This window comes from Elephas maximus, chromosome 8 (genome assembly GCF_024166365.1).
Source record: "Elephas maximus indicus isolate mEleMax1 chromosome 8, mEleMax1 primary haplotype, whole genome shotgun sequence".
NCBI lineage: Eukaryota > Metazoa > Chordata > Mammalia > Proboscidea > Elephantidae > Elephas > Elephas maximus.
The window spans coordinates 105,640,510-105,712,349 of record NC_064826.1 but is presented as its reverse complement, the minus strand read 5'-3'; the positions used below and the strand labels follow the sequence as shown (position 1 = coordinate 105,712,349).

The window sequence follows — 71,840 nt, the reverse complement described above, 5'->3', positions numbered from 1 at the left end:
TAAATAAACCTGTCTTGGAAGAAATACAGCCAGAGTGTTCCTTGGAAGCAAGGATGGCGAGACTTTGTCTCACGTACTTCGGACATGTTATTGAGGGGGACCAGTCCACGGAGAAGGACATCATGCTTGTTAAGGTAGACCGTCAACAAAAAAGAGGAAGATCCTTAACGAGACAGATTGACACAGTGGCTGTAACAGTGGGCTTAAACAGCAATGATTGTGAGGATGGCTCCAGACCAGGCAATGTTTCATTCTGTTGTACATATGATCGCTATGAGATGGAACCAACTCGACGGCACCTAACAACAACAACATAGATCATTTGGAAGTACTTTTATGTTAAGTAAAAATGACTGCTGGTTATTTGGTTATGTAAAATGACTGTTAGTTATTTGATTAAGTGGAAATGTCCATTGGTTAATGAATTGAATTCAAAAGACAAAAATGATTTTGTGTGGAAATTGTTGACATAAAGAAGGGAAATTATAATAATAAGCTGTTGTTGTTGTTGCTGTGTGCCTTTGAGTCAATTCTGACTCATAGAAACCCTATAAGACAGAGTAGAACTGCCCCACAGAGTTTCCGAGGCTGTAGTCTCTACGGAAACAGGCTGCCACATCTTTCTCCTGCAGAGCGACTGGTGGGTTTAAGTCGTCAACGCTTGCGCTTTAACCACCGCACCACCAGGGCTATGTGTATATATATACATAGAGAGAGAGAGAGATTTTATATCTATTTATATATTGACATTTAGAGAGAGAAAGAGAAGTATTTTATGTCTCTATGCTGAGAGAGAGACAGAGGGAGAAGTAATAGTGGTTATTTCTTAGGTGGGATTGTTAACTCTGAAGGGCATAAAGAAAACTTCTGGGGTGCTGGAAATGTTCTATTAGACTTCAACAACAACAACAAATAAAATAAAATAAAATACTAAAGAAAAAAAGGAAAAGCCACATCTGGATCAGAAGTGGATACACAGACACCTGCCCCCTGGCAGAGGGACTGCCAGGAATCATCCAGAGATTCTGACTTTTGAGACTAAAGCTGTGAATGGGGCATCATTCTTGGGAGGAGACGATTGTATTTTGTATGCAAGTAAGACTTCGAGCCAAATATTTAGTGCCGAGAAAAGTGATCTGTGATACTTACGGTGGCTGCAGACAGATATTCTGGCTTCCTCTCTCTTACCAAACCTATAACTGTACTTTTCTGTCCACTGGAAGTTAGCTTTGGCCATGATATTTTCTTTAGCTACTGAAATGTGAGCAGAAGTGTGGTGTGCCCCTTTGAAAGCCAGTATGGGTTCTACCACATTCTCTTTTCCCTCTGCCACCATGACTGGCAATGTGCCAGATAGTGACTGCTCCTTCAGCCTGGGGCCACCGTGAGAATAACGGTGACACAATGGAACTTCTCTCCACCTCCTATTGTCCTGAGACGGACAAGCACTGTGAGATAAGATGAGAAACAGACTTGTTTTGATTTAAGCCACTGAGATTTCAGCGTTGTTTTAACGTAGGCACGCCCTAGTCTACCATGACAGATACAATTTTTAAGCGGAAAAGGCAAGGTGCAATATGGTGGATCACTTTTATATGGCCTTTCTAGTCATAGTCTTGTGACTCCCGCCAAATGACTGGGTGGGTCTGTGCAAATAAGATGTTTGTGGCCCACCAAGGGAATTGGACAGCTTACTAATAATGCAAATGAGGTTCATGGCAGCCTTGTGCAGGTGGGACCATGCAAATAAGAGGTGTGGAACCCTAACAAGGGGATTGGTTAGTTTTGCCATCCATTAAGCTTAAAAGACAGCCAATCTCAGAGAGAAGGGGGGACCTCACTACCACCAAAAAAGAAGAGCCAGGAGTGGAGTGTATTCTTTGGACTCAGGGTCCCTGCACTGAGAACCCCCGAAACCCAGGAGACAGAGATCTGTGTGTTACTGGTATTAGCTGGAGACAGCATGAGACAGCAAGAAGTGGTAGCAGAGAAATGGCACCAGCAGAACCAGAAAACTGGCATGAGACAATGCAGTGGGCTTCCCAGTCCACCGAGCAAGGCAGCTAGTGTGGGTGTGCTGACCCACGGAGCAAGAGAGCTGAACAGCTTTGGCAGGAGGCTTGCTGGTGGAGTGGGATGTTTCCAGCCACTTGGTGGAGCTAGGCTCACTGATCTATGGATCGAGAGACAGCTGAGTACGTTCAGGTGGAGGCTTACTGTTGGCATGGGGTACCTCCAGGCACTTGATAGTGGAGCTAAAGAACTTTGTAACACCTGCCCAAGCAGGGCAGAGCTGAGAGGCCAAGGGCCAGAGAGAGGCCTGCCTGTGAGCATGGCTGAGAAGAAGCTGTCCTGATTAAAGAACTGTATCCTGATTCATTCCTGACCTTGAGTTGTAACCTGTTACTTCCCCAATAAATCCCATAATTGTGAATATTGTCTTCAAGTTCTGTGTGACCGTTGCAACAAATTACCGAACTCAGCAGAGAAGTAGAGAGTGCTGTGGGAGGGGTGGCTGGTGTCAGAATTGGCAAAAGATTAGAGGGTGGAGTTATGTTTGACCTCCACTTCATAGGAAACAGCCATAGGTTGATGACCTTGATTCTTCCCTCTTGTGATGTTAGACAAAGAGGTCAGATAACGATGCTTTCTTTTATGAAATAAGGGGGACGGATATGAATAGATGTATGTATGTTCTCATGTTTTCAAAAACAAATAGGGAAAGAATAAAGTGAAAACCAATTTTTAAAAGATTATCAGTAATAAAAGGGAGGGAACACAGTGAAGAGGACACGACACAAGCCAGACTCCTCTTACTATGCTTTAGTATAGACTTCTCACTTTTCAATCATGGAATTATTTTCCATGATTAAAAAAAAAAGTAAGTGAAGAGAGGGATCATTATGCTGATGGAAGTGTTCAGCATCTTGACTGTGATGGTGGGTACCCGTCAACCTACACATGTGATGAAATTGTTTAGAACTGAGTACACACACACACATACACACAAACAAATAAGTACAAGTCAAACTGGGGAAGCCTGAATAAGATTGGTAGATTGTATCAATGTCATTATCCTGGTTGTGATATTATACCATAGTTTTACAAAATGTTACCATTGGGGAAAATTGGGTACATTGTATGCAGTATATCTTTGTATTGTTTCTTACAGCTGCATGGGAATCCATGATTATTTCAGTAAAATTTTCAGTTAAATATAAAAGTAAATCTAAAAGATAAAAAGCATTTCTCTATGTATTAAAAACAAATTGAAACAAATGATCCAATTGTATTTCAAGTTAATGACATAATCATGTGAAGAACAGAGTTATTTGAAATAACTTTAGAATGTGGTATTTTGATTGAATGTCCTTAGTGAAATATAAGGACAAATGAAGATATCTTAATATATTATACATAATATATACATAATTTATATATTTATATATAATAAATATAAGAACTAGAAAAAATCTTAAACTTCCTTCAGTAATCTTATTACCAGTAATGATGGTGGTATTATTTTAAAATCAATTTTTCTGAATTGTACAATAAAGCAAATAAGAAATTATATTAATATTAGGACCAATAATTCAGCATAAAACAACAAAGTTACAAATACAGAATCAAAGAAGTTAAACAAAAATCCTGTCACATTGGATTTCAAATGGAATATAACAATATGAATGCATGATAATTTTCTTTTTGAAAAATACATGTTTCTTAGTTTTGTCCACTGAGAAGGTCTGTAGACAATGATATTCCAGGAACAATGAGCACCCCAAGCAAACAGACTAGGATCTCTAATTATCGTTCACTACTGTGGTAGATAATTCTCTTTGTATTCACATACTTGAGTGTTCCCTTCTCACCCTGAGTCTAGATTTGGACATGTGACTTGCTTTTACCAATTGGACATTAGCAAATGTGATATATGTAGAGGCTTGAAAGTACTTGCTCACTGTGGTTTATTCTCTTGCTGCTCTTGGAACTCTGCGACCACCACCATGTGAAGAAGTCCAGGCTAACTGACTGGATAATGACAGAAGCATGGCCTATTTTCCCCAGTTAACAGAATGTCAAAGTCCAGCCGTGTAAGCAGGATTTGTGGGGCCCATTACAAAATGAAAATGTATGTCCCTTTGTTCAAAAGGCTTGAAGAATTTCCACAGCAGAGCATTAAACCAAGTATGGCACCTTCCCAAGTACAGGGCCCTGGGCATACATAGGCTGCAGACTTGGCCCTGAATGTCAACAGGACCATCCTAGATCATCCAGCTACCTGCTGATTTTCACAAATGTATGAAAAACAGTTGAGGTTCCCCAGACTTAAAGAGCCATCCAGCCAACCAACAGAATCATGAACAAAAATTGTGTTTTTTTTTAAGCCACTAAGTTTTAGGGTGGCTTGCTGCACAGCAGAAGTTAACTGACATAAGCAGAATCAGGGCTCATTGGAAGATGGATCAGGAAATATTCAAGGTAAGACTGCTATACCATTTGTGCCAGAAAGCAGGGAAACTATCCAAGACTACTGAACTAATGTCTAAAGAACACAAGAAAAAACTGTAAATTAATACTGAAATCTAGGCAATGATATCTGTGATGAAATATTTAGTGAGAAGAGTCCCGATATCTGCAAATTACTTAGAAATTCATCTGAAAAATAATATGGATTAATGGATAGATATAAGGATGGATAGATGGATACAAATGGCAAAGCAAATATAGTAAAATGTTAATGGTAGAACCTAGATGATAGGTATACAAATGTTCATAGTAAAATTCCATAAACTTATCTGTATGCTTAAAAATTCTCATAATAAAATAATGAGAAAAAAGCAAGACTTCGACTGGTTCTAAATGGTTCAGTCATGGCTTACGTAAACAAGGCATGGCTTTGAACCAGTTTGAAGTGGTTCAGTCATAACCTACTGAAAAAAGGGCAATGTTCTTATGCATTCCACAGCAAAGAAAAATCTCTTATGCCTTGGTTTTGACCCTCATAGGAAGCAGGCAGTGGGTGGTGTCCTGCTCAAAGATGGCAGCTGACCACCACTTTGAATGTGTGTCGCTCTCCACAGTCCTGCCAATAATCCAATCTCCCTCATCAGGCAACTTTCAGGAGCCTGATACAGAAGATAGGATTATTGGCAGGGCTGTGGAGAGCAACACACATTCAAAACTGCCTGGTTGGCCCCCATCTTTGAGTGGGGCACCGCTGCCTGTTTCCTACTCATGTCAAAAGCCAACAGGTAAGAGATTTGGTTGTTATGCAGCACTTACGCTGCCTTTGTTTCCATTGGCCATGACTGAAAAACTTGAACCCGTTCAAACCCCTGCCTTGTTTCTGTTGGCAGTGACTGAACCATTTAAAACTGGGTGGCACAGTGGCTAAGCTTTTGGCTGTTAACCAAAAGGTTCGCAGTTCAAATCCACCAGCTGATCCTTGGAAGTATATGGGGCAGTTCTCCTCTATCACATAGGGTTGCTATGAGTTGGAATCGACTTGACAACAATAGGTTTAGAGGCCTTGGAAAAAAGGACACAGGAGTCAAAAATTTATTGAAACACGTTAATTATATAAAACTATGTATTCATAACAATGCTCTAAAAGTTATTTACAACTGATCATCATTAATGGTAATTAGGGCACCAATATGATATTCTGATAATTCACCAATAAAGGCAGGGAATTCCATATCTATCCTGCCTTTCCTACATGATTACATATATATATATATATATATATATATATATATAAAACAACTAATGAAAATGAATGGAATGATAGAATTTGAAAAATATCATTTTGCAAGTCCTAATGAAATAATTGATAAAGGCAAAGATCATCAATAGATAAAACCCTTAGATGAAACGTTGATGGGGAACTTGACAATGGAAGGATCAGAGTGTTATCCCCTGCATCCTGAACTAGCATCATTATGAGTGGATCAACTACGTTATGTGCTTCCTGATGTGATGTATTAGGAAAAGCACAGAACCACCTATGTAGTAATTGTGGCAAATACAATTGAACCTGTATCTAATCAATACTTACAGATAACTTTCAGTTTACATGGAGGAAAATAGAGTAATAAGCTAAATAACACCATAAGGAAGTAAACAAAAAAAAAAATTGAAAATGAGGAGCATTCTACAGAGCAATGGATCCAGTTTCTTCAACAAACCAATGGCATGAGAAATACAGGGGTGGGCAAAGGCACTCTAGATTAAAAGATCCAACAATTAAATGTAGCGTGTGGTTTATTTGCTTCATGAGTCAAGCAAACCAACTGTAAAAAGATAATTTTAATACAATCAGAGCACTTTTCACTTGGTTTGAGTATTTGAGGATAGCAAGGAAGTATATATTTTGTTAGGTGTTATCTTAGACTGGGTTCTTTAGATAAGCAAAACAAGTGAAGCGTGTGTATATATATAAATATATACACAAATATATATAGAGAGAGAGATTTATATCAAGGAAATGGCTCACATGGTTGTAGAAGTTGGAAAGTCCTAAGTCCATGGGACAGGCTGGAGACTTCTCCTGACTCATGTAGATACAAGGGCTAATGAACCCAAGATCAGCAGGTAAGATGGCAGGCCTTTGGGTCACAGGCAGTGGAGGCAGACAGATCCCAGGATTGGTAGGTAAGCTGCTAGCTCAAGTCCCCAAAACTGGAGGTCAGATGCAGCGCAGCTAGCAAAGCCCACAAGCCTTGCCAGAAAGGCCACATATATTGGTTGCAAGCCACACCCCCAAGGAAATTCCCTTTCAACTGATTGGCTGTTCATAGCTGATCTCATCATGGAAGTGATTACATAATATCAGATCTCATTATGGAGGTGATTACATCATTACAGAGCTGCCAAACTACATCATAACTACCAAACCACTGAGAATCATGGCCCAGTCAAGTTGACACACAACCTTAACCATCACAGGTATGATGATAGTATTGTGGTTCTGAAGACAAGTAACTATATTTTTAGGAATAAAAAGATAAAATGTCTGGGATTTACTTTGAAATACTTTGGGAAAAAAAGAAAGATGCAGTGAGTGTAGCAAAATCTTGATAATTGTAGATATATAATAGTATGAGGGGGTTATATACTCTTTTACCATTATGTGCTGTACCGTGGTGGCTTGCATGTTGCTGTGATGCTGGAAGATACGTCACTAGTATTTCAAATACCAGCAGGGTCATCCATGATGGATAGGCTTCAGCACAGCTTCCAGACTAAGACAGACAAGAAGGCAAGGAGGGAGAAAAAAAGAGAGAGAAGGAGAGAAAGACAGAGAACACTGGAGTACTTAGGCCTCACATAGGCAAACAACATATAAAAGAAGAGATATCTCTTGGAAGCTATCCCAAAAGAAACAGGGCTTCTTCCCAGAGGTGCTCAGGGTCCCTTTCCTTGCATCTCATTGAATTACAAGCAGACTCTGTAACCAGGTAAGTGCCATGATCCGATAGGTTCAGTCCTGACCATCCCTGAGCCAATTGCTGTGTTAAGGATGAGGGGGCAGTCTTAGATTGCTTACACCACTCAGAGCCCAGCCCTGGTGTCAATGCCCTGAACGGAACAGCTGCTTCATAATGGGTGTCTGGGTGCAATGCGTGTTCCAGAGGGTGTTAGGAAGGATGTTAACTAGGGCTGGTCTGGGACAGTTCCTGTTTATGCCTGTTGTGCTGTTATAATTATTAATATAACCTCTGTCATAGTAGTGTTAGGAGAAAATCCCAGTATCTACTCTTTGTATAACTGGTACTGTAATCATTGGCAAGAAGAATTATTACTTCCAGAAGTTTCAGTGAAAATGTGTCATTATCTAAATTTTCAGTAAATATTGGCATTTACATTGTTAAAAGAATTGGCTGGGATTATGATCCAGTTAAATAGTTCTAGACCCATCTCTAACATTCACTAGTTTTGTGATCTTGAGCAAGTTTAGGGTGACATTTCCTGAGTTCCAAAATGAAACCACTGGACTAGATCATTTCCTTTCAGTCTCTAACAACCTGGCCTCCTATAAATATCCATCTGCATCTGGGAGACTGGCCAACACTTTGGTAATGTGCTTTAAGATTCGCATTATCTCACTCTGAGGGGGCAGTGAGGCCTGGAAGAAAGAGCCCAGCTGGGTTGAGGTACCACTTCCCCTGCAGGATCTCTAGGTTGTGGGAGTTTTTTTAACCTCTCCATGTCTCATCTTTCCCATTTATAAATCCAGAGGCTGTCTATCATAATGTTAAAGCACCTAGGATGTAGGATTTGGAAATAGTCAAGGCTCAAACCTCAATTCTGTTGCTGGTTTGACATCGGGCAAAGCTTTGTCTACACCTATTATCTGTCTCAGGGTTGCCTATTTTCTTTTGTGAGGCTCTATTCCACCAGGCAACAGATACAACTGCCAGTTCAGGATTAACCTCAGCCCTCAACACACACAAACATACACACACAATACTGCCTTTCCTAGGGACGCCTTTACTTTCTTTTTTCTTTAACTAATGGAGGGCTTATGACAAGTGAGAGTAGATGGGGTGGGCATCCTGTGGGAAGCCACCATTCTGTCTGGCTCCTGGTTTTCTATCCATGCAAACCACTAAGTCATACTTGATTGCTGTCTGCATGGCCTCATCAGGACCTATGGGTTTTCACCTCCCAAATGGAGTCCCTCAGTGATGCAAACAGTTAACATGCTCAACTATTAACTGAAAGGTTGGAAGTTCAAGTCCACCAAGAAGCACATTAGAAGAAAGGTCTCGTGATCCACATCTGAATAATCAGCCATTGAAAACCCCTTGGAGTGCAGTTCTATTCTGACACACATGGGGTCAAAATTCTATCCTTCTGGGGAGAAAATAAAGATCTAAATCATGAAAAAATGATGGGGGAAGGCATACATTTAATTAGTAGCTAAGATTCCCTGTCCAAGAAGTAGATAAAATTCCCTGGGCCAGAGGAGGGGAGAGAGAGTTTGTTGGAAGTCATGAGTTGCCATTGAGTCAATTCTTACTCAACGGCAACTAATTGGTTTGGTGATTCTGCAACATGTCTTATCTGCCTAGAAACACCAAGAAGTCACTTCTTTCCTAAGTTTTTCTGCTTTCCTGGAGCTCCACCCAAAAAGCATGGCCTCAGTCCACCCCTCCGGTGGGAGAGCTTTGACTGGTCACTGGGCGAGGGAGGGGGGACAGTGCACAGGAGACTTTCTCAGACTCTTACACTTGTTACGAAACCAAACCTATTGCCATGGAGTCGGTTCTGACTCACACAGCAACCCCTACAGGGTTGTATGCATTTATTGATATAAACTGACCTCTGAGCACTGCTTTCACTGTGTCCCAAAGGTTCTTATAGGTTGTTTTCATTTTCATTGGATTCTATGAATTTCTTTATTCCATCCTTAATGTCTTCTATAATCCAGTCTTTTTCGAGCAGGGTATTGTTCAGTTTCCAAGTATTTGATTTCTTTTCCCTGCTTTTTCTGTTATTGATTTCTACTTTTATGGCCTTACGGTCAGAGAAGATGCTTTGTAATATTTCGATGTTCTGGATTCTGCAAAGGCTTGCTTTTATGACCTAATATATGGTCTATTCTAGAGAATGTTCCACATGCACTGGAAAAGAAAGTGTATTTGCAGCTGTTGGGCGGAGTGTTCTGGATATGTCTATGAGGTCAAGTTGGTTGATTGTGGCATTTAGATCTTCCGTGTCTTTCCTGGGATATCCTGGTGGCGTGGTGGTTAAGTACTACAGCTGCTACCCAAGAGGTCGGGAGTTTGAATCCACCAGGCGCTTCTTGGAAACTCTATGGGGCAGTTCTACTCTGTCCCATAGGGTTGCTATGAGTCGGAATTGACTCGACGGCAGTGGGTGGGGGTGGGGTGTCTTTATTGAGCTTCTTATTGGATGGCCTGTCCTTCACCAAAAGTGGTGTACTGAAGTCTCCTACTATAATTGTGGAGCTGTCTATCTCACTTATCAGTGCTGTTAGAATTTGTTTTATGTATCTTGCAGCCCTATCATCGGGTGTATAAATATTTAATACGGTTATATGCTCCTGGTACATTGTCCCTTTAATCGTTATATAGTGTCCTTCCCTATTCTTTGTGGTGAATTTAACTTTAAAGTCTGTTTTGTCAGAAATTAATGTTGCCTCTCCTGCTCTTTTTTGATTGTTGTTTGCTTGATATATTTTTTTCCATCCTTTGAGTTTTAGTTTGTTTGTGTCTCTAAGTCTAAGGTGTGTCTCTTGTACTCAGCATATAGTTGGATCATGTTTTTTTAATCCATTCTGCAACTCTCTGTCTCTTTATTGGTGCATTTAGTCCATTTACATTCAGCGTAATTATGGATAGGTATGAGTTTAGTGCTGTCTTTTTGGTGCCTTTTTTGTGTGTGTTGTTGACAGTTTCATTTTTCCACTTACTTTTTTGTGTTGAGAAGTTTTTCTTCATAAATTGTGTTCCTCTTTTTCATTGTGGTTGGGTTTGTTTTTGCTGAGTCTTTATGTTTATCTTGGTTTTTATTTTGAAGTGTGGGATTGTTAGTCTTCATGGTTGTCTTAATATTTACTCCAATTTTTCTAAGTATAAACTTAACTTGTATCTCCCTATATTGCCTTGATTTCCTCTCCATATGGAAGATCCTTGCCTACTTTATTTAGTCCCTCTTTATTGATTATTGTCATCTTTTACATAATGACATCACTGATTCCCTGCTTTGAACATTTTTTTTTTTAATCTTAATTCTATTTTTGTGATTTCCCTGTCTGAGTTGATATCTGGATGCTCTGTTCTACGTTCTAGTGTTGTGTTGATATCTGATATTATTGATTTTCTAACCAGAGAATTCTCTTTAGTGTTTCTTGTAGTTTTGGTTTGGTTTTTGCAAATTCCCTAAGCTTGTGTTTATCTGTAAATGACTTAATTTTGCCTTCATATTTGAGAGACAGTTTTGCTGGATATAGGATTCTTGGCTGGCAATTTTTCTCCTTCAATGCTCTCTATATGTCATCCCATTGCCTTCTTGCCTGCATGATTTCTGCTGAGTAGTCTGAACTTACTCTTATTGATTCTCCTTTATAGGTGACTTTTCCCTTATCCCTGGCTGCTCTTAAAATTTTCTCTTTATCTTTGGATTTGGCAAGTTTGATGACAATATGTCTTAGTGACTTTCTTTTGGGATCTACCTTATAGGGGGTTCAATGAGCACCTTGGATGGATATCCTTTCATCTTTCATGATGTCAGGGAAGTTTTCTGCCAGCAAATCTTCGACAATTTTCCCTGTATTTTCTATTACGACTCCCTGTTCTGGTATTCCAGTCACTCGAAAGTTATTCTTCTTGATAAAGTCCCACAAGATTCTTAGGCTTTCTTCATTTTTTCAATTCTTTTATCTGATTTTTCTTCAAATATATTGGTGCCAAGTGACTTATCCTCCATCTCCCCAATTCTGCATTCCACTTTCTCAAATCTGCTCCTCTGACTTCCTATCAAGTTGTCTAATTCTGTAATTTTATTGTTAATCTTTCGAATTTCTGAATGCTGTCTCTCTATGGATTCTTGCAGCTTATTAAATTTTTCATTACGTTCTTGAATTATCTTTTTAATTTCTTCAACTGCTTTATTTGTGTGTTCCTTGGCATTTTCTGTATATTACCTGACCTCTTTCCTAATGTTGTTTCTGATGTTGTTCCTGATGTCCTGAAGCATTCCGTCTTTTTTATTCTGCCCCTGGAAATTCCAAGAATACATCTCCATCCACAAGAGTCCTTGATTCTCTGTTTTGGGAGTTTGTTGAAGCAATCATGGTCTGTTTCTTTATGTGATTTGATATCGACTGCTGTCTCTGAGCCATCTATAAGTTATTGTAATAATTTATTTTATGTTTGCTCACTGTGTACTATCTTTTTTCCATTGTTTTGTTTCAACATACCCAAATAGGCTACTAGAGTGTGCTAACTGGATTATTGGAGCCTTTGAAGAACTAATGTCCTGTTACCAGATGGTTAGAGCTGTTACCAGGTATATGAGCCTATAAGTCCGTTCACTAATCTTGTATAGACTCAGCTCAGGTGTCCTGATAGCCAGTTACCTAGTGTGTGGTGTAGGCTCTCACCTGCTATCTCAGAGGAGTGGTGGTGATGGTTGTATGCACTGGTTTCTGGTAGCCGCAGGGGGTTACAGTCTGAGGATGACAGGGTGCTGACAGCCTTCCCCCAGTGTGAGTGAGGAAGGAATGTCTCTGTTCTCCAGAGCACTCTGGTGGGAAGGCTCTATAGCTGTACTTTAGGCATCCAATGCTTACAGCTGTAAAGACTGGTAGGCACCACTATCGTCAGACCCCTTTCGTGGGCAGCTAGGTGGCATGGATGGAGCCTCAGTCCTCAGGTCCTTGCTGTGGGTAAGTAAGGGCTCTGTTTAATAGGCAGAGTGCTATCAGACCTCCAAAACCCACCTTTCTGCCACACAGCTGAAACAATTACAGTCAGACCTCCAACAGATTTGCCCTTGCATTATAATAACCACCTGGTTCCATGTAGAGGTGAAAGCCAAAGTCTGTGGATCGCTTATGCCTGGATTGGAGCTGCTTCTGCTCTGAGTTCCAGTTTAGGGGAGTTGGGAAAGTATTTTTTCCCCATTTGTTAATTTGATCCTTCTCCCAGGCCTAGAGAGTGCAGCACGTTCTACCTCAATTCAATTGCTAAAGAAGCTGGCTGGGGTAGGGGGGAAGGGATCAGATAGATAGGAGAGAGTACTTTCAGAGGAAGGAGCTATAAAATCCACGTGGTAAGTTAGACAAAATCACTTATCTTGTGTCAAGAACACTCTTTCATCTCAGATTCCAGAGGCCTGTGTATCCTGTGTGCCCTGGCAGGGTTCCCGCTGAGATTGCACCAGGGGGTTAGGGCTGCATCCCACATTTGGCTTTAGCTGAAGCAGCTTTGTCCTAAACCCCATAGCCAGACCCACGGCCGTCACACCAGGGGGTTGGGGTGCCGGCATTTTGTTTGCCTTTTTTCACTGAAGCAGCCACTTCCTAAACGCTGCAGCCAGCCCTGCTGTAGGCACACCACAGGGTCAGAGGTGTGCACCTTTGCTTGCCTTCTTTTGCTGAATCTACTGTGTATCAGGAAACTACCATCAGCCCTGCCACATTCGGGCTGCAGAATGGTGCCAGAATCGACATGACAGCAACAGGTTATTATAATACAGGAGACTTTCTTTTTTTTTTTTTTGTTTACATTATTTTATTGTGAGGAAAATTAACCATACAGGAAAGAAGAGAGGATAGTATAATGAGCTGGTTTACCTACATTTAACTGCAGTATTGTAATATAAAATTATGTTGCTGTTAGGTGCCATCAAGTCAGTTCCGACTCACAGTGATCCTACATACAACAGAACAAAACACTGCTCCATCCTGTGCTATCCTCCCAATTGTTGCTATGTTTGAGCCCATTGTTGCAGCCACTGTGTCAATCCATCTTGTCGAGGGTCTTCCTCTTTCTTGCTGACCCTCTACTTTACCAAGCATGATGTCCCTCTCCAGGGACTCCTGATAACCTGTCCAAAGTATGTGAGACTAAGTCTGATCATCCTCGCTTCTAAGGAGCATTCTGCCTGTGCTTCTTTCAAGACAGATTTGTTTGTTCTTCTGGTAGTCCATGGTATATTCAATATCCTTTGCCAACACAATAATTCAAAAATTATAGACATCATGATATTTTACCAAGTAGATCAGTATGCAACTCTAAAGAAGGGGGAGGCATTTTCTTATGTAAGACCATTTTCTTACATGACCATAATACTATTATCATACACCAAAATTAACAATCTTTGACTAACATCTAATCCAACCCATATTTAAATTTCTCTACTCTTCCTCAAAATATACCCTTTCCCTGTGTGATGTAAACAGTTAAAGCACTTGGCTGCTAACCAAAAAGTTGGCAGTTTGAGTCCATCCAGAGGTACCTCCAAAGAAAGGCATTGGATTTACTTCTGAAAATCAGCCATTGAAAACTTTATGGAGCACAGTTCTACTCTGACACACACAGGATCACCATGAGTCAGAATCAACTCAATGGCAACTGGTTTATCCTCAGCTTGTTTGAACTGGAATACAAACAAGAGTTACATATTGCAAGGTTGTCTTTTTTTTTGCCTTAGGTGAAAGCTTACAGGGTGCATTAGTTTCTCATTAAAACATCAACACACAAATTGTTTTGACATTGGTTGCCAACCCTGCAATATGTCAACACTTTCCACTTCTCCACCCTGGGTTCCCTGTTTCCATTCATCCAGTTTTCCTGTCCCTTCCTGCCTTCTCATCTTTGCTTTTGGAATAGTGTGACCATTTAGTCTTGTATACATGACTGAACTACAAAGGACGTTCCTCATGTGTGTTATTGTTTGCTCTATAGACCTGTCTAATGTTCGGCTAAAGGGTAAACCTCAGGAGTGACTTCAGTACTGACTTAAAAGGGTCTCTGGGGACCATACTCTCGGGGTTTCTACAGTCTCTGTCAGACCAGTAAGTCTGGTCTTTTTTGTGAATTTGAATTTTGTTCTACGTTTTTTTCCTATCCTGTCTGGGATCCTCTATTGTGATCCCCGTCAGAGAAACATGTGGTGGTAGCCAGGTACCATCTAGCTGTTCTGGGCTCAGTCTGTCAGAGGCTTCAATGTAATGTCTCTTAAGTTTCTTTCAATAGAAAATTCCCATCCTCTCCTTTATTTTCCATGATTTATTGAAGGAACCAGGTTATTTAATTAATTAATACCTTATTTTCTCTGTGTCATTATACTAACATGATATACGGTTAGGATCATTTGTTTCTATTTTCCATTTCTAGGTATTGCTTTTTTATAAATTTAATTTTTGAACCTGTAAAACATTTACATGGCTTCAAATTAAAAAGTGCAAGGTATATTAGGAATACGTTTTTTGTTTTTCTTTTTTCATAAATTTTAATTATTTTGTTGTTGTTGAGAATATACACAGCAAAACATACACCAATTCGACAGTTTCTATGTGTACAATTTAGTGACATTGATTGCATTCTCAGATTGTGCAGCCATTTTCAGTCTCATTTTTTGAGTTGTTCCTTGCTCATTAACATAAGCTCACTGCCCCCTAAGGTTCCTATCTAATCTTTCTAGTTGCTGTTGTCAGTTTGATCCCATATAGATAGCCCTTGAAAAAGCATAATGCTCAAGGGAGGCCTTTTGTTTTTTTACATTTTGCTGTTTTTAATGAGAGCATTGGGCCTCATCCACTCTCACTGGATTAAAGATCTCTCTCTCTCATCTCTCTCCATCTCTACTGTATCATTGCATCAACCAAACCAAAAAGAAAAAAACCTACTGCCATCGAATCCAACTCATAGCGACACACAGGACAGGGTAGAACTGCCCCATAGGGTTTCCAAGAAGCAGCTGGTGGATTTGAACTGCCATCTTTTGGTTAGCATCTGAGCTCTTAACCCCTGCACCACCAGGGCTTTGTTGCATCAACAGTCCCCTCTTTTACTGGCTACCTTCATCAGCATAAGTACATGCTGATCTCTCAACTAATCACAAACACATGCCCTTCAATCCCCTATCCTCCTCTAGTGTCATTTCTCTACTCCCCTGCAGAGGAGAATCTTTAGAAAGAACTCTCTAGGAACACTGCTATCACCTTCTCAACAAATATCCACTCTTCAGCCTCCTCCAATCTGGCTTTTGCCTCCAACACTCAAATGAGATCACTTTTGTCGTGTCACAAATGAATTCTATTCTACTGCCCAATTATTGGGCACTTTTCTGTTCTCATCTTATTTCACTTCCTGCAGCATCTGACAGAATTGACAATTCCCTTTCCTTGCAACCCTCTCCTCTCCTGGTATCTGTGGTGCTGTGTTACAATCTCCTGACTTCCTCCTCAACAGCCTCAGTTCTGGGTTTCTGAGTCCTTGCCCTGGATAATCTCATTCATTTTCATGGCTTTAAATATACTCCATCTGCTGACTACTTCCAAATTCAAATATTCACTTATCCATTAGCCTCCTTGCCATCTCAGCTTGTGTGTCCAATAATTATTTCAAATATAACTTGTCAAAAATGGGTATTTTCGCTCTTATTAACATTGTGCTGGAGGTCCTAGCCACAGCAATTAGGCTAGACAACATTATCTTATACACAGAAAACCCTAAAGAATCCTCAAGAAAACTACTGAAACTAATAGAAGAGTTCAGCAGAATATCAGGTTACAAGATAAACATACAAAAATTAGTTGGATTCTTCTACACCAACAAAAAGAACATCAAAGAGGAAATCACCAAATTAATACCATTCACACTAGCCCCCAAGAAGATAAAATACTTAGGAATAAATCTTACCAAAGACATAAACCCCCACGTGTCTGTCAGTTTGTCGTACTATGGGGGCTTGTGTGTTGCTATGGTGCTGGAAGCTATGCCACTGGTATTCAGATACCAGCAGGGTCACCCATGGAGGACAGATTTCAGCTGAGCTTCCAGACTAAGACAGACTAGGAAGAAGGACTCTGCAGTCTACTTCTGAAAAGCATTAGCCAGTGAAAACCTTATGAATAGCTGCGGAACATTGTCTGATATAGTGCTGGAAGATGAGCCCCCTAGGTCGGAAGGCACTCAAAAGATGACTGGGGAAGAGCTGCCTCCTCAAAGTAGAGTCAACCTTAATGACGTGGATGGAGTAAAGCTTTGGGGACCTTCATTTGCTGATGCGGCACGACTCTAAATGAGAAGAAACAGCTGCAAACATCCATTAATAATTGGAACCTGGAATGTACGAAGTATGAATCTAGGAAAATTGGAAATCATCAAAAATGAAATGGAATGCATAAACATCGATATCCTAGGCATTAGTGAGCTGAAATGGACTGGTATTTGCCATTTTGGGACAATCATATAGCCTACTATGCTGGGAATGACAACTCAAAGAGGAATGCTATTGCATTCATCGTCAAAAGGAACATTTCAAGATCTATCCTGAAGTACAACGCTGTCAGTGACAGGATAATATCCATACGCCTGCAAGGAAGGCCAGTTAATACGACTATTATTCAAATTTACACACCAACAACCAGGGCCAAAGATGAAGACATAGAAGATTTTTATCAGCTACTGCAGTCTGAAATTGATCAAACATGCAATCAAGATGCATTGATAATTACTGGCGATTGGAATGTGAAAGTTGGAAACAAAGAAGAAGGATCAGTAGTTGGAAAATATGGCCTTGGTGATAGAAACAATGCCGGAGATTGAATGATAGAATTTTGCAAGACCAACGACCTCTTCATTGCAAATACCTTTTCACCAACATAAATGGTGACTATACACATGGACCTCACCAGACGGAACACACAGAAATCAAATTGACTACATCTGTGGAAAGAGACGATGGAAAAGCTCAATATCATCAATCAGAACAAGGCCAGGGACCAACTGTGGAACAGCCCATCAATTACTCATATGCAAGTTCAAGCTGAAACTGAAGAAAATCAGAGCAAGTCCACGAGAGCCAAAATATGACCTTGAGTATATCCCACCTGAATTTAGAGACCATCTCAAGAATAGATTTGATGCATTGAACACTAGTGACCGAAGACCAGATGAGTTGTGGAATGACATCAAGGACATCATCCATGAAGAAAGCAAGAGGTCCCTGAAAAGGCAGGAAAGAAAGAAAAGACCAAGGTGGATGTCAGAGGAGACTCTGAAACTTGCTCTTGAGTGTCGAGCAGCTAAAGCAAGAGGAAGAATTGATGAAGTAAAAGAACTGAACAGAAGATTTCAAAGGGCCTCTCGAGAAGACAAAATAAAATATCATAACGACATGTGCAAAGAGCTGGAGATGGAAAACCAAAAGGGAAGAACACGCTCAGCGTTTCTCAAGCTGAAAGAACTAAAGAAAAAATTCAAGCCTCGAGTTGCAATAGTGAAGGATTCCATGGGGAAAAAAATATTAAATGATGCAGGAAGCATCAAAAGTAGATGGAAGGAATACACAGTCATTATACCAAAAAGAATTAGTTGATCTTCAACCATTTCAAGAGGTGGCATATGATCAGGAACCGATGGTACTGAAGGAAGAAGTCCAAGCTGCTCTGAAGGCATTGGGGAAAAACAAGGCTCCAGGAATTGATGGAATATCAATTGAGATGTTTCAACAAACAGGTGCAGCGCTGGAGGTGCTCACTCGTCTATGCCAAGAAATATGGAAGACAGCTTCCTGGCCAACTGACTGAAAGAGATCCATATTTATGCCTATTCCCAAGAAAGGTGATCCAACCGAATGTGGAAATTATAGAACAATATCATTAATATCACACGCAAGCAAAATTCTGCTGAAGATCATTCAAAAAGGGCTGCAGCAGTATATCAACAGAGAACTGCCAGAAATTCAGGCCAGTTTCAGAAGAGGACGTGGAACCAGGGATATCATTGCTGATGTCAGATGGATCCTGGCTGAAAGCAGTGAATACCAGAAGGATGTTTACCTATGTTTTGTTGATTTTGCAATGGCATTTGACTGTGTGGATCATAACAAACTATGGATAACACTGTGAAGAATGGGAATTCCAGAATACTTAATTGTGCTCATGAGGAACCTTTACATAGATCAAGAGGCAGTTGTTTGGACAGAACAAGGGGATACTGATTGGTTTAAAGTCAGGAAAGGTGTGCGTCAGGGTTGTATTCTTTCACCATACCTATTTAATGTGTATGCTGAACAAATAATACGAGAAACTGGACTATATGAAGAAGCACGGGGCTTCAAGATTGGAGGAAGACTCATTAACAACCTCAGTTATGCAGATGACAGAACCTTCCTTGCTGAAAGTGAAGAGGACTTGAAGTATGGATTCAGTATGGATTACACCTCAACATAAAGAAAACAAAATTCCTCACCACTGGACCAATGAGTAACATCATGATAAATGGAGAAAAGATTGAAGTTGTCAAGGATTTCATTTTACTTGGATCCACAATCAACAGCCATGGAAGCTGCAGTCAAGAAATCAAAAGACGCATTGCATTGGGTAAATCTGCTGCAAAGGACCTCTTCAAAGTGTTGAAGAGCAAAGATGTCACCCTGAAGACTAAGGTGCGCCTGACCCAAGCCATGGTATTTTCAATTGCATCATATGCATGTGAAAGCTGGACAATGAATAAGGAAGACTGAAGAAGAGTTGACGCCTTTGAATTGTGGTGTTGGTGAAGAATATTGAATATACCATGGACTGCCAAAAGAACGAACAAACCGTTATAGAAGAAGTACAACCAGAATGCTCCTTAGAAGCAAGGATGGCGAGACTCCGTCTTACATACTTTGGATATGTTGTCTGGAGGGATCAATCCCTGGAGAAGGACATCATGCTTGGCAGAGTAAAGGGTCAGTGGAAAAGAGGAAGACCCTCAACGAGGTGGATTGACACAGTGGCTGCAACAGTGAGATCAAGCATAACAACGATTGGAAGGATGGCGCAGGACCGGGCAGTGTTTCGTTCTTTTGTGCATCGGGTTGCTATGTGTCGGAACCAACTTGACGGCACCTAACAACAACAACAAAAGATGTAAAAGACTTATACAAAGAAAGCTACAACGTACTGCAAGAAACCAAAAGGGACCTACATAAGTGGAAAAACATACCTTGCTCATGGATACGAAGGCTTCACATTATAAAAATGTCTATTCTACCAAAAGCCATCTGTATATACAATGCACTTCCAATCCAAATTCCAAAGACATTTTTTAATGTGATGGAGAAAGAAATCCCCAACTTCATATGGAAGGGAACGAAGCCCCTGATAAGTAAAGCATTACTGAAAAAGAAGAAGAAAGTGGGAAGCCTCACTCTACCCGATTTTATACAGCCACAGTAGTCAAAACAGCCTGGTACTGGTACAAAAACAGACACATAGACCAATGGAACAGAATAGAGAATCCAGATATAAATCCATCCACATATGAGCAGCTTATATTTGACAAAGGCCCAGTGCCAGTTAATTGGGGAAATGATAGTCTTTTTAACAAATGGTGCTGGCACAACTGGATATCCATCTGCAAAAAAATTAAACAAGACCCATACTTCACACCATGCACAAAAACTAACTCCAAATGGATCAAAGACCTAAACATAATGTCTAAAATGATAAAGATTATGGAAGAAAAAATAGGGACAATGTTAGGAGCCCTAATACATGGCATAAACAGTATACAAAACATTATTAAGAATGCAGAAGAAAAACTAGATAACTGGGAGCTCCTAAAAATCAAACACCTATGCTCATCCAAAGACTTCACCAAAAGAGTAAAAAGACTACCTACAGACTGGGAAAAAGTTTTTAGCTATGACATTTCCAATCAGCCCCTGATCTCTAAAATCTACATGATTCTGCAAAAACTCAACTACAAAAAAGACAAATAACCCAATTAAAAAATGGGCAAAACATGTGAATAGACACTTCACTAAAGAAGACATTCAGGTAGCTAACAGACACATGGGGAAATGTTCACGATCATTAGCCATTAGAGAAATGCAGATCAAAACTAAAATGAGATTTCACCTCACTCCAACAAGGCTGGCATTAGTCCAAAAAACACAAAATAATAAAAGTTGGAGAGGTTGTGGAGAGATTGGAACACTTATACACTGCTGGTGGGAATGTCAAATGGTACAACCACTTTGGAAATCAATTTGGCGCTTTCTTAAAAAGCTAGAAATAGAATTACCATACGATCCAGCAATCCCACTCCTCGGAATATATCCTAGAGAAATAAGAGCCTTTACATGAACAGATATATGCACACCCATGTTCATTGCAGCACTGTTTACAATAGCAAAAAGATGGACGCAACCAAGGTGCTCATCAACTGATGAATGGATCAATAAATTATGGTATATCCACACAATGGAATACTACACATTGATAAAGAACAGTGATGAATCTGTGAAACGTTCCATGACATGGAGGAACCTGGAAGGCATTATGCTGAGTGAAATTAATCAGTTGCAAAAGGACAAATATTGTATAAGACCACTATTATAAGATCTTGAGAAATAGTTTAAACTGAGAAGAACACATTCTTTTGTGGTTACGAAGGCGGGGGAGGGAGGTAGGGTAGGAGAGGGGTATTTACTAATTAGATAGTAGATAAGAACTACTTTAGGTGAAAAGAAGGACAACACTCAATACAGGGAAGGGCAGCACAACTGGACTAAACCAAAATCAAAGAGGTTTCCTGAATAAACTGAATGCTTCGAAGGTCAGTGAAGCAGGGGCAGGGGTTTGGGGATCGTGGTTTCAGGAGACATCTAAGTCAAATGGCATAATAAAATCTATTATGAAAACATTCTGCATCCCACTTTGAAGAGTGGCGTCTGGGGTCTTAAATGCTAGCAAGCGGCCATCTAAGATGCATCAGAGTCTCAACCCACCTGGATCAAAGAAGAATGAAGAACACCAAGGATACAACGTAATTACGAGCCCAAGAGACAGAAAGGGCTACATGGACCAGAGACTACATCATCCCGAGACCAGAAGATCTAGATCGTGCCCGGCTACAACCAATGAATGCCCTGACAGGGAACACAACAGAGAATCCCTGAGGGAGCAGGAGAACAGTGGGATGCAGATCCCAAATTCTCATAAATGGTCTGACTGAGAGTAGAAGGACCCCGGTGGTCATGGCTCCCAGATCTTCTGTTGACTCAGGACAGGAACCATTCCCAAAGCCAACTTGTCAGACATGGATTGGACTGGACAATGGGTTGGAGGGAGATGCTGATGAGGAGTGAGCTGCTTGGATCAGGTGGACACTTGAGACTATGTTGGCCTCTCCTGCCTGGAGAGGAGATAAGAGGGTGGAAGGGATTAGAAGCTGGCGAAATGGACACGAAAAAAGAGAGTGGAAGGAGGGAGCGGGCTTTCTCATTGAGGGGAGAGTAACTGGGACTATGGAGTAAGGTGTATATAAGTTTTTATGTGAGAGACTGACTTGATTTGTAAACTTTCACTTAAAGTACAATGAAAATTATTTTTAAAAAGTGGTTATCTTGATTTTCCATCATAAGGCACTTTTTACTCACACTGCCACCAGTTGCCATCCAGTTGATTCTGACTCATGGTCACCCCTTGTGTGTTCACAGCAGAACTGTGCTCCATAGGGTTTTCAGGTTTTCAGGGGAGAAGCCTCTAGGTGGACTCAAACCTCCAAATGTTCAGTTAGCAATTGAGAGCATTAACCCCTCACCTCACTCAGACTTCCTAACAGGGCTTCCAACTGGTTCCTTCAGGTTCAAACCCTTGCTGAGAATTTGCATTTCAATCAAATTCTCTTCAGAGAACTTTCATTCCCACCCCAGATATACAGAATCAGAATCTGCATTTTAACAGTAGCTTGTTATGTATAACTTCCTGAGAACTTGTTATAAATGCAAATTTTCTGCAGGGGTTCAAACCAGACCCATCTAGTTCCAAGCTTCCTAATAGCATTCTGTTGCTCAAGCCAGAAATCTGGGAATAATTCTTGATTTCCCCCTCTCTTGTATTCCTACAAGCAAGTAATCACCAAGTCCTGTTGAGATAGGGAAGAAACAGGGACTGAGCCCCTAAGCACGGAGCCCTGCAACACCTGCAACTTGCAACTTACTTACAATACTATGCGTTTGGCTAATGCAAAACCCCCATCCTGGAATGCATGATGAGGAAAGAACAAACAACATACTTCCTTGTAAGATGTTTTTCAGAAGGACAGACCTGGTCTGGTCCCCAGAGCATGTGCAGACATCCACAAGGTGACTGACGGATGAACCAGGAATCAAACCAGCACCACAGGAGGGACTGCGCAGGCACAATGCCCCATAATAAGTCCTGCTATGAATCCCAGAGGCCCCTGGGGCAGGAGCCATCTGGAAGCCATCTTAGAAAGCTGTTGCGCATGTACTGTAGTTAACAAATCCCCGCTCAGAATGGGCCACTTCCTGGAAAACTCCACCTATATCCATGAATAAACATAAATCCCTTCCCACTCAAAAACCTTTAAAAACCCATGCAAGTTCTTCGTTCTGGGAGACAGGGGTAAGTGTTGCCTAGGCCCGCCTCATCTCGCTTGCAAGCCTCTTCAATAAAGCTTTGCTTGTGTGGAAAGTTCTCTGTGCCTCACCTGTTCATTCTTGAGCAGTGAAAGGCAAGAGTCTCCTTCAGTTAAAGGTGTAGAGGTGCCAGCAACACTGCCCTTAGATTTCTGAAATATATTTCAATTTCCTCTAGCTCTCTACATGTCCACTGCCCCTATCCTGGTCCATGCAACATCATCTCTGGACAAGATCACTGCCAGAGACTCTGAGCCTGTCTCCCTAGATCCTTTTTTGCCCCTCTCCAATGGACTCTCCTTGCAACATCCCTGCCTATCACTCCAAACCTAATGCCACCTGGACTCAGGATATGCTATGGGAGTGGGGGCGGCGGGTGTCAAAAGGAGCCACTTCTGAGCTGGATGTGGGCTGGGAGGGAAAGAGATAAATAAAAAATGAATAGGGTTTTGCTGGAGCAACTCATGGGAATGGTTTATTTACCAAGATGAGGAAGAAAGAATCAGTTACAGGACTGGGCTGGGCCGGCGGCAGGGGGTGTCATCAAGAGTTCAGTGCTAATTCTGAAATGCCAATTAGCCAAGCAGAGGTGCACAGTAAAAACAAAACAAAGCAAAACAAAAAAAACAGTTGCTGCCGAGTCGATTCCAACTCATAGCAACCCTATAGTTGGATAGAAATATGGGACACAGACATTTGTTGAATGAATGAATAAATGAGTAAACCAAGCTAAAAAAAAAAAAAACAAGCTAGGCTACCAGAAAATAAGCAAATTTAGGGGAAAAGATTTGGCAGAATTGTTTGGATATAACGCATTTGAGGGACCTTGTGATATTCTAATGGAGCTGTCTGGTAGTATTTGGATATATGAGTCTAGAGATCAATAGGGAAATTAGGTTAGAGGGTCATCAGTGAGAGTGTAAAGTATGGAAAAGATTGCACAGGGAGACTCCTAGAAAATTAAAATATTGTTATTTAACATTTTTCATTCTAAATTAGTGTTATTGAGTCTGATGTGGGAATATGTTTAGCAGCATCCTTGGTTCCACCCACTAGAACCTCTCTCCCTGAGTTAGGAAAACCAAAAATGTCTCCAGACATTGCAAATGTCCATCTGGGGGATGACAGGGAGGAGGAGGAACTGTCCCTGATTGAAGACTGCTGAATTAGAAGAATGTCAGTGAGAACACTGGTACTTCTTTTTAGCCATGGAAATATGAATATTTGGGTATATTGGAGCAAAGAAGCCTTGGTGGCACAGTGGTTAAGCACTCGGCTGCTAACCAAAAGGTCAGTGGTTCTAACCCATCAGGCACTCCATGGGAGGAAGCTGTGGCAGCCTGCTTCCATAAAGATTACAGCCTTGGAAACCCTATGGGGCAGTTCTACTCTGTCTTATAGGGTCACTATGAGTCGGAATCAACTCCATGGCAATGAATTTATATTGGAGCAGTAGCAACGTAACAGTAGCATTCTGAGCTTTTATCCTGAAAAATGCTCCCGGAAAGGACTTTACAATTCAGCAGGCTGCATGGACCCCAAGGGTGTATGTAGGGCAGAAAAGAAGAGGCTCAAGGAGAGCCCCCTGAGTGAGGCACAGTAGCACAGGGCAGAGGAAGGAAAGGCTGAGTATGGTGAGCGGAGGTTTCATTTTGTCAGGAGCCTGCGGTCTATGCTCAGCGTTAGAGAGGGCCTTTGCTCCTGCAGCAACCCTGTCTGCCATCCATAGGCTGATGGCTTTGGTAGAAACACTGAAACATTCCCAGCACTGGTGCCAACTGACAGTGGATGATTTCCTTTGAAGACTCAGTGCAATTCGCCTGCTGCCCCCTAGCGAGACCGCACGGTGATGCCTGGTAAATTGTGACAGCTCCTGATTCTGGTTTCAAGGCTGAGCTGTCAAGCCGGCGCTGAGCTTGAATAACAAGGCCCAGAGACCAGGGCCCGCAGGTCCGCTAGCTTCCTTGCTCCGAATTGCATCCCTAACCATCATTAAGGTAGAGGCGAAGGCGCAGGAGGACAAGCAGAACCGGAGGAACATGCACAGGGTAAACCACCGCAAAAACGTTTTCAAAAAGGTAAAAAATGGCCTGGTGAAGAGTGGGCCAGAGCATCCTTTTGACCACCAGGGGGCGTGCTCTCCGTTGTCTTAGGTGGGAAGGGTCTTCACAGGCTGCCCAAAGCTGTTGCTGCTCTTAATGCCCTTCGCTGTATTAACTTGTGAAGAACAGCCATTCTGTTAGGGACACAGATTAAAATGCTATTAATACAGTCAAAATCCTTAAGAGTTGCAGCTGAAGACAGAGCATCTATTTTTGTGTATGTGCCAGGAAAAGAAATGCTAAGCATAGAAAGTGGAGTTCCGTAGCAGATTTAGAAACGGTGCTGGGTAATCTTGTCCCTCAAACATCAATTGCACGTGGGAGGGTGGGGCCACGGATAGAAAACAGTTCTCTGAGGCGAGTGTTAAAGCGATGCCCCATCTCTTTCATCACTAGACAACTATAAAAACACAAAACCAAACTTGTTGCCATCAAGTAAATTCCGACTCATAGTGACCCTGTAGAACCACCCCATATGGTTTCCAAGGAGCAACTGGTGGACTCGAACTGCCGACCTTTTGGTTAGCAGCTATAGCTCACTACACCTCTTAACCACACTACTAGGGCTCCATACAACTTTATATATTCATATATACATACGTATATATATATTTTGCATAAAACAAAACCCTCACACATCCGTATGTTTCATTTGGGTTAAGGTCTTAAATAAAGGATTTTGAACAGAGATGTCTTTTGTGTTAAAAAGATTCTGGCTGCTGTTTAGACTCTATATAGGAGATCAAGGTGGAACCACACAGACCAGTTAGTAGGGTACTTCAGTATTCTAGGCAAGATGTTGGGGGTTCTGTTCAGGGTAAGAGTAGCGCAGCTAGTGATAATGAGTCTGATTCTGGTAGATACTGAATGCAGAACCAGGGGATCTGCAAATTTGGTCATGGGCTGGATGGGGGGGGGGCACAAAGAAAGACCAAGGATGACTCTGAGGTTTGGGACTGAGAAACCAGAATACAGTTGGCATCATTTGAGATGGAGAAGGCTGGGGAAGTAGTAAGACTGAGAGAGAAGATATTGAGTTGGAGATACCAAATGTAAGATTACCTGTTAGACAGTCAAATGGAGATGCTGAGTAGGCAGCTGAATATGAGTCTGGAGTTCAGGGGAGGGGTCGAGGCCAGAAACATTAAATTAGAAATTATCAATACCTGGTTGATATTTAAAGTCATTAAGACTGGATGAGATCACCGAGGTGAGTGAAGTTACAGGGATTCCAAGGATGGAGTCTTGGGGTACTCTAAAGTTTTAAAAGGTTGGGAGAAGAGGGGGAGTCAGCAGGGGTGAAAGAGAAGGAACAGCTAGTGAGGTAAGAGAAAAAAGAAGAGTGAAGCCAAACGAAGACAGGAGAAGAGGAGTGACCCATGCTGTGAAGGTGGCCAATCTATCTGTGAAGCATGGCTATATTGTCAGCAGTCTGAGGGTGGGTCTGTGGTGGTGGGTGTGTGGTGCACCACAGTTAAGAGGTAAGCTTGGCAGGAAGCAAAATAACAAATCCTGGGCTCAGGGTGGATACAGGAATGATGGTGAAGGAAAGGAAAATTGAAATTAGTGACAGGAAGTTAAGGAGGTTATTGCTATAAAGACAGAAGAACAAAGTGTAAAATAAGCTAAACAGATATACTAGAAGGAAAATAGGAGGACATCCTTAGCAAAGCTTTTCCGTACTATTGAATTGGCTTACTCTTCTAAAAAATCTATTCCACAACCATAAAATATAAATCTCCTGAACCATTTAATAAATTGTGAATAAACATTTTTGATTTCTTGAAATGCTGAGAACTATTTCTACCATCTAAGTAAATTAACACCAACACTTGCATATGAACATAATTAATGTTACAGAATTGTACACCCCAAAAACAATGAAGTGGCAAAGATTTTATTACATATATGCTTACCACATAAATGGGTAATTCTAAATAGCTAAAACAAAACAAAAATCCCAGAACACAACCTTTTCATGTTGGCACAACTACCATCTTTAAAAATAATACTGAGAACTCAAATAATAACCCATTTCCAGGTATTACTTAAATGAAAGTATTTGAGTATTGTGTAAGGAAAACCACCGACAAGCAAAAACCAGAGCAAAAACAAACAATTCTTGCTATGAATTTTAAAGTATTTGTTTTATTTTTCTCTTCTGGAGGTTTTATGCTTACTTAAAGCCTTACAGTGTATGGACTCTGTACAAGCATTGTTTATTCATGATATATTCCTCAAATTATTCCCCACAAAACTAACTCCTTGTAAAGAATGATTTCAACCATACTGATGATTTAAAAATATTAACAGGTATAAAACAACATAAGAACAAAAAATCTTCATCATTCAGGAAAAGTGTTTAACTGTGAAGTTATCCTCTTCAAACATCTGTGGTGTCAATTCTGGGTAAACCAGGATGGTCGCTTCCGGTCTCGTTCAATGATCCTCTTGCCCTGATCTTGTTCTGCTGGTGTCTCTCCCGCGTACAGAACCATTGTCTCTGTGGTAGGAGCCTTAAAAGGACCCCCTTCTGCTTTCCCTATCTGTCTTCTGATTTCTGCAGTCTCCTTGCGCACCTTCTCATAGCAATAGCCACAAAGGACGTGTTTCTGTTTCAGGTGACCACATTCAGGACAAACGTCTATATTATGCTTTAAAGAAAATGAATAAAAAACATATTTTAACAAGGTGTATTATAATGCACAAATAAAAGTGACAGGAATGATGCTTACATTTTCACTCTCTGAGAATGTTCATGTTGTGTGAGTTCACATACCATCTAGTTAAACACGGAAACTGAGGAGAAAGCAACACTGAGTTTGAGTTAGTAGAAAAACTGGGACTAGAACTCAGGCCTAGTGACTTTGAATCTGGTATATTTTTAATTACACACAGCAGTCAGACTTATTTAAAAAGGTGCTCTAGCCCTCTTAATCCCAAATAAACCAAAGAAACCTCCGAAAAAACCTATTGCCATTGAGTCAATTTTGACTCAGAGCGACTCTACAGGGCAGAGTGGAACTCCTCTGTAAAAACGGTGTGGCAGAGGTGCCTGACCTCTTCTAACTTCAAAAGAGGGAAGGAAAATCAAGATCAGCAGCCCGAGGCTGATCCCTATTAGGCAGAGGTCAGACAAGCCTCCTCATTCCGCCATCTTTACCAATTCTGATACCAACTGTCCCTCCTACAACACTCTCTACTTCTCTGCTGAGTGTGATAATTCATTGCAATGGCCACACAGAACTCACAGACAGTACTCACGACTATGGGTTTATTAGGGAAGTTAACAGGTTACAACTCAAGTTCAGGAATGCTTAGGATACAGGTCTTTCATCAGGACAGCCTCTTCTCAGCCATTCCTGCAAGAATGCCTCTCTCTGGCCCCTTGGCCTTTGCCCTGCTTGGACAAGTGTTATAAAGCTTTTTTTAGCTCTGCCGATAAGTGCTCAAAGCACCCCAGTCCACCAGTAAGCCTCGGCCTGAAGGCGCTCAGCTGTAGCTATGTGGTCAGCAAACCTAGCTTCACCAAGTGCCCAGAGACACCCTGCTTCACCAATAAGCCTCCTGCCCAAAGGTGCTCAGCTTTCTCACTCTGCGGCCTCCTGGCCCACTGCACCGTCTACTGTTGATCTCCTGCCTCTGCTGCCGCCATTTGTCTGCCAACACTTCTGCCGGGTGTTACAGCTCTGTCTTTTGGTCTTCCGGTTCCAGCAGCTTCTCAGCGCAGGGATCCCGGGTCCAAAGGACACCACACTCTGCTCCTGCCTCTAGGATGGCAAAACGGACCGATCCCTTTGTTAGGGTTCCATATACCTTATTTGCATAGTCTCACTCAATCATTACGTGACAGTCACAAAGACTTTGGCTAGAAGGGCCATATTAAGGGTTTCCAAGGCTGTGAATCTTTATAAAAGCAGAATGCCACATCTTTCTCCTGTGAATGGCTGGTGGGTTCAAACCACCAACCTTTTGGTTAGCAGCTGAGCACTCTAACTGCTGTATCACTGGGGCTCCTTTGATTCCAAATACTAAATAATAAGGAGTACACCAACATAATGAGCTAATCTGTGCAGCCAGCAACTTAAGGAAAAGACCAAGGAAAAGTAAATTCATTTTTTTCTTTCAGTCAATTTTTGGGAAAACAAGATCAAAAAACAGTATGAGTTGGCTTGCCCTTCTTTATTACAGTGTCATTTAAATTCCTGTAAAATGTATAAGTTTGGTATATGGTGAAATTCTTCTTTTTGTAAATACCATGATTATTCCTTAATTGTACAAGTCTCTTGTCATAATACATTTGAGGGTATTTTAATGAGTTTTTATACATGTCTACACAATTTTTAGGTCCTTGGGTGGTGCACATGGCTTGCACTAGAATACAAACCCGAAGGCTGGTGGTTCAAACTCACCCAGTGGCCCTGTAGAAGAAAGGTCTGACCTTCCGTAAAGATTAAACAAAAAATGAGCCAAGAAAACCCTATGGAACTTGGTTCTACTCTGTAACACATGGGGACACCATGAGTTCCAACCACTTGATGACAATGGGTTTGGGTTGTCATCCAACTTTAAATATAAAATAAGTATAAAACAGCACAGCTGCTGTGGAGTGCCATGAAGTAAACAGTACTAGAAATCATGAAATCAGAAAGCCATGAATTAACAGATCAGCAGTAACAGGCTCTTTAATTTTTGTCCATTAGATCAATGAAGAGAGTGCACCCACATGTGGGTAATCTGGAATTGTCTGATTAGGGAAAGTTCAAGAAAAACAATGTGGGCTCAGGAATCAGACAGCCAGAGCTCAAATCCTGGCTATACCACTTAACAGCTCTGTGACCACAGGTCAATTCTTTTTGCCTCAGTTTCTTTGTTCTAAAAGCTGGGAAAATGTAATTTACTCTGGAGGGTTACTGTGAAGACTTGATGAGACAATACATATTATAGGTATTATAGGCACTTAGGGTTGGTATGAGTTGGAATCCACTTGACGGCAATAGGTTTGGTTTTTGGTAATGTACATTAGCTATTTTTATTACTTACCTAAGGATTTCCTTCCTAGTATTTTATTGGACATGGTGAAGAACACTGTATTAAATAATAAATATTAAATTTAATTATATTAAGTATTAAATATTTGTGCTAGTAAAACGCAAGATTCAATAATCCTGTCTCTAATTTTAGATGCTGCCAGTTAGATGTTTACCCCTATGTGGTTCAAAAATCAGAAAGCTCAGGACTGTTAATGCTCCTATTCCCAAAGCCACGTAAGGGCTTTATAACCCAGTACTCTGTCCCATCTCCACACTGCCTTCCCTGACTGTGTTCCTAACATTTAGGCTAGAGGACAGCAGGCATACATAATCTGAGAATATTTTATTTAGGCCAAAAGAAAACAGACATATAAAATCTGAGAACAATTTGTAGGCTATATGGATATCCCATGAGGAGGTTCACCAGCAGACTGAGGAAAAACACACTGAGTGCTAATGAATTCCTTCTAGCCAGTCTTTTGTGACTCTCACACAATGATTGGGTGGCAGCAAATTAGGTGTATGGAACGCTAATAAGGGGATTAGTTAGTTTTCTCATCCCGCTATGCTTAAAGGGAGACATGGACAGAGAGGGGGAGGAGCTGTAACACAGAAGACAGCTGCGCACAGCAGCAGCAAGAGTGATAGCTGCATGAGACAGCAGGAACCAGAAGACCAGTGCGATGTGGCTGTGGAGCGGCTTGTGGACGCAGAGCTAAGAGTTGCAACACTTGCCCGAGAAGGGCCCAAGCAGGATCCAGCAGAAGGCGAGAAGAAGCTGTCCTGATTAAGAACTATATCCTGAGTTGTTCCTGTTACTTCTGAGTCATTCCGAATCCCGAGTTGTACCCTGTTACTTCCCTAATAAACCACTTAACTGTAAGTACAGTTTGTGAGATCTGTGAGACGTTGCAGTGAATTATGGAACCCAAAGGCTGGAGGGAGAGTACTGAGGGGAGAGAAGTAGTTGACGGTAGAGATGCCAGAATGGTACAGCAGTTTGGAGAAGTTGGACATTTGGGACATCTTTAACCTCCACCTCATAGGAACCAGCTTTGTGCTGATCCTTAGAAAAGAAAGTATACATTTGCACACCCGCAAAAAATTAACACATTACCTTAACTTTAATAAGTTTCTGAGGGTTTCTTCTCCTACACCGGTTAACTTCAATACTGCGTCTGTTTTTGGGAGCTGCCATCCAAAAGATACCATCCAAAAGGCTGGAAATCTCCTTACTTCCACTGGTATCATCTGCTTGTTCTCCAACTATCGCTGGGCCCTGGACTGCTAATGCTGGTCCTATAAAATAAAACATGGAGTTACAGAGTCAGATTCTACTTTTTAAATGATTATTTACTGATATTATTCTCCTTAAGAATCTACGGTCATTATACTGATACTTATATATACCACATATATGTACATATACACCACATAATGTATGTGATTTGATTAAAGATAACTCAGAATTCAATAAAAACATTTAACAGGAAAACTTAGCAATTGAAAAGCTCATGCAAGAAGCCATAAAAAACACAAATGGAATTTTTTAAGACGAACCTGCTGAAATGAGATCACTGAAATTCTATCGAGTTTTTCACCTCATGAAATATAGAACTAAGGGCTTTAGTAGCATATATAAATAACAGTCTGAGAGGCACTTAACTAAAACAAAACAAAAAACCAAAAAATCCCACCCACTCAATTTTCCATTCTACTGGGTAGGCAGTGCCTAGTTTACAAACAATACATGTAAGACTGAGATTCCCAAAATGCACTTCCAACCCACACTGCCTATTCACCCTTTGTTATTATATGCAAACTGAGACAAGTTTGTCACATAACCTGGTAGAGATTTATGTCACTTAGGTATTAATATTTAACCTTGATTCCTGTCTGTTCTCTAAGGAAAAGAGCTAGTTCACCATGTCTTTGTATGATATGCATTAATTAATGTAACTATCAACATTTCACTTTTTTAAAAATTTGCTTATGAGAGATTCTTTTATCCTTTCCTTGCTATTCCTCAGACCGGAAGTACTTCTCTAACACTTAACAATTTTTTCAACGTACTGTATCTAAGAGTGATTCAGTGATTCAGAGCAGACTGGGTTTGAATTCAGGCTCTGCCACTTTCTCTTGGTGTGACCTTGGGAACTCTCTGAGTTTAATTCAATCCTAAAGTGGAAATACCTTAAGGGGGTTGTTGTGAAGATTATCCTCGGAAAATCCACTAGATGGTAACTTTTTTTTTTTTTTTTTTTTATTTAAGCACATTAAGGTTCCTGAGTGGCACAAATGGTTAACCGTTGGACTACTAGAAGAAAGGTTGGTGTTTTGAACCCACCACACCCTCATGAAACAGGCCTGGCGATTTGCCTCCAAAAAGTCACAGCTTTGAAAACCCTATAACCAAAAAAAAAAAAAAAAACACCAAACCCATTGCTATCGAGTCGATTCTGACTCATAGCGACCCTACAGGACAGAGTCGAACTGACCCAGAGAGTTTCCAAAAAGCGCATGCTTGATTCGAACTACCAACCTTTTGGTTAGCAGCCGTAGCACTTTAACCACTATGCCACCAGTGAAAACCCTACAGAGCCGTTCTATTCTGCACACATAGGGTCGCCAAGAGACGCAATGGGCGCCACAAAAACTAAGAACTTAGCACGTTGTCTGCTCTCTGTTCAGACTGCCTGGCTGTTACCACGTTCGGGTATATTAGCTAGTAAACGTAGGATACCTTACAGATCGAGTAGAATGTAAACGTCAAAGCTGTGACAATTCTGACGTTCAAGGCGCTTCCAATTAAAATTAATTCCCGGTGGAGACACGGGGACCAGACTTCATCCCCGCAGAGCTCAAACTCCTCAGACAAGGAAACATTCCATTCCGCGTCTACCAACGTTGTGAAGGGGCTGGAAAGGATGGATCCAGATAGCAGCGGGCCTTGATGCCAAGCTAAGACTCTTGGATTACAGTCCGTGCACTAATGGGACAATCAGGCTTTTCTTTTTTTTTGCGACGGAGAAGAATGGCAAAAAGGGGTGTCTATAGTTTCTAATTGAACGTCTGAAAAATGTCCCCTACGCGCAGTCGCGTATCAGAACATAGGACGAGGGCACAGGGTATCATCTATGTCTACTGCGCTGCATAAGGTCCCCTCATTCAACGAATTCCCCACCGCGACCTTCTTTACCTACCCCAAGGAAGGCTGGGAAAGCCCAGTCGGCTCTGCGGAAGGTTCCGCTGCAGCCGCTCCAAGCAGTTTCGGAGCAGCCCCCGGGCTGACGGCCACGGCGGAAGAACCACCACCAGCATGGCCGACGCCATCTTCCCAGCCTGAAGACGACTCACTCCGGGTTCCTGGGGCTGGCCCCTGCATCGAGCATGCGCACATAAGCAGAGCCGTGGCGGACCGGCTCCTGGAACTCCAACGCCCAGCATGCCCCGGAGCGGCTCTAACTCTCCTCCAATCAGAAAAAGGAAAGAAACAGGAGCGGGGAGGGGAGATGAGAGTCAGGAAAAGAAAAAAGTAGTGCGCATGTGTGCGACTGTGCGTTGGCTCTCCGTGTAAAGATGGCGGAGCGTGGCTACAGCTTTTCGCTGACAACATTCAGGTATGGAACAGGCACCCGAGGTCTTCCGTGTAGCCGATGTTGCAGGAGCTCCGGGGGTCTCGTGTCTTCCGTCCTGGCCTTTGGCTTGGTGCTTCTGGAGGATCCAGTAAAAAATGGGGATGGAAATGCAGGTTTGCAAAGTCATTTACCGGCCGGGCCCGGGAAGCAGGGGTACCGGGAGGCCGCGGGAACGAGGTTCCGGCGAATCTGGAGTGAACTTGGACGGCGAGAGGGTGCCGTCCCAGCTAGAGATTCGCTTTTCTTTGGAGACCAGAGAGAAAGGCAGTCTTAGATTAGCCATTTTCGGGGGGTCCTTTTAGAATTCAGGATTTCTTTCCGGACTCAGGTGGGCTTGATGCAGGAGTGCTTGAAACTGGGCGTCTTGGTCAAATCTTCTCAGAAAGCCTCAGGATCACTGTTTGGTCGGAGTCTAAGTCTCCATTTGGTACGAGTGTCTTTTGAAACCAGCCGCTTTTGGTTTTGTGTATGCCCTTATTAGAAGCACACGGACTAAAAACGAAAGCGCTCATCAGTCTGTCACTTAGTGCTTTGTGGGCCCCAAATTTCTAGTTTCCTTGTGCGCTTTGGCCATTTTTCTTGGGAGAGTGGGGGCTATACCCATTGCCATCGAGTAGATTCCGACTCGTAGTGACCCAATAGGACAGAGTAGAACTGCCCCAAAGGGTTTCCAAGGAGTGGCTGGTGGATTCAAACTGCTGACCTTTTTGGTTAGCAGTCGAGTTCTGAACCACTGCACTACCAGGGCCCCCTGGGGGGCTGTATGTTACTTTAAAAAGGATTGTAGGCTTTTCTATTATAAAACGAGAGATTAAAATAATAAGTATATTTTTCAAAGTAACGTTGAGGTGAATCATCGTTCACAATGTTAAGAAAAACGTCACTTTCAAGGATGTACTAAATCAATAAGGGAAGAATTCTGATTTGACTATTTTCTTAAGGAGCAGGAATGCCCCTTCTAGTTAAAACGTAATTCCATCTCACCAATGAAGGCAGGAGAGATGTAACTTTTGTTGAGTACTCTGTATGAGTGCAGCTTAGCTTACTTCCTCTCTTTTCACAACTATGTATGAAAAGGTCCATAGTTCAAATCCACCAGGCGTTCCTTGGAAACACTATGGGGCAGTTCTACTCTGTCCTATAGGGTTGCTAAGAGTCAGAATCGACTCGACAGCAAGGGTTTTTTTTTTTTTAATCTCTATGTTTCACAGGTGAGGGAACCTAAACTTCGAGAAATTAAATAATTTGACCAAGGTCATCGGAGTAGCTGACTTGGCATTCAAACTGGATTCTCCCCAATGACAGAATTAATACACTTTCTATTCTTAAAATCCTAAAATACCATCCTCTTAAAAGTTTTCAGTAACAAGTGAGTGTATGTAATAAGGTTTTTTCAAACCTTTGAATGAAAATAATTTTGCAATAAAAGGTCTTACATACTATTCCATACTATGATGGGGCCAACATATGCCAGATACTTACTGTTCATGTTAGTGAGCAAAGCAAATGTGGTCCTTTCTCTCTAAGAAAATGTAATCCTGGTGGAGCTGGAACATAAAGCATATCCTCAGGGACTCAATATTTTTATAATAAATTCCTTTATTAAACTTCTTCTTTTTGAGATGAGTTCATTTGTTTTTTAACATGAGTTCAACTCTGTTGTAGCTAAAAAGAAAACATTTGTCTCTAGCCTGTTATTACAGGATTTCGTGAAGGGGCGGCATGGTACAAAAATAGGTATTTCATTTATCCTGGGTGGAGATGCTGGGGCTTTGGAGTGAGGGTAGTGGCGTGATTAAATACAAAGATGCCCTAGGTCGCTTGCTCAGTGAGCTCCCAGGTTAGTGGGTGTAATTGGCATTTGCACACAGAAAACTGCAGTGGCAGAAGTTATGTACAGGTGGCTACTAACCATTCACTATGTCTGAGCCTTTACAGTGTTTCACAGAGACATTTGAACTAGGTTAAGTGCTTGATTGCTAACTGAAAGGTTGGCTGTTTGAACCCACCCCATGGCTCTGCGGGAGAAAAGACCTGGTGATCTGCTCCCATAAAGATTCCGAGCCAGCTAAACTAGATGTTGTTTGGTTCTGACTCATAGCAACCCTATAGGACACAGTAGAACTGCCCCATAGGGTTTCTGAGGCTGTACATCTTTAGGGAAGCAGACTGTTACATCTTTCTCCTGCGGAGCAGCTAGTGGATTTGACCCACCAACCTTTTGATTAGCAGCCGTGCACTTAAGCACTGCTTCACCAGGACTCCTTCATAAAGATTACAGCCTAAAAAGCCCCGTGGGGCAGTTCTACTCTGTCACATTGCATCTCTCTATAAGTCAAAAATCAACTTGACAGCACCTAACAATAACAACACATTGGAATCGACTTAATGGCAACTAACAACAACAACGTTGAACAATAATTGAAAGTTGGATCAACCCAGGAGGAGACAGTATAATTATTGAAACAAACCCACTGCCATCGAGTTGATTTCGACTCATAGTGACCCTATAGGACAGAGTAGAACTGCCCCATAGGGTTTCCAAGGCTGTAAATCTTTATGGAAGCAGACTGCCACATCTTTCTCCTGCAGAGTGGCCAGTGGGTTCAAACCACTGACGTTTTGGTTAGCAGCCAAGTGCTTTAACCACTGTACCACCAACCAGAAAACCAAACCCAGTGCTGTTGAGTCGATTCTGACTCATAGTGACCCTATAGGCCAGAGCAGAACTGCCCCATACAGTTTCCAAGGAGTGCCTAGCGGATTCAAACTGCCGACCCTTTGGTTAGCAGCCGTAGCACTTAACCACTATGTCACCAGGGTTTCCACTGTACCACCAGGGCTCCTTAATTATTGCAATAGTGACCATCAACGAAAAAAAAAATACCTAATTTTTAAATTTAAATAACTGCCAGTGTTATTCCACTCAAGTCAGTTTTGTGATTTAAGAATCTTTGAGTCTACTGCCCTTAAATAGGTTTTAGATGTGTCTATATTGGCCAAAAGATTGTGAACTCCTGGTACTAGGTTACGTGTTGGAATCCTGTTGAATAGAGCTTATGCTCTGTTGAGGAAAATGAATATTGTGAAAATTCAAGTATCTTAGCCAGAGAGTGAGTACAGGACACCATAGGTGTGGATGTGTGGCATTTAACCTAGTCTGAGGGGTTAGGAGCCGCTTCTCCAGGACATGACATTTCTGCTTAGGAAGGCAGGCCAGGAACGAGTTCACCAGGCCTAGAATGAAAAGCAATCCTGGCCAAGGGATTAGCTTGTCGAATGGGCTTTTGAGGTCTCAGAGTAATTTCTGTTTGCAGCACAGTGGAATGGTGTGAGGTGAGGCCCGAATGACAAAGGGGGTGTCTGTAATTTTAAGAAGATAAAACAGATAACCTTCTGAAACTTGAGAGTATCTTTTCAGTAGTAGACAGGAAATAGGGACCTAGCTATGTCAGTCTGGGCAAATTACTTTTATTATAGGATAACTTTTTCTTTATCTATAAAATAAGGAGATTGGTTTGTTGTATTTATGATGCTTCTAACACAACAGCTAGGTTGAAATATGATAGCTTGGGACTAGTATTTGGCCACCAAACCAAACCCAAACTCACTGCTATTGAGTCGATTCCAACTCATATTGACTCTATAAAAAAAAACCCACTGAGTAAAACTGCCCCATAGGGTTTCCAAGGAGTGGCTGGTGGATTCCAACTGCTGACCTCCTGGAGGTATAAAACCATCTCATGGCTCCTATAAATAGTTTTATTACACTGAAAGTACTTTGTTGAGAATGACATCTAGGTCTTACATCTTAGGCCACATCCACTTTCTAAAACATATGGTCCTACCTGCAGTATATTCTCATTTGGTTTTTGACAGACAGGTACATGTTCTTAATAATGTTACTATTCAGTGTTTACTTTGTGCTAATTTCATTCCAGGAACTGTTCTAGTTGCTTTTCTAGCCATTGCTTCTTTTAATCTTCACAACAGCCCTTTGAAATAGGTGTCCATAGTGTTAGTATTCCCACCTTATAAATGAGAAGACTGAGACACAGTTGAAGTACCTCGTCCAAAGTCCCAAGGCTGGTAAGTGGTGCAGAAAGGGAACAGCAGTGATGCTACTCAAAGAGGCAGATGAGAGAACCAATCAAAGGAAAGGAAAATTGGTGCTTCACTAAGAGTATGTTCCAGTCACCTGGTAAACTTTGCGGTTTCAAAGCCCAGCTGTTCCTTGTTGTTTGATTAATGAGATTTGACCTATACAGAGATGTTCCTGCAATAAATACTTGAGAATATGTACACTTAGAAAATACCTCTTTTTTTTTTTTTTTTTTAAGCCCATCTGGTAAACTTGTCCAGATTGAATATGCCTTGGCTGCTGTAGCTGGAGGAGCCCCTTCAGTGGGAATAAAAGGTAATTAAACTTTGGATATTTACAGATATGGTAAAATATAAGTTTATTAAATGCTTTGTTCATTTCAAATGCTTGCTAAACCCACTGCTGTCAAGTTAATTCCAGCTCATAGTGACCCTGTAGGACAGAGTAGAACTGCCCCATAGGGTTTCCAGGGAGCGGCTGGTGGATTCAAAGTGCTGACCTTTTGGTTAGCGGCCAAGCTCTTAACCAGGGTTCCAAATGCTTGCTAATAGTCTCCTAATTTCCTTTTGGAGTTAATTAGTAATTCCTTTTTAAAGAAATTAAATAATATGTAAATAAATATAATTTTTAATAGTTTTTTTTACATTAATTTACAGGTTAAAATTTGAAGTTTAAAGGAAATAGTAATCTAAGGTGATTAAATTTTATTTTCAAAAATAAATATAGCACTTTTTTTTTTTGATGTTGTGATAACTCACAAATAGTATTTCCCATTCAAAAAAATGAGTATGCTTTTGGTTTTCCACTGATTTTATCAATGTCTGACAGTTTTTGTCTTTCCTAAAGGTTAATTACAAAACTTAATCTAAAGATATTATAATTGCATTATACCTTAAAACCTTTTTTTTTTTTTTAAGTCTGTATCATTAGTTAGTTTTGGAAACCCTGGTGGCATAGTGTTTAAGTGCTACAGCTGCTAACCAAAAGGTTGGCAGTTCAAATGCACCAGGCACTCCTTGGAAACTATGAGGCAGTTCTGCTCTGTCCTGTAGGGTTGCTATGAGTTGGAATCGACTCGTTGGCACCGGGTTTTTTGGGTTTTATCATTAGTTTTAAATTTTATAAGAACAGTGCTGTATTTTCCCAAGTAGGCAGAATTCCATTATTTTAAAACATGTGGACTCTCAGGTATTTTAAGTACTTTAAGTAAAGTACTTTTAAGAAAAGTTACGTCGTACCTTTAACTGTAGGAATTTCTTAATGTAATATAAATGACCGATGAGGGAAAAGTTGACACACTGTTCCTTAGGTAATTTTGACACAGGAATCTAGCAAAAAAGGTTTTGTAAACTCGAGGAAGTAAGAGAGTTTTGGTGAAATGCACTCATAGTTAAAAAAACGTTGCTCTAGAGTCTTTGGATGATAAAACATTTAGTTTTTTTTTAGCTGCAAATGGTGTGGTGCTAGCAACTGAAAAGAAACAGAAGTCCATCTTGTATGATGAGCGGAGTGTGCACAAAGTGGAGCCGGTCACCAAGCATATAGGGCTGGTGTATAGCGGCATGGGCCCGGATTACAGGTACTTTATACTGTCTATCCTTGCTTTTCCCACCACCTCATGAACTGCCTCTAACTTATACTTTGAGGAGAAAAATCAAGAAATGTGTTTTCTTTAATCTCCTTCATCCTCGTTTTTTGTGTTTTGTTGGAAACGGCAATCTGTTTCCAGTTAGCTCATGCTGGGATAAACGAAGGCTTATTGACTAAAGTTTACTGAGACTGAGGGTTGCTGACTAAGGGTCACTAAGGCTGGTAAGTCCATGCCATTCAGTCGTAGAAGAGGAGTTAGATATAGGACTCATTCCGCTTATCTCTGTTCAGCGGTCTTTCCTTTCTAATCATAATCCCTATTCTGCCATCCTAGGCTTGGCTTAAATGGCTTTGGTGTTCTCTAATGCTTTTTAAAAGGAGCCCTGGTGAAACAACGGTTAAGCACTGAACTGCTAACCAAAAGCTCAGCAGTTTGAACCAACCAGCTGTCCCGTGGGGGAAAGACCTGGAGATTGGCTTCTGTGAAGATTAACCCCACTGTCGTCGGGTCGATTCTGACTTGTAGTGACCTTATAGGACAGGGTAGAACTTCCCCATAGGGTGTTCAGGCCTGTAAATCTTTACGGAAGCTGACTGCCACATCTTTCTCCTTTAGAGCAGCTGGTGGGTTCAAACCACCAACCTTTCAGTTAGCAGCCAAGCACTTAACCACTGTGCCACCAGGGCTCCGTTGTAAAGATTACAGCCTAGAAAACCCTATGTGGCAGTTCTGCTCTTTCCTATAGGGTCACTATGGTCACCAAAAGTCAGAAGGCAACTCGACACACAACTAACAGCAGTGCATCTTAACGATGATAAAAGCAACGCACATTATAGTAAACTATATAAATAAAAGTATCAGGCAGCAAAGAAAGCCTCACCACCCAGAGTCAATGCTGTTATCTTTGTTTTTGTTATTAGCAAAGGAATGAAATTCTCAAAGTATGTTGAGCAGTCAGAATCCAGGTGCTCATATAATCTCCCTTTTTCCATTTCACAGGAAAAAAGAGTAATTAATCTTGCCCAAAATAGTAATCGAAGCTGGATATAGCTGCTGTCCTTTTACATCTGGGTATCATCAAGTCGAAAGAGATGGCAGACAGCTTTCTATGTTTATCATGTAGCAAGTAAAAGGAGTATTCTTTATTACTCTTGATTTTGTGGAACAAGATAGGTAGAGGCAAAATTTCACATTCATGAGCCATTAATGTGCTAATATATTTGCATATTTATTTGATCATTATAGAGTATCTTCTGAATACTTAAATTTTGACAAATTTTACATTTTTTTAAAGTTACAGAGTGGATTCTTGACCTTCCTGAATTTCTGAAGGGTTCTCCTTGAAGTGCAAGCATAGAGTTTAAAGCAGTCAAGGGAGAGATTGAGCCAGAGTGAGAGATATGCCAGGAAGTGTGTGTGTATGCGTGCGTGTGTGCATTGGGTAGGGTGAGATACAAAAAAGACAGGTGGCTACTGTTGGGATAAGGAGGACAATCCTGAAGAAGGCATGGAGGGAGATAAAGCTGTCATTTTGTACACTAAAACTTGCAACTAAGCTGACTGGTACCCCTAGTCCCTAATTTTCTTCCTTTTGCCTTGTTTTTGTCACTCTGCTATGACTCAGCTCCTCTGTGGTGCTCTAATATTCTAAATCAACTAGACGCAGATCTGAGAGTAAGAATGGTTTTGAGCTGATAGCTATTATTAATGTGATATGTATAAAACCTATGCTATAGGTAAATGACTAAAGAAGGAGAATGAGTCTTTAGGTAGTAGAATGTTTTGATTAAATCTTTTTTTCTTCTTTGCCTGTTAGAGTACTTGTACACAGAGCTCGGAAACTAGCTCAGCAATACTACCTTGTTTACCAAGAGCCCATTCCCACAGCGCAGCTGGTACAGAGGGTAGCTTCTGTAATGCAAGAATACACTCAGTCAGGGTAAGTTTTTATTACTTGACATGTGTAATGAATTAGAAAAAATGGTTTTGGAAGAACAGATGTATAAAGAGAAAAATACTTATATCCATATTTATGTAATAAGTAGAGGAAGTCACTGTAATGAGTGTTTCTGATCTTAACTGGATCCAGAATATTTTCTTAAAAAAAGTGAAAATTTTCTTACTCTTCATATAACAGCAAGAAAGCAGTGTCTAGAAATACAAAGTTCTTTTGGCAATGATTAAAACTCTTCTTTATGAACAATCGTTGCGGCTTTCAAATTTATCTTTCCAATCAGAAATGGTTGTAAGTAACAGCACGTGGACACATTCATATTCATTTTAATTCCATCATGCTTAAGTTTGGGTGTGAACATGGCTAAGTTGGTATACAGGGGGTTGCTGATATGTAAAGTAGCGAGTAGAAAAGGCACATTAATTGAAAGTTGTCATTTTGTTAGGACACTGAATGGTACTCCACACTTACTAACCCTGATGTTTTAAGTGTCAGTCCATTTCATCCAGAATGATTTGACTTTTGTTCTTCAACACCATAAAGAGTGGATTTATTCTTTCAGAAAACTGTCGAATATATTTTAGGGAACTTAAAAGTCAAACTCAATTTATTTGATATCTGCTTTACTTCAGAGTATTGATGAATTCTTACCTTAGGATGACTTTAATACGATGAAGAGGCCAAGTAATGTTCATTTTCTTTTCTTCAGTGGCGTACGTCCATTTGGAGTTTCTTTACTTATTTGTGGTTGGAATGAGGGACGACCTTATTTATTTCAGTCAGATCCATCTGTAAGTATCACAAGATGTGTTTGACGGATTTGTTAAAGTACTCTGAATAGCTAATAAAAACAGACATAAGAGTTTAAAATTTAGCAGTATTTTTTTTTCGTTTAGACTTTAGAAAGTATAAAATTTTAATTTAGTCTGATAAGGAAGCTACATTAGTTTTGCCAACCCTATTTTTCTGTCATGTTTATTAACTTCACATACTTGAGTGATATAACTGTTGAAATAGTTATTACCAAAATCTCTTTAAATTGATAGAATTCTGTTACTTTGCAAAGTATTACAAGTAAAGATGTGGGCATCTTGGGGCTAACTTAAAAGTGTGACTCTTCAAGCAAAAACGTTCTTGTAATTGTCTTGAATTCAGTGTTTTCCAAAATGACCGTGTAACCAAGATCTTGGATGAGTTGTCTGCTGTAAAGCAGAAGGTTGAGTTAGGAGGTATTCATAGAAGAATTTTCTAATACTCCACATCTGTCTCATTTGCTACAAGGAGAACCTTAAGAAAACAATCAGGATTAGGAATTGATTTTTCACAATACGTCAGATCAAAAATGAGTATTGGTGGGTCATTAGGTAATTACAGGATCACTCAATTTAAACCTTACAATCTAACCCTATAATCTAAAAGACAAAAAAAAAAAAATATTTTGGTTGTTACTTAAATCAGAAAAATATGTACGTGGGAACTTTGGTAGTATCTGCTGTCCCATCTTTGAGCTTTCGAAGCTCTGTGGCAAGCCCTGTCCAGTCTGTAGCAGTAGCCGCCATCACTGGGATCCAGGCTTTGTCCCCCTTCCCGTTTTTTTCTCTGTTGTTATCTAAAAAGAAATTGCTTTCTTTTAAAATACATTTGGTGTACTTTTCAGTACTTTTTGTGTACATTTGTATTTTTTCAACAATTAGGCTTTGTTTTGTGTGAGATACAGCTGCTGTTTTCATTTTAACATTAAGTTACAAAAGATCAAAAGCTTTGAATATTTTTAGTGATAAGCCATCTGTTTCATTTAAAATTTTAATTTAGTCTGATGAGGAAGCTGCATTAGTTCTGCTGTCCATTTTTCTGTCACGTGTATTAACTTCACATACTTGAGTGATAGGGTTTTTGAAATGGTTATTATCCTATTAAGCTAAAGTATTACTCTTATTTGCTTTAAGTTAACCTCAGTTTCCTTTAACTGCCTGTTTTAACATGATTTATGAACAAATAAACAGTTTAGTGTACAATTTCATGTGCTTTGATAGATGTCACCACAATCAAGATACTAAGCTTTTCCATAACCCCCAAAAGTTGCCTTACACCTTTTTTTTGTCTGTCTCTTTAACCTTTATTAAAAATAGCCCGTTCTGTGACATATTCCATTCCATTCCAATGAATATAGTCTATTATGTTAGAATTTAGAGCCAATAATAAGATAAAATAAATATCGTGGGGCAATAGAATTATATTAAGGTTTTAAAATACAATTTTTTTCCTCCTTCCCTTCTGATTAGGGAGCTTACTTTGCCTGGAAGGCCACAGCAATGGGAAAGAACTATGTGAATGGGAAAACGTTCCTGGAGAAAAGGTAGGCTCGTAATTAGATGCTTGGTAAACTTCTTTTATGGTTTTTAGCTACCTTTAAAATTAGTTAATGTCATAGGTTTAAACACAGTTTTTTCTTTTTTCTCTGTATTTGAAACTAATTACATTTAAAACAAACAAAAGAACCTCTCCACCCTTATTTCTTAGCCTTCAGTATATTAAGTGATAATATTATTTAATTCTTAAGGATCTCTATAATCTTATGGTTGTGTCCTAAAATTTTTTTTCTTTAACTGTATTTTTCCTACCATCTCAAAAAAATAAAAACACTGGATTTGGAGTCATATGAGAAAAAATGTTCCGTAAGAAAAAATGTTAAATGATTTAAGTGAAACAGTTTACATTATGAAACTTAACAAAAAAAAAGTGTGAAACTAAATACCTGATGTTGATGGTGGATTTAATATATAATGTATGTGCTTGATAAAAAGAAGGGCTATTAATGCCCTAGCACAACAAACTGCTGACTTATTTCCAGCAGTATTCTAGATTCAGCATTATTGTAGGTATACCAGAAAATGTTGTCTGACCTTTTGACCAGTAGATGCACCTTCTAATGACATTTTCACATAATGTTACGACTATCAAAAATCTTAGAACTGGGATGAAATAGTAAAATTAAATAACTTCAGAATCTTAAAGCACTTTTCATTTTCCTCTTACATATTAATGATTCTTCCAAACATTTCATATGAAGTTATAATTTATAAGAACAAAAGAAATTTTAGCAGCAGTTCAATTTCTCTAATGTATTGTTAAATATTATAATATAGCTAACACATCCTGATTATATTAAAATATTTATATTTAAAGATGTTTCCTAAAGTGAACTTACTATGGGGTTACGCTCTAAATAATTGTCAATTTCTTATTTTGGGACAGCTATATCAATAAGGTTACTCAAAAAACCAATGTGTAACTTAGCAGTTTTCGGAGCCCTGGTAACACAGTGGTTAAGAGCTCTGTTGCCTTCCAGAAGGTCAGAAGTTCTAATCCACTAGCCATTCCTTGGAACCCCTATGGGCAGTTCTACTTAGTCTGATCAGCTCGCTGTCTCAATGAGGTGACTAAAAGAATTAATGTGTAATTTAGCATTCTTAAGACTGTTTTAGATTTTTTTAAATCTTACACTTTTGCTATTGCTAGCAGTGCTTAAATAGTCATAAAGAATACACAACAGTGCCGTAACTAGAAAGTCACTCTTTAAAAACAATTTTTTTTAGATATAATGAAGATCTGGAACTCGAAGATGCCATCCATACAGCTATCTTAACCCTAAAGGTTAGTTCAGAACTTAACAATTGGATTTATAATGATTTTATTGATAACTGCTTGGAAAATTAACCATTTTCCTCCTCCTTCATTAGGAAAGCTTTGAAGGGCAAATGACAGAAGATAACATAGAAGTTGGAATCTGCAATGAAGCTGGATTTAGGAGGCTTACTCCAACTGAAGTTAAGGACTACTTGGCTGCCATAGCCTAATGAAGTGACTGAATAATCTGGGATTCAGATAATCTATCTACTTAAACATGTTTAAAGTATGTTTTGTTTTGCAGACTTTTTGCATACTTATTTCTACATGGTTTAATGGACTGATGTTTTTAAAATGACACAAATCACAATAAATCGTTAAATCCAACATCTGGCTTTTTAGGAGTTACTACAGTTTTAACATAGGCATCTCCTACTTTCATCACAGTTGATCTCTGGATACGACACTGCAAAGCACATGATGCGATTACTCTTTAGTCTTGCAATTTTGGTTGAGATAAACCTTGCTATACAGATGTTACCTATGTTTCAGTAAAGCAAAATGCTGATTTTGGTAAACATCACTGCTTTTAGAGCTAGGATAATCTGTAGAATTTCACAGATTTATGAGACAAAGTATGAAGCGTAGGTATTTTTCAGACACCTTAATTGTGGGTTAGTAGAAGTCTAGGATGCTGTGCAAGACTGCACTAGAGATAAGGAGAGTGCCAAGCCACGTTGGTCTCCTAGAGATTGAAGTAGTACGTAAGTGAATAAAAACTGGTTAGTTGATTCCCTGTGGTTTCGCAGTCACAGGAAGGTACAGGTATTTTAAAAGGAGCCCCTAGATTGTAGACCTTTTTAACTCAGTGATGGAGTGCTGGAAATAAGACACAAATACTGAACAATTTTAAGCCTATGGTTTAAGGCTATCCCTACATTAATCTCTATAATAGAACCTTCCCTATAAATAATGTCTGGACAAACAAGTAATAGGGTGTCTGAATTCAGTGCTTGCATTGTATGTGAGGGTATGTTTCTTAGTTTTTTTTAAGAGTAACAAAAGTCATACTATTAGTCTGACTGAGAATATAGAGAAAATTCATGAATGACACCATTTTTACCAACACGGGATAGTAAGCAATTCCATGATTTAAGTGTAGCTCAAAAGATTTTTAAGATTTTACTAAATTTAGGGGAAAAGAGCCTTATCTTGGAGCAGTTTTGTGAGGTTTCCCAGTTGAGCTCCCTACCATCAGTGGAGCACCCATGTCTTGATAGGGGTGGCAAAACATTATTATGAGAGGTGGCAACTTGAGCCCCCTATTTCAAGTGGTTTGTCTTGATAGCCTCATCTTATACTCTCCTATGGATTCTTTGCGTGTTGTGGCTGCAGCATACTACAAGTAGAACACAGGAAAAAGGAATGGTCTTTGGAATCAGGTAAGTCTGGGTTCTAATCTCAACTCTCCCACTTACTGGCTGGGTGAGGAAGGTTGTTCTAAGGACTAAATCAGATCATACAAGTGAGAAGCCTGGCACGGTTAATGGTTAAGAATTCTTAAATTTTAGCTGCTATTGAATTTGCTTAAACCAAACTCAAACCCATTGCCGTCGAGTCTATCCAGACTCATAGCAACCCTGTAGGACAGAGTAGAATTGCCCCATAGGGTTTCCAGGGAATGGCTGGTGGATTCGAACTGCCAACCTGTCCAATATTAAAACCTGGAGGAATATAAAAATACACAAATCCAACAAATCAAAGAAGGAAAAAGTAAATGCAGGTATATTTTAAGATAAAAGGAAAGCACGTGTAATTTCCACTGGGTGCTAAAAGAATCAGTGCTTCAGAATAAAGGGAGGAACAATTAGCTGAAGCAGATTTGAGTCCCTATTCTATTCAGTGTCCTCATTAAATGTGAAGTCCAATTCCAACTGAAGCTTCCCCTTTGTTCTCAGTATATTCTTCATTGCCCTTAAATTTTCAGTTGTAACAGCTGAACCATCTACCTAAACTTTTCTCATTTCTTGTGAAAGTCAGTTATTTGGGCTAGCAACCCATTGCATCCCTAAAAGTTCCAAAACTCCAGTCATTTCTGGCCTGTGTATTGTAGCTTTTCGTCTTAAGATAATACCCCTAATGTTCTCAGCCACTCCTACTTTCGGCTCAGTTCGTCTTTTCACCCTTGCAAACTTTATCTCTACTTGCTCTATCAATGTCCCAGTTCCTCACTGAACCATGAATTTATATTTGTAAAGCAATATTAGCCAAGAAACAGGAAAGTGCTTAAAATGTACATATATTTGAGGGCAGGGGGGGAGGGGGAAATGAGGAAGAGAAATAATTTTGATCTTTATAGAGTGTGGACATACTGGGCTCCAGTTACGTAATAAGGGAACAGCAAAGGAGTTTTCACCTATTGTCCAATTTTCATAGAGCAAAACTCAACTTTCAGTACTTAACCTCACCTCTTTATCAGATGTCTTGCCAGTGCAGGCTCTCTGAGACTCCCACTGTAAAGACTAAACTGATGTTCAGTGAATTGCCAGAGAACATGTAGGAGTCAGTAACTCCCTTGGATTAGAATTCTAATTTCCCGAAAACCAGTTCAATAGTCCAATATTAACCATTAAGTTGCCTCACACAGGGTCCCTCAATACAGACCTCCTCTATTCCTCAACCCTCCACCTCAAGGACCTGATAGAGCCAGTGGCGCAGAGGTTAAAGTGCTTGGCTGCTAACTGAAAGGGTTGACAGCTTGAGCCCATCAGCTGCTCCACAAGAGAAAGATGTAGCAGTCTGCTTCTGTAAGGATTACAGCCTTGGAAACCCTGTGGGGCAGTTCTACTCTGTCCCATAGGGTTGCTACGAGTCAGAATCAACTTGAAGGCAACAGGTTTGGTTTGGTTCCTAAACATGATCATGTTTTAAAAGTTAGATAACTTTAACACTCATGAAAGTTCTATTCTCTGAAAGCCATCACTTAACTTTTTAAGGTATATCATCAGGTACTTGCCTCCATATTTCAAAATAGGCTTATACAGCTAGTTCTGGATTCATGAAGATTAAAAAAAAAAAAAAACAGTGCCATCGAGTCATACAGTGCCATAGAGGATTAGCCACTATAATCATGAAGATTAGCCACTATAAACTTGCTCTTCTGCACCATGAGGATTTAGAACTCATGCCGCCTTTACTTCCCTTTCACCATCCTCTCAGTTTAATTAGATCACAATGTTTAGTTTTTCTCACTGTGCCTGTAAGTATACTATATTACATTTCCTTTGCCATATAACTTTTTGTATGTTTCCTGGAGGTGATACTTCTTTGATAATTGCCTTTTTTGTTTGCTTAGCTTTCTATGGCTATCACTGATTCTCACCAGATTCCCCAACAGAACTGTAAAATGCTCTGCATACTGTTTTCCTCATGGTCAAATACCAATCTACCAGTTCTCTCCCCAACCCTCCCGACACCTTCTGAGAAGTTGCTCTCAGGGAACCCTCTGTCTTCCTCCTCCAGTCCAAGCTAGTGGTGTGTCTGAAACTGTTTCTGTTCCCTTCTCCCTTGATTGGCTGGGTTTGAAAGCATTACTCCACTTCTAGATTCCAGTGTTGCTGATGAGAAGCCTTATGCCATTGTACATGTGATGCCAAATTCTTTATAACTTTTTTTTCCTCCTGAATCTCTTGGGATCTTTTCTTTTCATCCCTATTGTTCTGAAATTTCACAGTGATGTGCCCTTCTATAGTTTCTTAATATCCATATGCCAAGCACTCAGTAGGACCTTTCACTGTAGACACAGATGTTTTTGTTTTGGTCAATTTTCTAGTATTACTTCTTGGTAAAGTTTCCTTTATAATTTTCTTTGTTCTTGTTTCTGAAACTCTTATTAATTGGATACTGGACCCTTATGTTTTTGCTCTATTTTTTGTCTTTTTATTCTGTTTTCCAGTAGAAATATTTTCTACTTTTCCAACTCTTCTATTGAAACATTAAATTTAGGGTATCATTTTTAATTTCAAATAATTTACATACTGCCTCTTGCTTTAAAAAAAAAAAATCCCTTTTTTCATGGCCAAATCTCTTTTATCTGAGGATGCTAGTTATAAAATACTTGAAAAGAACATTTTCTGCATTGTTAAACTTCTAAACAAAAATGTTTGGGAGTACTGTGTGAGTGGGGCTCAGATCTACTTACTGGGGGACACTGAATGTCAGCATCTACAAGCCATTTCTCTAGAGTATCATTTGATTTATTTCTCTAGAGAATAGGCCTTTGGGAAGAAGGTGATGGAGGGGGAGATGGGCAGGTGCCAGGGACTGCAGCCTTCTGGGAGGGGCAGAGAAGGGGCCAGTGGCATTTCACCATTCAATATGGAAACCTTTGCTTCATAATGGCACCTCTCCCCCCAACCTTTGTTGTGTCTGTGTCTGGGATAACCCTCCCCCTTGCCTATCACCAGCATCATAAACTAGTCTGCCAGGGGAAGGTTGTGCAGTTGGCTCGCTGCACCACATGGAAGAGAGGAACTACATGTTTGTTCTTTATACAGACTTTCAGGCAATCCCCATTTTCAGCTGTGCCTCACAGATCTCTTCCCTTCTGCCCTCCATCATCTTCAGTTCCAGAGCTTCTCAGCCTCTGCTTTTTTAATCGCCTGCCTCTTGATACTCCCTTTTGCAGGCAGTTTCAGCTCTGCCAACTCCTGCATTTGTAGAGAGGTTGCAAGGGTTCAAACAACCTCCCTGACTCACTTATCTGTAACCTTTTAGATTGTTTAGAATTTCTAATAAACATGAGTCCTTGGGCGGTGCAAACAGTTAAGCCCTCAACTAGTAACCGAAAGACTGGTGGTTGGAACTCACCCACAGGTACCTGCTTCTGAAAGGCCACAGCTTTAAAACCCATTGGAGTAGTTTTCCTCTGCTCACAAGGGGTTGCCATGGGTTGGACTCCTGGGCAACTTTAAACAATAAAGCACTTAGAATAATGTGTGGTATATAGCATTGAATGTGTTACTGTAACTCTTTTCCAAATATGTGTTGACATACCTTGTTTGCAGTCATCTCTTTGTGGGCTCTTTTTCCATTCCCTTACTGTGTTTAGGGTTTTGGAAAGGAGCAGGCATACACAGGATTAGCTTTATCTTCAAAATTTTTTTTAAAACTTAAAATTTGTAAAATGAGCTTTGCTATCTCAAAGACCTTTCTGGGCAACTTTGGACACTGCTGTGCTAATGTATAAGCTTCCCCAGCCTTCAGAAACCTCGGATCCTTTGTCTTCTTTGGCACATATCTATAATAGCACACTCTCTGTGGAGCGCAGTATGGTGCAGTGGAAAGCGCTTTGGCCTGGAGTTGCAAATCCCAGTTCCGGCACTTACCAGCTGTATGGCCTTTGATAAGCCTCTAAAGTCTGTTTCCTCTTCTGTTAAAATGAGCCAAGATGATTTTAAGACAAAATCTACCTGGCACTCGGTAGCGGTATGAGCTTGTAGGCAAAATTAAATTTATTTGACTAGAACTAGGGAGTTGGGCACAATATGGGTGTTTTCTCACCAAAATGCACCGATTCCCGCCCCAGGCAAACTCCAGCCGCGACTGGGGTTAAGGCGCAGAGTTGTCCGCTGGAGATCCCTGAGACACTGAGCGGCCGTACAGGACGGCAGCGGTCCTAGGGTCTGAAGCCCAGCCTAGCGAACTCCGCCTCTGCTCCCTATACCGGAGCCAGGTGGTGCGCGCCTCCAGACTCATCCCTTAACCAGGGTGGAAGCCAGGTGCCCTCAACAAACATGGTTGCCTCAGCGTCAGCCCTGCGCCGGAGGCCGCGCTGCCGCCTGGGAATCGCGGGCTCGGCGTTAGCCGGCCCGGAACCACGCGACGCAGGAGGCGCCTGAGGCAGCGGGGCCGGCGCGCGCTGAACAGCCTCGGCGCTCTAAGTGAGGTGAGGGCTGCTTGCTGAGGTTTCCCGGCAGGTCTCGGCCTTGCGCGTGCACGCGCTCGCCTGCTCGCGTTCCCGGTGCTGGGCGCCACTGGTGAGGAGCTGGAGAAGGAGGAAGAGGGAGGAGAGAAGGGGGCGAGGGAGCGAGGGCGCATCTTCAGAAGCCGGGCCTGGCGGGGAAGGAGTCGGGTGTCGGGCCCGCGGCGCCCCCTCAGCCCTGCTTCTAACACCTGGGCCAACTGTGGGGTTGTTTGACCTCGCCCTGCCTGGCAGCGTCCAGCTGTGGAGGTGGACCGGGCAGGTCCGGAGGAGCCGGTGTCCACCCGGAAGGCCCCGCCGACGTGTGTCCCCACCGCCCCGCACTGCCCGCCCGGCCGCCGCGTGGTGGGTTCCGAGAGTTTAGTTTTTCTTTGATGTTTGCATTCGGAGTCCTCCAAGAGTCAAGCTGGTCGTCTCCTTCAGTCGTTTAAAAATACGCTAGGTTGACGTCCAATGCAGATACGAGGCAGCCTTGATTCCGTGGTGTGTGCGCACCGAGGGAAGTCGTGAGGCAGTGGGTTGAAGGAGACCGATTCGTGAAATAGGAGAGGGTTAGACTGGCTACCCATGGTCGATTTAGGAGGAACACTCTTGCTTTGGGCAGTTTGCTTAACAGCTAGTCTGTACATTTTTATTTAAGCATGTGATTATGGCCTTCTGGCCCTGTAATAAAAATTTCTTTACAGCAGATAGTAAAGCTGCAGTTAGATATAAGGAGGTTTCTTGTCTACCAGACTGAGAAACCCTGCCTTTTATCCCGCTGTGGGCTCCATGGCCTTCAAGCTGAAGAAATAAAGGTCTAAAATGTGCCAGATCCTTAAAAAGAGTTAAAAAGTATATCTGTCACCATTTCCTTAGCTATCACCAGGTTCATAATCTCAGCCTCCATAGTGGAACAGCTTTGTTACTAGATTGTCGTTTTCAATCGTTAGTGAAGAATTGATTGCCGTAATTTTTGGGGACTGTTCGAATTTGCCTTGTTTCTTTTCTTTTCATAGGAAAGGAATAATGCTGTCACCATGTCTGCAAACTCCATGCTCTGTGAACGAATAGCCATAGCCAAGGAACTGATCAAGAGAGCAGAATCCCTTTCTAGATCAAGAAAAGGTGGCATAGAAGGTGGTGCAAAGCTCTGCAGCAAATTGAAGGCTGAATTAAAATTTTTACAAAAAGTAGAAGCTGGGAAAGTAGCTATTAAAGAATCTCATTTACAGAGCACGAATCTAACACACTTAAGAGCCATTGTGGAATCAGCAGAAAACCTGGAAGAAGTTGTTAGTGTTCTTCATGTCTTTGGTTACACAGATACCTTGGGAGAAAAGCAGACCCTTGTGGTGGATGTAGTTGCAAATGGTGGTCATACTTGGGTGAAAGCCATTGGCCGAAAGGCTGAAGCACTGCATAACATTTGGCTGGGCAGGGGCCAGTATGGTGACAAAAGCATCATTGAGCAGGCTGAAGACTTCCTCCAGGCCAGTCACCAGCAGCCAGTGCAATACAGCAACCCTCACATTATCTTTGCGTTTTACAACAGTGTCTCCAGCCCCATGGCAGAGAAGCTGAAAGAAATGGGCATAGCTGTGAGAGGAGACATAGTGGCAGTTAACTCTCTGTTAGATCACCCTGAAGAGCTCCAGCTGAGTGAGAGTGAATCGGATGATGAGGGCCCTGAACTTTTGCAGGTGACCAGGGTAGACCGAGCAAATATACTAGCAAGTGTTGCGTTTCCAACAGAGATTAAGGTTGATGTGTGCAGAAGAGTAAATCTGGACATTACTACTTTAATTACATATGTATCAGCCCTCAGTTATGGAGGCTGCCACTTTATCTTCAAAGAAAAAGTGCTCACAGAACAAGCAGAGCAGGAGAGAAAAGAACAGGTTCTACCTCAGCTGGAGACATTTATGAAGGACAAGGAGTTGTTTGCTTGTGAATCTGCCGTCAAGGATTTTCAGTCTATTCTAGATACCTTAGGGGGACCTGGGGAGAGAGAGAGGGCCACTATGCTAATTAAGCGAATCAGTGTGGTACCAGACCAGCCTTCTGAGCGTGCCTTGAGACTAGTGGCTAGTTCAAAAATCAATAGCCGCTCGTTAACTATTTTTGGAACAGGAGACACCCTAAAAGCCATCACAATGACTGCAAATAGTGGTTTTGTCAGAGCTGCTAACAACCAGGGCGTTAAGTTTAGTGTGTTTATTCATCAGCCCAGAGCACTTACTGAGAGCAAAGAGGCCCTAGCTACCCCTTTACCAAAAGACCACACAGCTGGCAGTGAATACTAGTGTTAGCATCTAAGTATTCCCATGAAAGTAAGTCATCTTTGTACGAAAGGTTGGGTCTTTCCATGTAAATTGAGAGAAAAAAAAAAGGTCTTTAGTGAGGATAATTACTTAGAACTCTTAAACTAGTAGAGTTTTTCTGTCTTATCTATATTTAAAGTGTATATAAGCACCTAAAGTAGAAAAAGCGCAAGAGACAACTTCTCAAATTTCTCAAATTGTCTATGTTACAGCAATTAACAAAATCACATCTACGTAAAGCTTTTAGATGTATTGCAGTAGTTTAATTTGATTTGTTAGGGTTACAATTCCCCACCCCCACAATAGATAATCACATTTCATGGAATATAGCTACACTGCATCTTGCATTAAATATCTGGAGATAATTCTCAAGCTTGTTTTTCGTTGTATTGGTTTATCAGTTGACGTGGGTTGAGGCTGGGAGATAATAGTTTATAATTAAATATAAGACTTGAAAGTTACAGCTGTTATTAATGAAGAGAAACTTGGTTGCTGTTTGTCGGGCACAATCTGATGGGTCTATTTATAAAGAGCACATAGTGCAGAAATGAAAATAAAGTGAATTCTGGTCATGTGAGTCCCTTGAATCTGGACACCTATGTGAAAACAAAGCTAGCCAGGAATCTTATTACTATAAACTTCCTAAAACAGGCAAGGGAGAAGTATTAATTTGAATAAATTGAAGCAGTGACTTCTATAAAACATGTTAAAAGAATTTAGATTTCATTTTTAATACAACCAATCCCTGTATTGCAGTTATTTGAATTATGAATACTACCTTTGTTGTTCCTTTTACAAATAGAAAGTAGCATCTGCATATTACCTTACTCATGGAACGGCAGCAGGGGAGATTCCATGCCTGCTGCATGACACAAGTTGTGATTTCAAATAAATTTTATGCCCAATTTGCAGATTTTATTAATTTGCAGCAAAACAAAAATTAGCGAAGTAGATATGTATTCACCACGTTTAAAAAACTGGGAAATTGATTCTTAGATTATTAGCTTATGTTAAGTGTAGGAGCCAATATTAGAACTTGATTTTTTGTCATGATAGCCTGATCGCTTTTGGCTGTGCCAACTTCCCTGCTGTGTAAGAACGGAAATCCTTTCCCGTCTACCATCTACAATGTTATCAAGAAAGCATAAAAAGGGAGCTGTAAGACCAAAGAGCACTGGTGGCACAGTGATTAATAAGAGTTTGGCTGCTAACCAAAAGGTTGACAGTTCAAATCTACCAGCTGCTTCTTGGAAACCCTGTGGGGCAGTTGTACTCTGTTATAGCATCGGTATGAGTTAGAATTGACTCACTGGCGATGGGTTTGGTTTGGTTAGGTAAGAGCAAGAAAGATATAAAATGACTTTGGAGAAGATTGATTATAAGGAAATATACTACATAAAATACATTATTTTGATAAGTTCGGAAATCTCATTGAAACTTTTTTTGGAAAAAAGTTAGGATTGAAGAAGAAATAGAAAACCTAAATAACCAATAGTCATTGCAAAAATTGTTAAATAATTACCTCCAAAATATTTCTAGGCCCAGATGGCTTTACTAAATAAGATGATTCTTACTTTTAAATACCAGATCATTCTCTTGCTCTGAAAAGTAGTATAGAGCATAACCCCATAAGCGGGATCCAAAATATTTAGCATAGTAAAGTATGATGTTCCATTTACCCCCCCTGCTCTAGCCTGAGATTAGAGCTTTGGCTCACTCCTGTTTGAGAATGGCCTGGGTAAGGACTGGAGCCGGTGAATATATCTTAATCCGTGTGATAGCAGGATGTCGTGTCGGGACATTAGTGTATTTGGAGTTATTTAAAGCTCATTTTCTGGATAAGCCTAACTCATGCTAAAACCTAACAAGATAGCAAAAAGAGAGTTGCAGCAAATTTTCAGTTTAAGGATATATATACAAACATCCCAGAAAAATACTAAAAAATTAATTTCAGCAATATATGAGTCAGAATAGACTCAGTGGCAACCAGGTTTTTTTTTTTTTTTTTTTAATTACCAAGTTGTCATATCCCCAACCTTAATATTTGGGACTTGGACATTAACCTTCATTCTGGAATAGAATCAGAGGCCTACTTGAGGTAAGGAGGTAACCCCAAGACCCCTGTGTAAAACCAGAAACTGAAAGGCTGAAGCCCCATGAAATAGGATTTTATAAACTGCCTAGGGAGAGAGCAAGAAAGTTTGGTGGTTCTGAGTTGGAGGGTGAAGAAATCAAAGCCCCCAGCCTGTGCCATATGTAGATTTAGAGTCCAAACTTCTGTTAATTGCATTGTGGAGGAGACTCGGGGATGTGAAATCAGTATAAAATTTGGTCCCTGGCAAGAACTACCCTCTGACACCTGGCAGAAACATACACGGCATCATTCTGAACTTGGGGATACTTCAGTTTCCCAAGCCTCACAGCCTCCCACAGAAAAACTAAGCTTTGTTTAGATGAATTTACCGCAAGAAATTATGAAACCATATGAGGAAACCCATAAAGAGTGGAAGAGTCAGCAACACAGAAAAGTGGTGCACCAGTTCCTCAAGAATGTGAGAGAATAGAAAAACCTGATGAGTAGTATAAAGTAAGAATTGAGGTCTTTGAAGTCTCCATATAATTAGAACTCATCTTCCACACCTATGTTCTGAAATGAAAAAATTCAAAGAAGTGGCAGATACAGGCTACAATACCATCTGTAACAAAACATCGAATACAGACAAATTGGAGGACTTGGATTGTGTCTGCTGCAATGGTGCTTCCTAGTGCTGAACCCCAGAATTGAGCAGACTACCCACCCGTGGGAGTCCCTGGGTGGTGCAGTTAACACACTTCACTGCTAACAAAAAGGTTGGAGGTTTGAGTCCACCCAGAGGCACCTCAGAAGAAAGGCCTGGTGATCTACTGAAAAATCGGCCATTAATAACCCTATGAAGGATAGTTCTACTCTGATATACACGGGGTAGCCATAATTAGGGGTTGATGGCAACTGGTTTTTGCTGGTACCCGCCCAGTCACAGGTATTGCTGGGGTGTGTGAAGGACAGAGCTTGTTCTAAAGAGTTGCACAGAACACCCCAGCCTGTGAGAAGTTTGTTCCCAAGAGGACAAAGGGCAGAACTGAGCCAAGCATCCAGCCTTTCTTCTCAAATTTAGGAATTAAATAAATTACCTCCCAGAAGCAGAGAAGGGCCAGGAGTGGGCTGGGGGAAAAGAATCCCCCATCACAGAAACCAGAATGGAAAAAGGCATTTCCTTTTCCGCAGAAACATAAAATGATTAAAGGAGATAAAGGAAGGTGTAAACCCTTTGCTGTCAAGTCGGTTCTGGGTCATAGTGACCCTAAAGGACAGAGTAGAACTGCCCCATAGGGTTTCCAAGGAGTGGCTGATGGATTCGAACTGCTGACTTTTTGGTTAACAGCCATAGCACCTAACCACCGTGCCATTAGGGCTCCAAAGGAAGGTATAAACCCATTGCTGTCGAGTCGATTCCAACTCAGCAACCCTATAGGACAGGTTAGAACTGCCCCATAAGGTTTCCGAAGAGCACCTGGCAGATTTGAACTGCCAGCCCTTTGGTTAGCAGCTGTAGCACTTTAACTGCTATGCCACCAGGGTTTCCAAAGGAAGGTATAGAAAACTTAAAAAACACTGTATGCAAATAGGACTTTTAGAAATGGAAAAAAAGTCACTAAAATTAAATGATCAGAAATAAACTTTAAAGTAGATCAGACAAAACTAATGAGAGCATTGCTGAACTGAAATATAAAACCCATTCTAGATCTTAATAAATTGCCCAGAATTCAGCAAAGAAGTAAAAAAGATGTAAAACATGAAAGAAGCTGAGACAGGAGGACAGAATAAGAACGTCCAGCAAAGGTTGTGGCTGACAACACCAAACACCTGTTCCCAACTCTCCTGCCTGTACTATAGAGGCTGGAAACGCTAAAATTTCCATTTCTCAAGTCCTGCATTTAGCCAGAGGTGGCCAAATTCCTTTCCAATGGGACAAGTGGAAGTCTGTTAGCGCTACCTCCTCCTACCACCTACCTGATTTTAATGTGGACAGCGATGGCTGTGGCTTGCTACTATTTTATGACGATGAAAGAAAAGCCAAGAGAATCTCATAGACGTTGGCACTGACACGTGCTTCCCTTTGGACTTCTTGCTATGTGAGAAAATAGAACCTTATTTAAGACATTGTTGTTGGGTTTTTCCATTACATGTAGCCGAAAATATTTCTAACTAATTTTAAGGGTTTTTTTTTTTTTTTTGACCAAAAAAAGTAAACAGAATGGGGGAGAGGCAATAAATAAGTTTTTCCAACATAGGGAAAAAAAAAAAAAAGACTGAATACCCACGTGTCCATCCGCTACGTTTAAAAAAAGTTTTATTATTTTGCCTTATTTGCTTTATCTGTTTTTTCCTATGAAATGTTATAAACTACAGACATTGTGGCACTTCATCTATAAATACCTCAGTAATCAGCTCTGAAAAGAACATTTTTCTACACAACTATGATTCCATGAGCAGATCTATTATGGATTCAGTTGTGCCCCCACGAAAATACGCGTTGAAATCCTAACCCCTGTACTGGTGGTGGCTTCCTATTTGGAAATAGAGTTTTTCTTTTGTTATGTTAATAAAGTTATACTGAAGTAGGTTAGGACCTAAACTTAATCACTTCTGAGATAAAAAGAGCAGAATAGGCACAGATACGGGGGGATGAAGAAGACGGACAGATGCATTTACAGACCCGGAACACTACGGATTGCTGGAAGCCATTAGAAGCTGAAATAGACAAGAAAGGACCTCCCCTGGGAGCCACACCCTGAATTTGGATTTATAGAAATAAACTTCTGTTCACTAAAGTTACCTATTTGTGCTATTTTTGCCTGGTAGCACTAGGCAACTTACCCAACACCTAACAAAATAACTCTGAGCATCATATAATGCCCAGTCCAAATGCACGTCAGGGGGCTTGTTGAACCAACATCTGATCAAACACCAGGCATTGCATTGGGTTTAATGTTTCTTAATTATGTTCTTTTTTGGGTGGTGGTGTTCACATCGAAATAAACCTTTATATTTAAATAAAATTGAAAGGCAGGTGACATATGTGGGAAAAATACTGTATTTTTGACAGATAAGGTCTAATTTTATTGCATAAGGAGCTTTTACAAATTAAAAAAAAAAATTATCCAGTAGAAAATGAGCAAAGAATATGGGTGAATTGTTCAAAAGAGAGCAGAAATACAAATGTTCAGTGAATGTGGAAAAAAAAATTCAAACTCACTGGAAAGCAAGATAAATTTAAATAAAAATAAGACACCATTTTTCCCCATCAAACATAGTGGATAACAACAAAAATCACTATGTACCAGCACTGTTCTAAGTACATTACCTAACTAATCCTCCCAACAATTCTGTATGTCCTATTGTTGCTATTACTTTACAGAAGAACAAACTGAGGCGCGAGAAGAGTAAGATTACCTAGCAAATAAATGAAACCAGGATTTAAACCCAGGGTCTTTGACTCTAAGATTTCAGTGCTCTTTACTACCCTTTACTGCCTAGGATTTCAATAAAGTTAGGTTATCTAGCAGCAGGCACTTTTATATACTGCTGGTAGGAATATAAATTAGTAGACATTTCTATGGGACAGTTAAGCAATATATTTGAAAAGTTTAACATGTACATATCCTTTGAAGTTGGAATTAATTCTAAGGAAATCCTTATAAGTACATAAAAAATATATGTATGGAAATTTTTATCTCAATTTGTTTTATAATAGCAAACATTGTAAACAATTTGAACGTATAATAGAGGATTAGTTAAATAAGTTTGGGAAATAGTGTCTTATTAAGCTTGTCTTTTAAAAATTTTTTGTTGTTGAAAATATGCACAGCAAAAACATACACCGATTAAAGTTTCTACATGTGCATTTCGGTGGCATTGATTACATTCTTTGAGTTGTACCAGCATTCTCACCCTCCTTTTCTCAGTTGTTCATCTCCTATTAACATAAAGTCACTGCCCTCTATAGTTTCTATCTAATCTTTCGAGTTGCTGTTGTCACTCTGATCCCATATACATAGATCTTAAAAGAGCATGATGCCCAAAGCTGACATTCTTTACTAGTTAAGCTAAACTATTTGGTTTTAAGAGGGCTTCAGGGGATTATTTTTAGTTTAAGGATTAAAGATTATTTTAAAGCAGTGGTTTCAGGGGTTCATCCAGCCTCCATGGCTTGAGAAAATCTGGATTCCATGAGAACTTGAAATTCTGTTCTGCATTTACCCCCGTTTGATGAGGATTCTGCTACGGAATTTTTTTATCAAGATGCTCAGTAATACCTCATAAAAATTAAATACTTATGTTCATCAAAAGAGTAAAGAGACAACCTATAGGCTGGGGGAAAAATCTCTGGAATGATGTCACTGCTGAGGATCTAATAACTAAAATATATATGAATACAATTATTTGTATGACTTTTAAAACTAACCACATATCCTTAGAGGCCTATAGGAAAAAAAAAAAAAAACTACCAAGAAATATTCACACACACCTTTCCTCTTGTTCTGTTCGATTGATTGTTTCTTGGACTATGTACAGGCTCCACAAGAGCACAACTAAGTGTTCTGGAATTCCCATTCTTTGCAGTGTTATCCATAACTTGTTATGATCCACAGAGTCGATTGCCTTTGCATAGTCAATAAAACACAGGTAAGCATCATTCTGGTGTTCTTTGCTTTTAGCTAAGATCCATCTGACATCAGCAGTGATATTCCTTGTTCCACATCCTCTTCAGAATCCAGCATGAATTTCTGGTAGTTACCTGTCAATGTACTGCTGCAACCATTTTTGAATTATTGCCAGCAAAATTTTACTAGTTTGTGATTTTAATGATATTGTTTTATAATTTCTGCCTTCTGTTGGATCTCTTCCAGTCAGTTGGCTAGGTAGCTATCTTCCAGATTTCTTGGCATAGATGAGTGAGCACCTCCAGTGCTGCATCTGTTTGTTGAAACATCTCAGTTGGTATTCCATCAATTCCTGGAGTCTTGTTTTTTACTTCTATTTTTTGTTTTTCACCAGTGCCTTCAGTGCAGCTTGGACTTCTTCTTTCAATGCCATTGGTTCTTGATTCATATGCTACCTCCTGAAATGGTTGAACACTGACCATTTGTTTTTGGTACAGTGACTCTATATTCCTTCCATCTTCTTTTGATGCATCCTGCATTGTTCAATATTTTCCCCATAGAATTCTTCAAAATTGCAACTGAAGGCTTGAGTTTTTTCTTCAGTTCTTCCAGCTTGAGAGATGCCAAGTGTGTTCTTCCCTTTTGGTTTTCTAACTCCAGGTCTTTGCACATTTCATTATACTAATTCATCTTCTCGAGCCACTCTGAAATCTTCTGTTCAGCTGTTTTACTTCATCATTTCTTCCATTCAATTTAGCTACTCGATATTCAAGAAAAAGTTTCAGAGTCTTTTCTTACATCCATTTTGGTCTTTTCTTTCCTGTCTTTTTAGTGAGTTTTGTATCCTTCATGTCTGTGTTGATGTCATCCCACAACTCTGGTCTTTGGTTATTAGTCTTCCATGCTTCAAATCTGTTCCTGAGATGGTCTCTAAATTCAGGTAGGATATACTCAGGTTTATATTTTGGCTCTCACACATTTGTTTTAATTTTCGTCAGCTTTAACTTGAACTTCTGTATGAGCAATTGATGGTCTGTTCCACTGTTGGCCCTTGGCCTTCTGACTGATACTGAGCTTTTTCTTTGTCTCGTTCCACGGATGTAGTTGATTTGATTTCTGTGTATCCTGTCTGGCGAGGTCCATGTATGTAGTTACCATTTACGTTGTTGTAAAAAAGGTGTTTGCTATGAAGAAGTCGTTGGTCTTGCAAAATTCTATCATTCAGTTTCCTGTGTTGTTTCTATCACCAAGGCCATGTTTTCCAACTACAGATTCTTCTTTGTTTCCAACTTTTGCATTCCAATCACTGGCAATTATCAATGCATCCTGATTGCATGTTTGATCAATTTCAAACTGCAGAAGCTGATAAAAATCTTCAATTTCTTCATCTTTAGCCTTAGTGGTTGGTGCATAAATTTCAATAATAATCATAGTAGCTGGTCTTCTTTGTAAATGTATGGATATTATCCTATCACTGACAGCTTTGTACTTCAGGATAGATCTTGAAATGTTCTTTTTGACAATGAATGAAATACCATTCCTCTTCAAGGTGTCATTTCTGGCATAGTAGACCATTTGATTCAGAATGGCCCATACCAGTCCATTTCAGCTCACTAATGCCTAGGATAACACTTTTCATGTGTTCAATTTCATTTTTGATGACTTCCAACTTTCATAGATTCATACTTCATAATTCTATGCTCTGATTATTAATGTATGTTTGCAGCTGTTTCTTCTCATTTTGAGTTGTGCTAAATCAGGAAATGAAGGTCCCAAAAGTATGACTTCATCTACATCATAAATGTCGACTCTTCTTTGAGGAAGCAGCTCTTCCCAGTCATATTTTGAGTACCTTCCAACCTGAAGGGCTCATCTTCTGGCACTGTATCAGACAATGTTCTGCTGCTATTTATAAGGTATCCACTGCCCAATTTTTTTAGAAGTAGACTGCCAGGTCCTTCTTCCTGCTCTGCTGAAACCTGTCCACCATGGGTGACCCAAGTGGTATTTCAAATACAGGTGGCATAGCTTCCAGCATCACAGCCACCAGAGTACAACAAACTGCCATACGCATGGTGGTGAACTGAGGTAGGTATATTAAATTCTCCTTGAATATTTAATAGTTTTTGCTTCATAACAATGGCTAATGTGTTATTTGATGTATAAAAAATAACTGTTGAATCTTAACTGTGAATAGTAGCCTGTATCATTATAAAGCATCCTTTGCCAACCTCAATACACTTTCTATTTTGTCTAATATCAATATGAATGTTATATTGACGTGCCTTGTATACCTTTTCCCATTATTTTTTGTTTTTTTTTTAAGACTTTTTGGTCATTGTGTCTTAGATGTGTCTTGTGTTTACAGCATAGATTTTAATTTTGTTATGTGATCGAATTTGAAAATCTTTTCATTGGTCAGTTAAGTCCATTAATGACTGTGCACGTGTACACTCAGTTCTGGCATATTATTTTATGTTTTATATATTAAAAAATATGACTTCCAAAAACTTCTCAGAAATGTTTTCTGGGTTCCTGGATTCTTTGTTAGTTCCAATTTTTGCTCTAGTGTTTCTTTTTGTAATGTCCGTTCTTCTATATCTCCTTTAGACCGTATCTACTCGATACCTACTATGAGCAATAATATGATTAGTTTTGCGGTCTTTTCTCCTCTCCTTCTCTCCACTGTTCAATTTTAATCATTAACATCATCTTTCCTTGATGTCAGTTTGTGCTCCTAAATATACTTAGGCTTCAGCTATTTGGTTTTCTATTTTATTCTTAGTTTGAAATGATATTCTCTGATTCCTAACTCTTACTTATAAGTAAGTCAATAAGCTAATTATACTTTTCCCTTTCTCTCTTTTAAGTTGTGCTATTTCTACTTTGTCAAGGCATATAATGTGTACTACCATTCTTTCATCTTAATTCTTACCTTTGTTTTAGTCTGGTCTTTAGTTAAATACATTAAATGCTCAGTATTCTTGTTTTTTCTCAAAATTTTCCCAGGTATCAGATTCCTCAAACAGAACTTGTGGGTAAAATGTCCCCTGAGTTTTTGCAAGTTTAAAACTTTTCCTGTGGCTTTAATATGTGAAGGACCTTGCCTGGATATAAAAGCCTCAGCTTGCACTTTCGTACCTAGTTTTCTTGTGGATGTTGCTCCATTGTGTTCTTACAGTAAATATTGCTGTTGTGAAATCTGATGCCAGTTAGATTTTCTTCTCTTGGTAAGTAATTAGGCATTATTCCTGGACAGTCAGAAGATTTTTTTTTTCTTTAAATGTAATAACTTATTAGGGTATATCTTGAAGTCTGTTTTTCATTTGCAAGTTATACCCTTTCAATACATACACTAGGAAAGTTTTTTTGAATTACATACATTTTCACATATTAGTTTTAGTGCTTCTTCAGAGACTCCAGTTACATTTCTGTTAGGTTGTATTTGTCTCATGTTTATATCTATCATTTTCTCTGTCATACGTCCCCTTTCTTTAATCTTGTTTCTCTCCCACTCTATTTATTTTGACTTTTTTCACTTTTATCCATTATTTCCTTTACTGTACTTTTTTGTCATCCTATTCTACCTTGCGTGCCTAGTAATTTAATCTTTATCTCTGATATTTGTCTGTTTTCCTCAACTTCTTACCCTAATTATGTTCTTGTTTCACTTCTTGTTTGTTCATCTGTTTTCTCAGTTGTAATTTTCGTATTCATGATTGCCGTAGGCTGAGTTTTCTAGAGATGCAAGACCAGTAAAGCATATAAATATATATAGAGAGGATTTATATTAAGGATATGACTTATTTGGTTGTATAGGCTGAAATGTGGCTCAGGCTGGAGGCTTCTCCTGATTTACATAGCCACAGGGGCTGGAGAGCCAAGATAGGCAAGTCAGATAGCAGGACTGGCTCACAGTCTGAAAAGGCCATTGAATCCCAAGGTCAGCACACAAGATGGCATGTAAGTTGTTGCTAGCTAAAGTTCCAAGAAGAGGTCAGATAAACATGAACCAGCTGCAGGATCCAGTGCGAGCAAAAGCCCACAAGCCTTGTCAGAAAGTCCACTTATATTCAGTACAGGCCACACCCCCAAGGAATCTCCGTTTCAACTGATTGGCTACTCACAGCATGTTCTATCATGGAGGTGATCACATTATATCAAATCTCATCATGGGAGTGATCATATCATCATATGATTGCCAAACTACATTATAACTGCCAAACCACTGAGAATTATGGCCCAGCCAAGTTGACACACAAGCTTAACCATCACAGTCCACTGTCAACTTGGCACCTGTAAACCTCTCCTTAAACCATACATAATCTCTGAATAAAGACAATTATAAAGTCATACTTGCTCCTAACGTGATACAACGACCACACATACAACCAAATATGCACTATCCTTGTTTACATCTTATATTTTATAAGCGAAGAAAACAACAATATTAGATGCATACATACAAGGCAGATATACCCATAAAAATTATAGTCCTCATTTCTGCAGCTGGTCACATGGTCATAACTGCTATTTAGAACTACCTTCTTCAACCAGCCATTCCATATTCTCTTTGCCCTCAACAAGCACCTCAGCTGGTCTCGATTCTTTGCCTGGTGGGGTTACCCAAACCTTCATTCTTGAAGGGTTTGGGCCATTAGTAGTCACTTCAGAATTGGGTTGCTGTAGTTTTCCATTGACTTTGATCACAAGGCATGATACTAAGAGAAGCCCTAAGGACTCTCCTGCATTCCAGACATACTTTACCTCCCTTATGTGATACCAATCCAATTTCCTCTTGGTATTCAGGACCAGCCACACCGGCCAGTATATTAATTCCTTTCTTTGCTTGTTGATCTAGAGGCCCAAAATGGCTGGGTGGCATTCTGAACTTCCCGTTCAGTGGAATCAGGGATGTGTCCCATGTGGGAGCATTCCTCCCTTTGGAACTAAGACACCTAGACCTGCAGAACATAGGGTTGGCAGGGACAGGATGCAAAAATTTTGTGAGTGGGTCACTAGGAGGTAATCGTGGTGTCACTCCCACTTCCACCCCTTGATTCCTGGACACATGAATCCTGGCTACAGGAGAAACAGCACCATATATTGGATGCTGCTTTAGAGCATATACAGCCTCCTGGAGAACATTGCCCCAACCCTGTAAGGCATTGCCACCTAGCTGGCACCATAATTCTGTCTTTAGAAGACCATTCCATCTTTCTGTCAAGCCAGCTGCTTCAGGATGGTGAGGAACATGGTAATACCATTGAATTTCCTGAATATGCCCATTGCTGCATTCATTTACTATGAAGGGAGTCCCTTGATCTGAGACTACGCTGTGTGGGATACCAGGACAGTGGTTAAGGCATTCTGTAAGTCCACAGATGGTAGTTTTGGCAGAAGCATTGCATGCAGGGGAGGCAAATCCACATCCAGAGTGTCTATTCCGGCTGTTCAAACTGCTGTTTGAATAAACCGCTGTTCTTCCCATGACAGAAGCGGTCAAATGTGATCAATCTGCCACTGAGTTGCTGGCTGATCAGCTTGAGGGATGGTGCCATATGGGGGACTCGGTGTTGGTCTCTGCTGCTGGCAGATTGGGCACTCAGCAGTGGTTGTAGCCAAGTCAGCCTAGGTGAGTGGAAGTCCATGTTGCTGAGCCCATGCATAACCTCCATCCCTGCTGCTATGGCCGCTTTGTTCATGAGCCCATTGGGCAATCATGGGAGTTGCTAGGGAAAGAGGATGGCTAGTTTCCACAGAACGCATCACCTATCTACTTGATTGTTAAAATTCTCATCTGCTGAGGCCACCCTTTGGTGAGCATTCACATGAGACAAAAATATCTTCACTTCTTAGGCCCACTCAGAAAGGTCTATCCACATACGTCTTCCTTGTCTCTAATTTTTGAATCACGCTCCTTACACGTCCCTGACCATCCAACCAAATCATTGGCCACAGCCCATGAATTAGCGTACAGTTGCACATCTGGCCATTTCTCTTTCTGAGTAAAGTGAACAATCAGGTGTACTGCTCACAGTTCTGTCCACTGGGAGGATTTCCTTTCACCATTGTCCTTCAAGGAGGTGCCAGAAAGGGGCTGTGTTGTGTTGCCGCTGCCCACTTTTAAGTGGTGCCTACATATCACACAGAACCATCTAAACCAGGCACGAATTTTCTCTTCCTCAGTCAACTGATCATGAGGAGACTGGGAGATGGAAGGTAATGTGACAGAAGTGGAGACCATGGGCATTTGGGCCACTTCCTCATGCAACTTGTGCCTTCAGTTCCTGCTCAGGTCCAATCTCATATATACCACTTCCATTTAATGATGGAGTGCTGCTATGCACGTCCAACTTTATGACTCTGTGGGTCAGACAACACCCAGTTTATAATGGGCAGATATAGCCCCATGGTGATTTGGCAGCCCGTGGTTAAGGGTTCAGGCTGTACTAAGGACCAGTAACAAACCAAAAGCTGTCTTACAAAGGAGAGTAGTTATCTGCAGAGGATGGCAGGGCTTTGCTCCAAAATTCTAAGGTTCTGCACTGTGATTCACCAATAAGGGCCTGCCAAAGACTCCAATCAGCATCTCTATCTGCCACTGACACTTCAAGCAACATTGGATTAGCCGAATCATATGGCCCAAGTAGAAGAGATGCTTGCACGGCAGCCTGAACCTGTTGCAAAACCTTCTCTTGGTCTGGGCCCCACTCAAAACTAGCAGTTTTTGGAGTCACTTGATAAATAGGCCTGAGTCGCACACTCAAATGAGGAATATGTTGCCTCCAAAATCCAAAGAGGCCCACTGGGTCTTGTGCCTCCTTTTTAGTTGTGGGAGGGGCCAGATGCAATAACTTATTCTTCACTTTAGAAGGAATATGTTGACATGCCCCACACCCCTGAAACCATAGAAATTTCACTGAGGTGGAAGGTGCCTGAATTTTTGTCAAATTTATTTCCAACCTTGTAGCCTGCAAATGTTTTACCAATAAGTCATTGACAGTTCTTCCTTACTAGTCCCAATCAGCATAATGTGATCAATGTAATGGACCAGTGTGATGTCTTGTGGAAGGAAAAGGCAATCAAGGTCCCTGGAAACTAACTTATGACATAAGGCTGGAGAGTTGATAGAGATCTGAGGTAGGCAAGTGAAGGTGTATTGCTGGCCTTGCCAGCTGAAGGCAAACTTCTTCTGACGGCCCTTCAAAACAGGTATGGTGAAAAAGGCATTAGCCAGATCAACAGCTGCAAAACAGGTACCAGGAGATGTATTAATTTGCTCAAGCAATGAAACTACATCTGGAACAGCAGCTGCAGTTGAAGCCGCCACCTAGTTTTCAATAATCCACTGTCATTCTCTATCATCCAATTGTTTTTTGCACAGGCCAAATAAGCAAGTTGAATGCGAATGTGGTGGGAACCACCACCCCTGCGTTCTTCAAGATCTTGATGGTGACGGTAATCTCTACAATCCCTCCAGAAATGTGGTGTTGCGTTTGGTTTACTGTTTTCCTACGTAGGGGCAGTTCTAATGGTTTCCACTTGGCTTCTCCTACCATAATAGCCCTTACTCCATTTGTCAGGGATCCAATGTGGGGGTTCTGCCAGTTGCTCAGTATATCCATTCCAACTTTGCATTCTGGGTCTGGGGAAATCACTACAGGATGAGTTCAGGGACACAATTGGACTTACTGTGAGACAGATATGAACTATGACTCCATTAATAGCCTGACCTCCATATGTCTGCACTCTGATTGGTGGCCACAGTGATATTTTGGGTCTTCTTGAATTAGTATCAGTTCAGAGCTAGAATCCAGTGATCCCCGAAAAGTCTGATTATTTCCTTTTCCCTAAAGAACAATCACTCTCATGAACGGCCATAGGTCCCTTTGGAGAAGGTTGAGAGAAAGATTAACAATATAAATTTTTGGCAGTGTGTTGGAGTCCTTCCTCAAGGGGACTCAGCCTCCTCTTCATTTAAGGGGTTGTTCTATAAACGAGCTCAAGTCTGGGAATTGATTGAGGGGCCCTGACTCTATTCTGGCGATTTGTGTTAGACTGCTGTTCACCTGACCTAGAATTCATCTGCTGTACAGATCAATATTTAGTAGTTTTCCTATCTATTCCACTCCTACGGACACCAGTAGCCAATGCCATAAGTCCATACAAGTCAGACTATTCTGATTACTGCTTTGACTCTGCTGTCCATTACTGTAACCATGCCCACCTTTTCTTTGTTGATTGAGTGCTGCCACTTGGCACCTACTACCATGGGGTCCAATGAGCCTCATTGTAGTTAGGTGTCTTAATTCAGTTGGGGCAGTTCTCACTGTCAAATCTGACTTACATAAAATAACAGTCACAGCAGTTTTCAAGGATGCTGAGGCTCCCTTCACAAATTTGTTCCTTACCCTTGCAGTAAAGGATGTGTCCTCTGGTCATGCCATGTGTGGGTCTGTGGGTCTAACCTGATAAAGCCACTTTGGCACGCTAGTTTCCCTAAGGCTTTGGATACCTTCTTCTACAGTATACCAAGGCAGGTCTGGCATTTCAACTTGATTTAGTGTAGGCCACCGTGTAGTCCATGCTACAGTGATCCAAACAAATAAACTATTAGATCCTTTCTTAAACTCTGGAGCTGAAATATTGAATGAAGAATCTGTGCTTAGTGGGCCCATATCAATAAATTCAGACTGATTCATCTTTATGTTCCTGGCACCATTATGCCACACTCGTAATAGCCATTCTCACACATATTTCCCAGGTTTCTGTTTGTACATATTAGAAATGCCAAGTAGTTCTTTAGGAGTGAAGTACAAAGTGTAACTCCTCCTTGGTTACACTTTGGGGCTTGCTGGGACTTAAGTCTAGTTTTAAGTCTGGAAGCCAAAATGGGTGGTGGGGTTGTGTTATGAGAACATTCAGCATTGTCTTGTAATACATCAGCCTTAGGTGATGCCCAGGCAATGACTCAGACAAAGCCTCTTTAGACACAGCTGGGTTAATCTCATCAGTTGGGGATGGGAGGGCTACTGGATTTACTGGGTAGGGTGGCTTAGTAGACAAAGATGGAGTAATCTCTTCAGATGGGAGTGAGAGGGCTGGTTCTGTTGGCAGGAGCTATTCAATGGAATTTAGGGGCTTCTGATTATCTGCCCATATGTCCATCCCAAGTTTCAGGATCCCATTTCTTCCCAGTCAATGCCCTCTCTAACTTCAGACACCACTGGAGGTTGGAAATTGAGTTGGCGTTGTAATTCAGCCACTCTGACACTGAAACTCTGGGTTTTGTTTTTGGCACTATGAGCTCTGTTACTATAAGAAATAAGGCTTTCTTTCAAGGCATAAGCAAAAAACTTTGAAGTCCTGCTTCTTCACTTGTCTAGTAATTTTTGATGTTATGCCAGACATTGTGAATGATAAATGTAGAGTTTCTTCTAAAGACTGTTAAATTTTGTTCTGGCAGGCAATTCATTTACTTGTGATTATCTTGAGTGTGTCAAAGTTTAGTTTTTGGTTTGTTAGGCTGCATTACTTTCAGTTTTTCTCTTGCTTCGAGAGCACAACCCTTATTCTTTTTTTTTTTTTTTTTATTAAGCTTCAAGTGAACATTTACCATTCCAATCAGTCTGTCACATGTAGGTTTACATACATCTTACTCCCTTCTCCCACTTGCTCTCCCCCTATTGAGTCAACCCTTACAGTCTCTCGTTTCGTGCCAATTTTGCCATCTTCCCTCTCTCTCTATCTTCCCATCCCCCCTCCAGTCAAGAGTTGCCAACACTCTCTCCAGTGTCCACCTGATTTAATTAGCTCACTCTTCATCAGCATCTCTCTCCCCGCCACTGACCAGTCCTTTTCATGCCTGATGAATTGTCTTCGGGGATGGTTCCTGTCCTGTGCCATCAGAAGTTCTGGGGAGCATTGTCTCTGGGATTCCTCTAGTTGCAATCATACCATTAGGTATGGTCTTTTCATGAGAATTTGGGGTCTGTATCCCATTGGTCTCCTGCTCCCTCAAGAGTTGTCTGTTGTGCTCCCTGACAGGACAGACATCGATTGTGGCCGGGCACCAACTAGTTCTTCTGGTCTCGGGATAATGTAGGTCTCTGGTTCATGTGGCCCTTTCTGTCTCTTGGGTTCTTAATTGTCGTGTGACCTTGGTGTTCTTCCTTTGCCTTTGCTCCAGGTGGGTTGAGACCAATTGATGTATCTTAGATGGCCACTTGTTGGCATTTAGGACCCCAGGCGCCACAATTCAAAGTGGGATGCAGAGTGTTTTCATAATAGAATTATTTTGCCCATTGACTTAGAAGTCCCCTCAAACCAAGTTCCCCTGCTCCGTTGACCTTTGAAGCTTTCATTTTATCCCGGAAACCTCTTTGCTTTTAATCCAGTCCAATTAGGCTGACCTTCCTTGTATTGAGTGTTGTCTTTCCCTTCACCCAAAGCAGTTCTTATCTACAGATTGATCAATAAAAAGCCCCCTCCCTCCCTCCCTCCCTCCCCCCTTTGTAACCACATAAGTCTGTGTTCTTCTCCGTTTTTTCTATTTCTCAAGATCTTATAATAGTGGTCTTATACAATATTTGTCCTTTTGCAACTGACTCATTTCGCTCAGCATAATGCCTTCCAGATTCCTCCATGTTATGAAATGTTTCAGAGATTCGTCACTGTTCTTTATCGATGCATAGTATTCCATTGTGTGAATATACCACAATTTATTTACCCATTCATCCATTGATGGACATCTTGGTTGCTTCCAGCTTTTTGCTATTGTAAACAGAGCTGCAATAAACATGGGTGTGCATATATCTGTTTGTGTGAAGGCTCTTGTATCTCTAGGGTATATTCCGAGGAGCGGGATTTCTGGGTTGTATGGTAGTTCTATTTCTAACTGTTTAAGATAACGCCAGATGGATTTCCAAAGTGGTTGTACCATTTTACAATCCCACCAGCAGTGTATGAGAGTTCCAATCTCTCTGCAGCCTCTCCAACATTTATTATTTTGTGTTTTTTGGATTAATGCCAGTCTAGTTGGTGTGAGATGGAATCTCATCGTAGTTTTAATTTGCATTTCTCTAATGGCTAATGATCGGGAGCATTTTCTCATGTATCTGTTGGCTGCCTGAATATCTTCTTTAGTGAAATGTGTGTTCATATCCTTTGCCCACTTCTTGATTGGGTTGTTTGTCTTTTTGTGGTTGAGTTTTGACAGAATCATGTAGATTTTAGAGGTCAGGTGCTGGTCTGAGATGTCATAGCTGAATATTCTTTCCCAATCTGTAGGTGGTCTTTTTACTCTTTTGGTGAAGTCTATAGATGAGCATAGGTGTTTGATTTTTAGGAGCTCCCAGTTATCGGGTTTCTCTTCATCATTTTTGGTAATGTTTTGTATTCTGTTTATGCCCTGTATTAGGGCTCCTATGGTTGATCCTATTTTTTCTTCCATGATCTTTATCGTTTTAGTCTTTATGTTTAGGTCTTTGATCCACTTGGAGTTAGTTTTTGTACATGGTGTGAGGTATGGGTCCTGTTTCATTCTTTTGCAAATGGATATCCAGGTATGCCAGCACCATTTGTTAAAAAGACTATTATTTCCCCAATTGACTGACCCTGGTCCTTTGTCAAATATCAGCTGCTCATACGTGGAT

At 40.6% G+C, this 71,840-nt stretch overlaps 3 protein-coding genes across 5 annotated transcripts; 2 read left to right on the top strand and 1 right to left on the bottom strand.

Annotated features, from left to right (window-relative positions):
- Window positions 1–27,128: 27,128 nt before the first annotated feature.
- MRPL32 (mitochondrial ribosomal protein L32) lies at window positions 27,129–33,646 on the bottom strand. The gene is made up of 3 exons (XM_049893973.1): window positions 33,484–33,646; window positions 31,398–31,579; window positions 27,129–27,901 (listed from the first exon to the last, which is right to left on the bottom strand). The coding sequence occupies exons 1-3, from the start codon at window positions 33,611–33,613 to the stop codon at window positions 27,647–27,649; spliced, it is 567 nt and encodes a 188-aa protein (XP_049749930.1). The 5' UTR covers window positions 33,614–33,646; the 3' UTR covers window positions 27,129–27,646.
- A 169-nt stretch (window positions 33,647–33,815) lies between these two features.
- PSMA2 (proteasome 20S subunit alpha 2) lies at window positions 33,816–45,579 on the top strand. Its single transcript, XM_049893972.1, has 8 exons — window positions 33,816–33,900; window positions 38,259–38,335; window positions 39,467–39,599; window positions 41,428–41,550; window positions 42,275–42,356; window positions 43,848–43,921; window positions 45,162–45,219; window positions 45,306–45,579. Exons 1-8 carry the CDS (start codon window positions 33,860–33,862, stop codon window positions 45,420–45,422), a joined length of 705 nt encoding a protein of 234 aa, XP_049749929.1. The 5' UTR covers window positions 33,816–33,859; the 3' UTR covers window positions 45,423–45,579.
- Window positions 45,580–51,064: 5,485 nt separating this feature from the next.
- C8H7orf25 (chromosome 8 C7orf25 homolog) lies at window positions 51,065–57,734 on the top strand. Of its 3 annotated transcripts, none has more exons than XM_049893969.1 (2): window positions 51,065–51,139; window positions 52,174–57,734. In XM_049893969.1, the coding sequence occupies exon 2, from the start codon at window positions 52,195–52,197 to the stop codon at window positions 53,458–53,460; it is 1,266 nt and encodes a 421-aa protein (XP_049749926.1). In that variant the 5' UTR covers window positions 51,065–51,139; window positions 52,174–52,194; the 3' UTR covers window positions 53,461–57,734. The 3 variants fall into 3 exon arrangements, with proteins under 3 accessions (XP_049749926.1, XP_049749925.1, XP_049749927.1); XM_049893968.1 differs by having other exon boundaries at window positions 51,091–51,230; XM_049893970.1 differs by lacking the exon at window positions 51,065–51,139 and adding an exon at window positions 51,243–51,520.
- Window positions 57,735–71,840: the final 14,106 nt, after the last annotated feature.

Coding starts and splice junctions, on each gene's coding strand:
- MRPL32 (XM_049893973.1), bottom strand. CDS start 33,613: ATGGCGTCGGCCATGCTGGTGGTGGTTCTTCCGCCGTGGCCGTCAGCC. Junction 31,580..33,483: donor CTTTCCCAGCCTTCCTTGGG/GTAGGTAAAGAA, acceptor TTTATTTTATAG/GACCAGCATTAGCAGTCCAG. Junction 27,902..31,397: donor AGAAACTTATTAAAGTTAAG/GTAATGTGTTAA, acceptor TTTTCTTTAAAG/CATAATATAGACGTTTGTCC.
- PSMA2 (XM_049893972.1), top strand. CDS start 33,860: ATGGCGGAGCGTGGCTACAGCTTTTCGCTGACAACATTCAG. Junction 43,922..45,161: donor AAAACGTTCCTGGAGAAAAG/GTAGGCTCGTAA, acceptor AATTTTTTTTAG/ATATAATGAAGATCTGGAAC. Junction 45,220..45,305: donor CAGCTATCTTAACCCTAAAG/GTTAGTTCAGAA, acceptor CTCCTTCATTAG/GAAAGCTTTGAAGGGCAAAT.
- C8H7orf25 (XM_049893969.1), top strand. CDS start 52,195: ATGTCTGCAAACTCCATGCTCTGTGAACGAATAGCCATAGCCAAGGAA.